The sequence below is a fragment of the Cucurbita pepo genome, chromosome 3 (genome assembly GCF_057944985.1).
Source record: "Cucurbita pepo subsp. pepo isolate OVF chromosome 3, ASM5794498v1, whole genome shotgun sequence".
In the NCBI taxonomy this organism is placed as follows: Eukaryota; Viridiplantae; Streptophyta; class Magnoliopsida; order Cucurbitales; family Cucurbitaceae; genus Cucurbita; species Cucurbita pepo.
In genome coordinates, this window is record NC_141800.1 from 8,666,655 (window position 1) to 8,738,743 (window position 72,089).

At 34.0% G+C, this 72,089-nt stretch overlaps 3 non-coding genes across 3 annotated transcripts; all 3 read right to left on the bottom strand.

Moving 5' to 3' along the window:
• Nucleotides 1-9,852: 9,852 nt before the first annotated feature.
• TRNAP-CGG (transfer RNA proline (anticodon CGG)) lies at nucleotides 9,853-9,924 on the bottom strand. Its single transcript has one exon. It is a non-coding gene; the product is annotated as a tRNA-Pro (tRNA).
• A 14,730-nt stretch (nucleotides 9,925-24,654) lies between these two features.
• TRNAA-AGC (transfer RNA alanine (anticodon AGC)) lies at nucleotides 24,655-24,727 on the bottom strand. The gene has a single exon. It is a non-coding gene; the product is annotated as a tRNA-Ala (tRNA).
• Nucleotides 24,728-27,431: 2,704 nt separating this feature from the next.
• Nucleotides 27,432-27,503, bottom strand: TRNAP-UGG (transfer RNA proline (anticodon UGG)). Its single transcript has one exon. It is a non-coding gene; the product is annotated as a tRNA-Pro (tRNA).
• Nucleotides 27,504-72,089: the final 44,586 nt, after the last annotated feature.

Below are 72,089 nucleotides of genomic sequence, written 5' to 3' on the forward strand. Positions count from 1 at the left end.
GCACCACCATATTATAGAGCATTTAAGAATATAGAGCCGGGTATTCGGGGTATCGATCCCTGTACCAATCGCATGCAAAGAGAGCACTCTACCATCTTAGCTACGTCCCCACAATTCTTACGTAACAAAACCCAAAACTGCCCGTCATCAATAATAGTGAAAAGGAAAAAATATTTCTGCTCATTACGTCACAAATAAGGTAAAATTGAATAGAAATAAAATATTAATAACGAATAGTTTCTTTAGGAGATGCACTCTACCATCTTAGCTACATCCCCATAATTCTTGGGTAACAAAACCCAAAACTACCGGTCATCAATAATAGTGAAAATGAAATTTCGGCTCATTATGTCAAAAATAAGGAAACTTGAATAGAAATAAAATATTAATAACCTATAGTTTCTTTAGGAGATGCAGGGTATCATTCCCCATACCTCTCATATGCTAAGCGAACGCTCTACCATATGAGCTGTATCCCAATGATTCTTACATCACAAAATTCTAAACGTCTCGTCATCAATAATAGTGAAAATGAAAAGCTATTTTTGCTCATTATGTCATAAATAAGAAAATATTGAAAAGAAATAATACATTTAATAATCGATAGTCTTCCTTTAGAGATGCGGGGTATCAATCCCGGCACCTCTCACATGCTAAGCGAGCTCTCTACCATATCATTATGTCATAAATATGAAAATATTGAAAAGAAATAATACGTTTAATAATCAATAGTCTTCCTTTAGAGTGCGGGGTATTAATCCCCGCACCTCTCAAATGTTAAGCGAGCCCTCTACTATATGAGCTATATCCCCACAATTATCCTTGCTCATTATGTCGAAATAAGAAAAAATTAAAAAGAAATAATATATTTAGTAATCAATTCATTTGGAGAAGGTATCGATCCCGTACTTCTCACATGGGAAACTCTACCATCTGAGCTACATCCCCACGATTCTTACATCAGAAAATCCAAAACGCCCCGTCATCAATAATTGTGAAAATGAAAAAATATCTCCGCTCATTATGTCATAAATAAGGAAAGATTGAGTAGAAATATAATATTAATAACAATTAGTTTCTTTTTTAGATGTGGGGTATCGATTCCCGTACCTCTTGCATGCAAAGAAAGCATTCTACCATCTGAACTACATCCCGAAAATTATTACATCACAAAACCCTAAACGTCACGTCATCAATAAAAGTGAAAATGAAAAACTATCTCTGCTCATTAGGTTATAAATAAGGAAAGATTTAATAGAAATAAAATATTAATAACAAATAATTTTTTTTTTTGGAGTTGTGGGGTATCGACCCATATACCTTTTAGTGCACTAAATAATCTTACCTACATCCCCACAATTCTTACACCACAAAACCCTAATCCTCTCGTCATCAATAATAGTTAAAATGAAAAACTACCTTTGCTCGTTATGTCATAAATAAGATTAATAATTGATTGTTTTCATTTGGAGATGCATGATAGCGATCCTTGTACCTCTCGCATCCAAAGCAAGCACTCTACCATTTAAGCTACATCCATACAATTCTTACATCACAAAACCTTTAAACTTCCCATCATCAATAATAGTGAGAATGAAAAAATATATCTACTCATTATGTTGTAAATAAGGAAAGATTGAATAAAAATAAAATATTAATAACAAATAGTTACTTTTGGAGATGCGGGGTATTGATCCTCGTGGATCTTGCATGCAAAGAGTGCACTTTACCATCTTAGCTACATCCCAACAATTCTTACATGACAAAACCCTAAACGTCCCATCATCAACAATAGTAAAAATGAAAACTATCCCTGCTCATTATGTCATAAATAAGAAAAATTTGAAATAGAAATAGAATATTTGGTAGTAGGATTCCTTTGGAGATGCATGGTATCGATTCTCGAACTTATCACATGCGAAGCGAGTGCACTACCATCTGAGCTACGTCCCCACAATTCTTATGTCATAAAATCCTAAACCTACCATCACCAATAATAGTGAAAATAAAAAAATATCTCTGCTCAATATGTCAAAATAAGAAAAGATTGAATAGAAATAAAACAATCTGAGCTACATTCCCGCATGCAAAGTGATCAGCTACATTCCCGCATGCAAAGTGATCAGCTACATTCCCGCATGCAAAGTGATCGCTATACCATCTGAATCCACAAAACTTTAAATTCATCAATAATAGTGAAAACGAAAAAATATCTCTGCTCATTATGTCATAATAAAGGAAATATTGAATAAAAATAAAATATTAATAACATATAGTTTCTTCTAGAGATGCAAATGTAAAGTATCAATCCCCGTACCTCTCGCATGCAAAGTGAGTGCTCTACCATCTGAGCTACATCCCCACAATTCTTATGTCACAAATTCCTAAATGTCTTGTCATCAATAATAGTGAAAATGAAAAAATATCGCGGCTCATTATGCCATAAATAAGGAAAAATTGAATAGAAATAAAGTAGTAATAACAAATAGTTTCCTTTAAAGATGCGAGTATGGATCCCCATACCTCTCACATGCTAAGAAAGCGATCTAAAATCTAATCTACATTCCCATGATTCTTACATCAGAAAACCCTAAACGTCCTGTCATCAATAATAGTGAAAATGAAAAAATACTTCCGCTCATGATGTCACAAATAAGACGTCCTGTCATCAATAATAGTGAAAATGAAAAAATACTTCCGCTCATGATGTCACAAATAAGGAAAGATTGAATAGAGTTTCTTTTGGAGATGCAAGGTACCGATCCCCATACCTCTCGCAATCTTTTGGAGATGCAAGATTGAATAGAGTTTCTTTTGAATAGAGTTACATCCCCACAATTCTTGCATCACAAAACCCTAAATTTTCCATCATCAATAATAGGGAAAATGAAGAAATATCACACTTAACATGTCATGAATAAAGAAAAATTGATAAGAAATAACATATTTAATAATAAACAAGGTTTATTTTGGAGATGCAGGGTATCGATCCCCGTATCTCTTGCATGCAACGAGAGCACTCTACCATCTGAGCTACATCCCCATGATTCTTACATCATAACACCCTAAATGTCTCGTCATCAATAATAGTGAAAATGAAAAACTATCCCTACGCATTATATGTCGTAAATATGAAAATTTTGAAAAGAAATAATATATTTAATAATCCATTCATTTGGAGATGAAAGGTATCGATCCCCGTACTACCCACACGAGAAGCGAGCGCTCTACCATTTGATCCACATACACACAATTCTTACATCAGAAAACTCTAAATGTCCCGTCATAAATAATTGTGTAAATGAAAAAATATCTCGGCTCATTATGTCATAAATAAGGAAAGATTGAATAGAAATAAAATATTAATAACAAATAGTTTTTCGCCTCTACCATCTGGGCTAAATTCCCTAAATTTTCTGTCATCAATAATAGTGAAAATGAAGAAATATCGCTACTCAACATGTCATGAATAAGGAAAAATTGAAAGTAAAAAATATATCTAATAATGGATAGTTTATTTTGGAGATGTAAGGTATCAATCCCTATACCTTTTGCATACAAAGCAAGCGCTTTACCATCTAAGCTACATCCCCACAATTCTTATGTTACAAAACCCTAAATTTTCCGTCATCAATAATAGTGAAAAAAGAAGAAATATCGCTACTCAACATGTCATGACTAAGGAAAAATTGAAAAGAAATAACATACGTAATAATAGTGAAAAAAGAAGAAACATCGCTACTCAACATGTCATGACTAAGGAAAAATTGAAAAGAAATAACATACTTAATAATTGTGAAAAAAGAAGAAATATGGCTACTCAACATGTCATGACTAAGGAAAAATTGAAAAGAAATAACATACTTAATAATGGATAGTATTATTTTGGAGATGCGGGGTATCGATCTCCGTACCTCTCACATGCAAAGCGAGCACTCTACCATCTGAGCTACATCCCCACAATTCTCATGTCACAAAACCCTAAACGTCTCGTCATCAATAACATGTCCAAAATTGGAAAAATTAGGTATAATTTATGAATCATTTCGACATAGAATGCATTGTTATTATTTAGATTATTTTAAGCTTATCATTCACAATTTATAACTTGTGTCATTTTATTATATTTATTTACTTCGTTTAAATTCTACAAACTCTCTTGAAGGGGCATTTCGAGAATCGAACTTGAGACCTCTCGCACCCGAATCATACCACTAGACCAAATGCCCTTGTTATGCCACTTAAAACGTATGTATAAATCCTTGGGCCTAGGTATTAAGGTCATATTTTGTCGTATTGCAGGAAACACATGAAGTTATCGATGTACTTGAACTGAAGCCTTGGATGTAGAATGTGTCTTGGAGAACAAAACAAGAACATAATAAGAACAAAGAGCTTTCTACTAGATCTGCTTAAGATTTGGATAGGCATACTTACCAAAAGTGGAAAACATGAAATGATATTAAGAGCATTATCATTATAATTTTAATCGCCTTAATTTTTGTTTTTCTTCTTCTTTTTTTTTTCTTTATTTCCTAAGATGGTAAGTATAATACGAACAACAAATTTATATAAATATGAAGTCTTTCAATAAGAAAAGATTTAGACATAGGGGCATTTGAGGTTGCACCATAAGTGAGGGTCGTACCACTAAACCAAATGCCTTTTATTAAATACCCAATATTTAGCTTCTACTCAGATATATTTTTCTGAGTGGTTGGACGGCTATAAAATGAAAAGTTAATGGTCTAATATTTTACTTGTAAGTAAGGCATGTTATATTGAATTGTTATAATATAGAAGGGTTATAAAATAAACCAACAACCCAACAAAGGAAACAAACTAATCAATTTGGGTTTGATTGATTCGGTTCAGTTCATTAGTTTATTTGATTTAGTTCTTCTATTTTGCCTCGTATGACAACATAATAAAGTTGTATTGAATGCACCTTAGTTTCATTTATGACAAACTCATATGAAACATACTGGCATTAGTAGTACTCAGAGTTGGAATCTATAAGCATTTCATGAACTTAAGTGCAAACCATGCTTCTTTAAAGATGAGATGAACTTTAGTTAAGTAATGGAAACTTTAAATTACTTCACGTGGAGCTTCAATTACTCTATGCTAGTTACAATCTTTAGGATTGACTAATTGGACACAAGTTCATGGATTTAGGGAAATTTTTGTGCAATTATCAACTTTATGGCTATGAGAGGAAACACTTTCGTTAAGAAATCAAAGGCTAAAAGATATTGGAGCGTTGGAACCCATCAGTTTACTTTCGTTAAACGTTTTAAGTTTGAAATTTAGAAATTTGAGTCCAAAATTCTTCGTCTAGAGATTGATTCATTTAATGAGCCTTATACAATTAGCTGTAGGGTAAGTTAAGGAACACAATTGAAGAAGAAATCAAGAGGAGATGAGCTCTCAATAGTTCAAACTACAAGCATCTTGGAATTAATTTTCTTGGTAAGTTCATTATCAAGCTAGAGACTTGGTAAGTTACATGCCTAGTAGTAATGGAGTCTAACCCGACTTGGTAAATTTTCTTAGAATTAATTTTCTTGGTAAGTTACATGCCTAGTAATAACGGAGTCTAACATGACGATCATTCAGACAAACATCCACCAACCAAGAGGGGTGAAAATGATGACGATAGTACAATTGAGAAAGAATCTTAGCCATGATGAATCTATGCTTGCTGCCATTGTTGTATTTGAAAAGGGGAGCTCGAGTGAACCAACCCACTACATGAATACCACGACGCAAAACAAGAAGGTCAGATAATGGGTTTATTCTCACCCGGAGAGATAAATCACAAGTTTCGTTTTAAATCTAGATAGGTATGTCAATTGAAAGTGAGAAACACAAAATGATGTTAAGAGCAAACATTCTCTTCCGAGAGGAGTGAATTGGGTCACTCTTGGTTATCAAACTCGAGACCTCTTGCACCAAAAGCAAGAATCATACCACTAAATCAAATGCCCTTATTATGGACTTTATATTAAGTTGTTTATTGAATGTATCATCGTTATTTAATTTATTTTCTTTTGTTATTAGAAATTATTTACCGGGTTTCATTTATTTTCTTTTGTTATTATATCTTTTAGATCTAGGGTTTCATTTATTTTCTTTTGTTAGGATATCTTCTAGATCTAGGGTTTGATTAATTATGAAATTATTTACAGGATTGTGATATTAACAGCATTATCATAATAGTTTTAATTGCCTTAACTTTTGTTTTTCCTCTTTTTTTCATGGTTTATTAAGATGGTAAAATGGTAAGTATAAATTCTCATACTAAAAAAAGATTAAGAGATAAGGGCATTCTGAGAATTGAACTTGGGACCTCTCATACCCTAAGCGAGAATCATATCACTAGACCAAATGCCCTTACTAGAAAACACAACATTTTTAGCTCCTACTCAATATGTTTTTTTCTCTCAAGTTTGAAATCTATTTTCCTAGGGTTGTTGACTATAAAACAAAAAGTTGATTGTAAGGAGGCATGTAATATTGAATTATTCTAATTTATAAGGGGTATCAAATAAACCAACCAACCAACAAAGGAAACAAACTAATCAGTTTGGTTAGATTTTCGGTTCAGTTCATTAGTTTGTTTGATTTAGTTCTTCTATTTTGCCTCGTATGGCAAGAAAATAAAGTTGTATTGAAGGCACCTGAGTTTCATTTATGACAAACTCATATAAAATAGAATTGCATCAATAGCACTAAGAGTTGGAGTCTATAAGAATTTCATGAACTTAAGTACAACTCATGCTTCATTAAAGAGGAGATAAACTTTAGTTAAGTAACTGGAACTTTAAATTACTTCATGTGGAGCTTTAATTGCTCTATGCTAGTTACAATCTTTAGGATTGACTAATTGGACAGGAATTCTTAGATTTAGGGGATTGTTTTGTGTAATTTTCAACTACAACTTATGTTTTCAAATTTTTAGGTCATAATTTAGGTAGTAGGTGTTATATTATGGATCAACACTAGAGTTTCTATCTATGTTGTATTTATTTGAAGGCTATAGTTGTCATCTATGTTGTATTGCAATAAGATTGTTGAAATTTTAGTTAAAGTGCATATTTTATTTCTTAGGAGTAAAAAATTTGTTTCTTTGCATAATATGAATTTAGTTGGAGAGTTATTACAGATGAATGGAGAATAAAAATTTCTTTAAAATAATAAACAGACCCAAGCTCGTTGTTGTTGTGGTCTACTTGTGATTTTGCAAAAAGCTTAACTAATATGAAATATCAAGGTAAATCAAGAATATATCCTACACATCATTCAAGATGACAATAAAATGGAGTTCAATTGAACTTACTTTTAGTTTCCTGTTTGAAAGGTTCAAGATGAAGCATAATTGTATTAACCATATTAAAGAGAAATTCATGTTTTATTAGAAGAGATCAACTTCATTTAAGGTACTAGGAGTTTAAACTACTTCCATTGTAATTTCAATCACTCTACCAAGATTACAAATTTAGGGTTGGCTAATTGGACATCAATTCTCTAACTTTACGTTATAATTTAGGTGGTAACCATTATAATATTAATGAGCATAAGAGTTACAATTCTTTCATGGACCATACGTGCTATAGTTAAAAGAATATATATATATATATATTATGTATGTCAAGGTCTGGATAAAGCACAAAGTAGCAAGGAACACCATTGTCGACTCTAGAACCACCCACAACTCATTATCGAGACCAATGCAAAATATTTTAACATCCTTCGGCATCGAGATACAGGAAAGATGAACGCCGTCAAATTGGAAGCTTTACCTGTTTTAAGAGTCACAATGAGAACTCTAATCAAGCTAGAGCCTTGGACTAGGCAAATCATTTTATGATAGTTGAAATGGATGACTTCGACGTCGTGTTAGGGATGAACGTCCTACTGGAACACAAAGTCATTTACATGTCCCTAGCAAAATGCCTAGTTGTAATGGAGTCTAATTCGACGATCATTCAGAAAAACATCCATCAACCAAGAGGGGTGAAAATGATGTCGATACTACAGTTGAGAAAGAATCTTAGCCACGATGAATCTACGTTTGCTGCTATTGTTGTAATTGAAAGGGGAGCTCGAGTGAGCAAACCTCAATAGCAACCTTGTTGCCACTACATGAACACCACAATGCAAAACAAGAAGGTCAGATAATGGATTTATCCCCACCAGGAGAGATAAATCACAAGATTAGTTTTATGTTGCAGTCGAGATCGCCTGCCACAAACAAATGTCATGCAGTTGAGCCTGAGCTAGCTAAATTCTATGAAAAGCTAAATGACTTGTTAACAGTCAAGTTTATTAGACCCGCAGAGGCTCTTGTCAATGATCACTCAAATGCTGGGTAAAGACACCAAGCCAACGCCTCTATTGGAGAAGGAAGAAAAAAAACAAGTCACTGAAGCAACACATCACACAGAAATACCAGATGGATGAAGAGAAGGGTCAGTCAGAAGTGTCAACAACAACAATTTCAAGAAAAATAGAGAGTTTATATAAGTTAACGTCATATCAACTTCAAGTTCAAAGCAACAAGAACCAAAGACTGGTGCAAAAATACTATGGACTAGTCGAAGTAATCCACAAGATTATGAAGACATCATATAGGATCCAATTGCTCTTATGGATGCGGACTAACCTTGTTGTCCACGTCAGTAACTTGAAACGTTATTATTTTGACCAAGAAGACATCAAGTAGAAGCAGTTGGTATGACGTCATGCAAAGAAGAAAGATTTTCATGCGAAGAAAGTAGGAAAGACACCAATAGAGAAGACATGAAGAGTCAACGAACCGAGAAGTGATTTTCAACAGCTCCTAGTAGATTGGAAAAGACTCCTCATTCTGAGATCAGCTGGAAGTGCATCGAGAGACCTAAAATCAGCCTCGTCCTACAATGCTGAGTATATGAAGAGTTGGTTATCAATAAATTGTGTGGGGACAGATGTCACGGTCATGATTGCCCATGGCGTGTTGTCTATGGCTGCATGTCTCAGCAATTTTTTGTAAATAATTTGTTGTCCAAGGTGGCATGCTCATTTCATATCTACACCCTCCCGGACTAAAATTTCCCAAAAAATTTCCCAAAATGTATTATAGGAGAATGTGACTAGTTTCTTCCAAACGTGACTCGAGCATACACTGCTGTTGTCCATGCAGTCTGAATTTTGCACAGTTGACTTGTTCGTCGAGGCGCATAATCATTGTCTCACTGCTGAAAGAATCTCAAGTCCTCATGAAATGATTGGAAGAGAATCTCAAGTCTTCTATTCTCCTTTTTTTTTTTTTTTTTTTTTTTTTTTTTCAAACATCCATGTGAATTATTTCTTTATTCAATTTGATATAATTGTTGGGAGCATTTCGAAAATCGAACTCGAAACCTCTTGCACCCGAAGTGAGAATCATACCACTAGACCAAATGCCCTTGTAGTTAGGGTCAAGGGTGTAATGCCTTTGAAGTTAGGGTCGATGCTCTATCAAAAGTCTGCAATAGAAAATAAATAGTACTACCATCATCTTCTTTTGCAAGACTTTCTCAAGCCCTCATGGAATAATTTGAATAGAAAATAAATGGTACTACCATCATGACTTTCTCTAATTTGAAAGTGGTATGGTTTCCAAGATTGGAAGAGAATCTTACATACACAATTCTGTATTCTTCAATTAATATGTTATAAAAACACTTATAAATTATAATTAAAAAGATTAAATATATGTTATAAAAACACTTATAAATTATAATTAAAAAGATTAAATATAGCTTCTTCTTCTTCCTTTTTTTTTCAAACATCTTTATTTCTTTGTACAACTCGATATAATTGAAAGGGGCATTTCAAGAATCGAACTCGAGACCTCTCGCACCCGAAGCGAGAATCATACCACTAGACCAAATGCCCTTGTAATGAATCTATCATTTTTAGTTGCTAGTCCATATGTTTTATGCGCCTCTATATTTAAAATTTATCCACATGTTTTTGTGCTTTAGAACCTACCTTGTAGGTTTGAGATTATGAATGACTCCGCTCAAATTATTTTGGTTGAAGATCATGCATGGTAACGATCCCCGTACCTCTGTATTTAACTTATGTTATTTTAATGTGTTTTATTTACTTTGTAAATATCTTTAATTCTACAATCTTCTTAAAGGGGCATTCCAAGAATTGAACTCAAGACCTCTCGCACCTAAAGCGAGAATCATACCACTAGACCAAATGCCCTTGTTATGCACTTTGAAACGTATGTATGAATTCTTGAGCCTAGGTATTAAGGTCGTATTTTGTTGTATTGTAGGAAACACATGAAGTTCTCGATGAGAATATGTCGTTTAGAACAAAACAAGAACATAATAAGAACAGAGAGCTTTCTTCTTCTTCTTTTTTTTTTTTTTTTCTTTGTTTCCTAAAATGGTAAGTATAAAGTCTTGGGATGTAAATAAAGACTTTTTACTATTGGTTGCCCAACAATGGGTGTACAAAAGTTAAGAGGTATGTTTGATAATAGGAACAAAAGGTTTATATTAATATGAAGTCCTTTGATAAGTAAAAAATTTAGACATAGGGCATTACAAGAATTGAACTCAAAACCTCTTGCACTCTAAGTGAGAATCATACCACCAAAACAAATATTTTTAGCTTCTATTCAAATATATTTTTCTCCGAGTGGTTGGACGGCTATAAAATGAAAAGTTGAATTGTTATAATATACCAGGGTTATCAAATAAATCAACAACCCAACAAAGGAAACAAACTAATCAATTTGGGTTGGATTGATTCGGTTTAGTACATCAGTTTGTTTGATTTAATTCTTCCATTTTGCCTCGTATGACAAGAAAATAAAGTTGTATTGAATGCACCTTAGTTTCATTTATGAAAGACTCATATGAAACATACTGGCAATAATAGTACTAAGAGTTAGAGTCTATAAGCATTTCATGAACTTAAGTGCAACTCATGCTTCTTTAAAGCTGAATATACTTTAGTTAAGTAACGGGAACTTTAAATTACTTCATGTGGAGCTTCAATTACTCTATGCTAGTTACAATCTTTAGGATTGACTACTTGGACACGAGTTCATGGATTTAGGGAAATTTTTGTGTAATTATCAATTACAACTTATGTTTTCAAATTTTTAGGTCATAATTTAGGTAGTTTTCAAAGTATATTATCTAATATAATGAATCTATCTCCGAAAAAAAAATTAAATTTCCTACTGATCTTGCTGAGACAACTTCTTCTATTCCAACCCTGAGTGTTATCTCGCCTTCTGCAAACACTCTCCAGGAACTAGTTTCTTGAAAAAACAGCACAAATATGATTAGTGGCCCCTGAATCCAGTATCCAGGTTAAGTGATCATACTCTACTAAACGTATTTCTACAACTAATAAATCATATTTACCTTGTTGTGCCTTTTCGGCTTTATTCTCTGCAAGGTAATTTGGGTAGTGACTTTTCTTGTGCCCGTTTTTATTGCAATGGAAACATTTTCCATTATCTGCATTTTGAACCTTAAGTTTGTGGTCAGTAGGAATCTTATCTTTCCCCTTACCCTTTTTGTCAAATGCAACCCAAACTATTCGGTTTGCATTTCAGCAGGGGTCTAGGGGACATTCCGTAGTTAAAACAAACCTCAAATCTGTTGGGTTTTATGTCCTAAAACTCATAGTTTGTAAACAAAAACATATTCTATTTTCAATAAAGTTATTATTGTTGTTTATTCAGTAAAGATTGTTATTGAATAAAGTGAACTTTACGAAGATTAATCTAAATCCAATAAACTAAGAACACTCTAGCTATAGTATGATTACTTGAACTATATGTAGAGACATAAGAGTGGATCAAGTTCAAGTATATATAGTTAAAATGATCTATAGTATAAGGATAAGGCTGAGTACCTTATTCTAGGGACACTATGGATGCGGCCCACTTTTGTATATGATATAAACAATGTGATCACTAAATTGTACATGTGGAGACATGTGAGTGGGGGCATCCTATTGAATGAGTATTGCATAAGATCGGACCATGAAGAAAACCACTCTCACTTTATAATGTCGTTTACTGTTGAGATAGATTTTCTTTTCATTCGATAACCTAGGTAACTCGGTTTTAATCCTGAGCTAACCATGAACTCCTGTTTATTCGGAATTATCCTTAGATTTGCATGGGTGAGAGTGGCTCTAGTTCGCCGACTCAATAGGCCTCCCATTTCAGGGGTAAGACAGGGTGAATGGTTGGGGACGTGGGGTGCAAGATGGAATTCACTCCTACCCACTTTTAGGGATAGAAGAGAGGTAGTTCCCTTAAGCACTGACTCCAGGTCTTGAACAAGGGGCCCCACCCTCTCATTAGCCTGAGAGGGATTCGGTTTACTGATTGGACCACAAACCAATTGTTCATTAGAGGATCAGTGAGACATAAGGAAGAAGAAGTAACTTTAGGGGTAAAACGGTAAATTGACCCAGCTCTAGTTACGAACAACCTGTGAAGGATCGACTTACTAATCATGGTTATATCAAATGGACAGAAATATATCTATAGTGAGGGGAGTGCAACTACTAGGCTATAGTGGAGTGTCCTAGTAGTTAACGAATGTTGGTTAACAAGGTTAATGAGTTTAACCGGTTAATCTTGGATCGTTGGAGCCCATGATCTATAGGTCCATTAGGTCCCTCTGCTAGCTCATATCGGACTAAACCATAGAACAGTGTGACGAGTGAGTTCGAAGTGTTCAAATTCAAATTAGGAAATATGCGCTACATATACGATATATTTAACCGCATTTTTGTTTTATTTACGAATTAAACAAAAAGAGAGAATCTGAGATATGTAAATAAGATTTAAATATCTTAATCAATTATGTGTTCGAATTGATTGGGATTGGCATTTGAATTAATATTAAATATTAATTAAATAGTTCAATTAATCATTTAATGTTACTTTAATTTGAAATTCATTATTCAAATTAATTGTTGAATTAAAATGAAGAAAGTCAAAATGTTGACTCCATTTAATGAAAAATTCCATGTTAGTGGAATTTTGAGGTGTCAAAATTTGGTTTAACCAAACTTGCATGCTTGCCAAATAAATCCCACAAGTTTGAGTGGAATTTTAAGTGTCAAAATTTGGTTAACTCAAACATGCATGCTTGCCACATAATCCCAAACATTTGAGTGGAATTTTAAGTATCAAAATTTGGTGATCTCAAATTTGCATGAACATGCAAACATGACTCTTTAAATAGAGTGATCATGGTACATGGAAGGTCTTCTTCTTCCGGGTGAAAAACCTTGAGAAAAACTTCTCACAAACACTCTCTTCACATATACAAAATCCCTCCCAAGTTTAGTCACTCACCGGATTCCACAATTCCGTTCTAAGGCCAGAGGATAGTGGAGAAGACACTAGTGGTGGTTCGAAACCGGTTCGTGAGGAAAAAAGAGTTTGAACTACAAAAGGTTAGTATCTAAACTCATTAAGTTTTAATACTTATGAACATGCTAGTTATTTACTATAATTGATGTTCTAAAAGTGCCTAAGATCCAAATTGCTTCCGCATGTGTTATATTAACACCATCAAAATTATCATTTGCAAGTATTGTGTTTAGGTTTGATTTCCTTGTTGTGTAATTGTTTTTAATTTCTCAGAAGCGAGTAATTGTACTATTGAGCTTGACATGCTGAGATTTAAAACAAATTCTATTAGTGAATTGACTTAATCCTTTTTAATCCAATCAGGTTTAACAAATGTAATAATATACCCAAAAACTATTAATTTACAACGATACTTTAGTGAGTTAGAGCAATTACTACCGAGGGGCACTCAATCACTCCTTCACTAAACCAAGACATTCTTGACTTAAACACTAATCCCAGAATAACTCTTATTCCTATAGTATTTTAGTTATCGCTACTTTGGTTAAGAATATACTAACTCTTAGTAATTCTTCGTAAGTGTGACCCGCCATTTTCAGACCTCAGAGATCGGCCCCAACAATGCTATCAAATTAAAAAGCCAAAGTTAGGAATGGACCTAAGAAATCCTCTCAATTTCTAGAGTTTGCGTTGTTCCGACTCCTATGTTACGACCCTCTGAATGGGTAGTTGCTCTAGGGCAACATGCAGGCGGAACATGGGAATTTCACGATGCAACCTAGTGGTGGAGACCATAGGATGTGTTGATATACTTCCTTCTCCCACTTACTATAAATACTTTCTCTATTCACCTTATTATTGACTCATGCAAATACCTTCGGAATGGAGGACGCTCTTCGGGCGACACGAGGCCGAGCATGAATCTCACGGTGTGAATTATCCAGAGAGCGTAAAAAGAAAAAGATATATCTCATATACCTTTTTCCTCCCACTAAGTATTTTAGACGGTTGGGTATACTTATTACTTAGGTATATTCCGGCTAATTAAATATAACTTAAGTCTAGGTGATTTTTCCAAATATAACATTTATACTCGATTTTTACCTATGATGTCTAGGTAATTTTTCATTTTTTTTTTTTAAATCCTTACATCACTCACGCATGCTATTAAAACTGGACTAACTAAGCTCAAGTATTGACCCGATCTCCAGGTAGCAGGTGTTCCGTAAACCGTCAACTTAAGTACCTCCAGCCTTAGACAAGATCATGTCAGGTGAGCTTTCTTGTACCCACAGTTTTACAAGATATCGACCTTTTTTAACTATTAAAATTCATCATGCTTGTTGTTAACCTTAAGTGAGTATGCATTTATCTTTGTTATAGATTTTAACGTCTATCTCGTTTTATGACGTTGAAAATAACCTATAACATTCTTCCAACATGCTTTATATAACAATTATATAATCATCCATTCCATGCAATAATATAACAATTTATATCTATCTCATGGAACCCTAAACATGCATACTATACATTATAACACTTACAACATACTTGGAATGCATGAAACATGCTTAGCCTATGGTGGGATTTTAAATCTATATGACATACTTTATATGCACATACATTTTCTATTAATTAAAACATACATTCATAATGCATAATTAATTAAACACACTAAAGTAGATTGGTTTTGGCATTTTAAATCAAGCAATTAACTAAATTATTACATTAATAATTAATAATAACTTGAACCGCTCCCAAGGATCAAGAACAGGCCAAACCAACCCTTACAAACGTTGAACCGGACCCTAACTGGCAGAAAAAAACACCCGAACCACCTCTTCCATCTTCTTCAGTTCAGCTTGCTATCTCTTCCATTTTCGATCAACCTAAAATGGACTCTAATGACTCCATAAAAATTACAGACCTTTCTTCACTCATTAACCCCATACACATTAGGCCAATTACTATAATTGAATACAATGGAAGCACAAAAAAAAAAAAAAAAAAAAAAAAAAAAAAAAACCAAAACCAAAACCATAAACATCCACTTTAGCAACCACAAAATTCATTCATGAAATGGTACCCACCATGTTCAAATTAATGTAAATGAAGTGCCTAAAACTTGCTCTGATACCAATTGATGGTGTTGCTATAACACGTGCAGAAGAAATTTAGATCTTAGGCACTCTATGTACAACAATTATAGTAAATTAGCTAGCATGTTCAAAAGCATTAAAACTCAATGAGTTTGAATACTAACCTTTTGTAGTTCAAATTTCTTTTTCCTCACGAACCGGTTTCGAACCACCACTAATGTCTTCCCTACTATTCTTCGGCCTTAGAACGAGATTGTGCAATCCGGTGAGTGACTAAACTTGATAGGAATTTAGTATATGTAAAGAGAGAGTTTTTAGCAATTTTCTCAAAGTTTTTCAAGCAAACTTTCCATGTACCTTAATCAATTTAGAGTCATATTTGCATGTTCATGCAAATTTGAGATTACCAAATTTGACACTCAAAATTCCACTCAAATTTGTGGGATTACGGCAAGCATGCAAGTTTGAATTAACCAAATTTTGACACAAAAAATTCCACTCAAATTTTTGGGATTATGTGGCAAACATGCAAGTTTAGTTAAACCATATATTGATACTCGATATTCCACTAACTCAAACATGGATTTTTCCATTGGGTGAAGTCAACATTTTGACTTTCTTTATTTTAATTCAACAATTAATTTAAATAATTAATTTCAAATAAAAATAATAATAAATGATTAATTAAACAATTTAATTAAAATTTAACATTAAATAAAATGTCAATCCCAATCAATTCCGGCACATATTCATTATATTGATTATGAATCCCTATTCATAATTAAAATATTTAAATCTTATTTAAAAATCTCTAATTCTCTCTTTTTGTTTAATTCATAATTAAAACAAAATGCGGTTAAATATATCGTATATATTTAGCGTATATTCCCTAATTTGAATTCAAACACTTCGAACTCACTCGTCACACTGTTCTAGGGTTCAGCCCGATATGAGCTAGCAGGGGGACCTAATGGACCTACAGATCATGGGCTCTAACAATCCGAGATTAACTGGCTAAACTCATTAACCTTGTTAACCAACATTCGTTAACTACTAGGACACTCCACTATAGCCTAGTAGTTGCACTCCCCTCACTATAGATATATTTCTGTCCATCTCATATTTTCATGATTAGTAAGTCGATCCTTCACAGGTTGTTCATAACTAGAGCTAGGTCAATTTACTGTTTTACCCCTAAAGTTACTTCTTGTTCCTTGAGTCCCACTGATCATCTAATGAACAATTGGTTTGTGGTCCAACCACCAAACCAAACCCCTCTCGGGCCAATGAGAGGGTGGGCCCCTTATTCAAGACTTGGAGTCAGTACTTGAGGGAACAACCTCTCTATTATCCCTAAAAGCGGGTAGGAGTGAATTTCATCTTACACTCTATGTCCCCAACTATTCACCAGTCTTACCCCTGAAATGGGAGACTTATTGAGTCGGCAAACACGGGCCACTCTCACCCATGCAAATCTAAGGATAATTCCGAATAAATATAGTTAGGTTAGGATTAAGATCGAGTTACCTAGGTCATCGAATGAAAAAATTAGTCTCAACAATAAACGACATTATAAAGTTGTGAGTGATTTTCTTCATGGTCCGATCATATGCAATACTCATTGCATAGGACGCCCCCACTCACATGTCTCCACATGTACAATTTAGTGATCACATTGTTTATATCATATACAAAAGTGGGCCGCATCCATAGTGTCCCTAGAATAAGGTACTCAACCTTATCCCTGTACTATAGATCATTTTGACTATATACTTGAACTTGAAGCACTCTGATGTATCTACATATAGTTCAAGTAATCATACAATAGCCAGAGTGTTCTTAGTTTATTGGATTTGACTATATACTTGAACTTCATCCACTCTGGTGTATCTACATATAGTTCAAGTAATCATACTATAGCTCGAGTGTTCTTAGTTTATTGGATTTAGATTAATCATCGTAACATTCACTTTATTCAATAAATTCAAACTATGAGTTTTAGGACATAAAACCCAACAAATACAATCAATTCTACTGATTGATCATTAATAAAAGAAGACTAATGGAGATGCGGGTAAAAGAAGACTAATGAAGATGTGGGCAATCGATCCCCGTACCTGTCGCATGCAAAGAGAGCACTACCATCTTAGCTACATCCTCACAATTGTTACATCACAAAACTCATACGTCCCGTCATCAATAATAGTGAAAATGCAAAACTAAATAGTGAAAATGAAAAACTATCTCTCCTCATTATGTCATAAATAAGAAAAAAAAGTTGAAAAGAATAATATATTTAACAATTGATAGTATTCTTTGGAGATGCATGGTAACGATCCCTGCGTCTCTCGCATGCAAAATAATTGCTCTACAATCTGGGGTACATCCCCACAATTATCCGGGCTCATTATGTCGTAAATAAGAAAAAATTGAAAAGAAATAATATATTGTGATTTTTCTTTTCTTCAATTTTGTACAATTTGTCCGAAAGTGTCATTTTTCTCCACATTTTTAACACTTTATGTTTGATTTGTTTGGAGAATTTTCTCGATCCCTTTATTTTGATCGCCCATGTTTGTTTGGGCTCTTTGATTTACTTCTTTCCCTTCGATCAACACTGAGAGTATTGCCAGGTGAATCTCTAATTTCCCATTTGGGAATACTTTTACCGACATCTCGAATTTCATCAAACTTAAGTTTATTAGATTCTCGTGAACTGTTGATTGCAGCAACAACAGTATACCACGTCTCGGGTAAAGATGACATCAAAATTAAAGCTTTAATTTCATTTTTTAAACATAATTTCCACTGAGCTCAATTGACTGACAATCACGTTGAACTAATTTATATGATCTGCAACAAATCTACCTTCAGACATTTGTATATATTTGACAACATCTTCTTCATAGCCGACGAATTTTCGTACATATTCGACAACACCTTCAATAGGCCCGATGTCATCTTCTCTTTGATGATGTTGAACGTCGTGTTTCTGGACAGCATCAACCAGATCAACCGTAAGGTGTTACGATCCTTGAGTTTCCACTCCTCCACGGTTATGGTATCCGGCTTCACCCCCAAAAGGGGTTTCTAAAGATTTTTATGGTACATATAATCTTCAATCTACATCTTCTAGAAACTGATATCGAATCCATCAAACTTTTCAATTATTGTCTTTGAACTTTCCATCCTCACAGATCGCGGTGAATCTCGCCTCGCTCTAATGCCCATTATTAGGATCACACAACAACGCACACACTCGATCTAAATGAACACAAAAAACATGATAGAGAAAATGTAAGGAGATATATTGACTAAAAGTTTTGTATTAATGAAGTAGGCAAAGAGAGGGTATGAAGAATGAGAAATGTACATTTTGAAAGCATCGACTAATGGGTATATATATAATTTCAATTTATTATATATATAGATTTAACAGATATAACCGCCTACTATATATAAATATTTAGTATATATATTTATATATATTAGGCAAATGAATCGCCTACTCTATCAGATTTTTACTGCAAATAGTCAGCCTCCATATCCAACATTCGAGAGCCCAAATAGTTAGTTTTCTAAGAGAGTTTAAAGAAAAATAAGCAAATGGAGGCTCGAAACGTTGGAACCCATCTGTTTACTTTATGTAAACGTTTTAAGTTTCAAATTTAGAACTTTGCGTCCAAAATTCTTCATCTAGAGATTGATTCATTAAGAGCCCAGTTAGTTTTTCTAGGAGAGTTTAAAGAAAAATAAGCAAATGGAGGCTCGGAACATTGGAACCCATCTGTTTACTTTCTGTAAACATTTTAAGTTTCAAATTTAGAACTGTGAGTACAAAATTCTTCATCTAGAGATTGATTCGTTTAATGGGTCTTATACAATTAGCTATAAGGTATGTTACGTTTAATGGGTCTTACACAATTAGCTGTAGGGTAAGTTAATAAACACAGTTGAAAAAGATTATCATCAGCTTATCTGCTACGGCTATTAAGTTAATGAACACAGTTGAAAAAGATTATCATCAGCTTATCAGCTTATCTCCTCCGCGGTTATGGTATCCCGCTCTTCTTTGGTGGCAATCTTATCTCCAGGAGTTCAAGGAAATAATCGACTGTTTCTCGCAAGGCGGTTGCTTATGCCACTGCCAAATTAACCTGGATCCAAGTCCTCTTGCGTGAGCTCGGGATTTCGCAAGCACGAAAATAATCGACTGTTTCTCGCAAGGCGGTTGCTTATGCCACTGCCAAATTAACCTGGATCCAAGTCCTCTTGCGTGAGCTTGGGATTTCGCAAGCACGATCGCCTAGCCTGGCGTGACAACATATTAGTGCCACCTATCTGTCCTTGATCGCCTATAGCATGTGGCATGACAACATTGGTGCCACCTATCTGTCCCCCAATCCAATCTTTCATTGTCCAGATTAGATAATCTATTGATTTATCCTTTGTTACAGATCTATAAATACATTGAGGTCTTGACCGGCCATTCAACATATTACACCATTAATATGTAATCATAAGGAAAGAGTATTTATTAAAGCACTAGGTTGCTCGCCTTAATTTTTGTTTCCTAAGATGGTAAGTAAGACATGTTAATATTGAATATTAGTAATATTGAATTATTCTAATATTCAAGGAGTTATCAAATAAACCAACAACCCAACAAAGAAACCAACAAACTATTTAATTTGATATAATTGTGAACTCAAGACCTCTCGCACCCGAAATAAGAATCATACCACTAAACCAAATGCCTTTGACGTGGATCAATCATTTTTAGTTGCTAGTCCATGTATTTTGTGTGCCTCAAGATTTGAAATTTATCCATGTATTTTTTTTTGTGCTTTAGAACCTACTATTATTGCCACGTTGTCCATCACATAATAGAATTTGTTCTTCAAATAAATTGGATGTAGTTCAATTAATATTATTAAGAAATATTGACATAAATAAAGTTCATATCCTATAATTCCTACCGTGTATCTTTGCGATTATGAATGACCCAACTCAAATTATTTTGGTTGAAGTTGCATTGCCACTAGAGCATATGCATTCCGTTGCATTGCCACTAGAGCATATGCATTCCTTTGGGATAGATAAATTTCACCACAAACTAAGTTTTTGAAAACACTTTTATTTTATATTTATTTTTTAATTTTTAATTTATTAATTTTTTTAGTTTTTAATTTTAGTTGTCAAAACCTAGATATGTCAAAACTACTTCTTTGCTACCCTTTAACAATATTTATATGCTTTTAAGTTTATTTAGTTTCTTTTTATTACTAAGTTTACTTCTATTTCATGTTAAAAAAAAATGTGCTAGTAAACATAATTAATAAACCCAGTTGCTTAATATATTTTAAATACTTACTCCATTTGTATTTATTTCATTTTAAATAAAAGTTTACCGTAATTAATAAACCCATGTGTTTAATACATTCTCCGAAAAAACAAATTTGTTTGTATTAAGATAAATTACAATGAATAGGAAGAGAAGAAATCTCGAAAATAAGTAGAAGGTTGAGAATTTTCACTCAACCACGCAATCAAACTTGATAGACTCATGTGCAATTCTACCGGCAACGCAATTCTACCCCCAACAATTGCTTGAAACTAAGAAATGAGAGAGATAATGCTGATTTTTAAGGGGAACATCTGAACTTCAGAGATCAATTTCATTCCTCTAAAATCTGATTTGTAGATAATAATTTGAGGATATATATAGTCTCCCCACAAAAGAAGTTAGTGGCCTGGATTTAATCTCAATCCACTTGAATCTCCACCAAAGACCAGGTCAATTTGACCATTACATACTTTATGAATTAAAAATAAATAAAGTTTTCTAACAACTCATCTAATGATGCTTGCAACTTCATCTTCATTTCAACTGTTTAAATATTCACTTCTAAAGCTCCAAATGGTTCTTTCTCAATCGAATAAGCTTGTAACACATGAAATGAGAGTTGAACAAAGCCTATCCAATTTTAGAGATGAAGAATAAATGCTTGTTGAATCTTCTTGGCTGGTCTAGTTGGAACATTTGGATCACTGTGATCCTTATCATCTTCGCCCTCTTCAAAAGGATTCGTCCTCGAATCAGAAAAATCATCACCTACATCAAAAGGACTCAAGTCAACAACATTAAAAATTGAAAGTAGAATGTGTTGAAAATTCTCCAGGAAGATCATTTTATATGCATTGTTATTAATTACTTTAAGGACTTGATTAGGGTTATCCCCTCTTGGATGTAACTTTTTCTTCCTTTAAGATGGAAATCGCTCCTTGCGAAAATGTATCCAAACCCAGTTATCGGGTTGAAAAATCATTTCCTTCCATCCTTTGTTAATTCTTTAAGCAACTTTGAAATTTTGTTTCTCAATTGTCTCGTTCACCTCTTTATGGAATGTTTTGATCAGACCTTAATTATGGTTGCTTTACTCACAAAAATATTTAATTCTTAAAATAACTTTTTGTTTCTCAATTGTCTCCTTTCACCTGTTTATGCAATGTTTTGATCAGATCTGCCTTACTTGTGGTTGCTTTACTCAAAAAATATTAGAATGAATAGGAAGCAAATCAAGAGGAGTAAGTGGATTAAATCCATAAATATCTTCAAAAGGAGAACAATGAGTAGTACTATGAATTGCTCTAAAGGAGAACGATACTATGCATTGCTCTATTATATGTCATCTCACAAATGGCAAACATTCGTCTCAAGACTTAATATTCTTAGAAATAATAGGCAGATTAAATCCATAAACATTTTCAGAAGGAGAACAAATGAGTGGTACTATGAATTTCTTTAAAGGAGAACGGTACTATGAATTCCTCGGTTATATGTCATCTCTACAAATGACAAACATTAGTCCCAAGACTTAATATATTCTTAGAAATAATAGGCAATAATCCAATTTATCCCACACCATACTTCTCAAAAGTGACTTAAAAATTTAACTATCCCTATCTTTTTTGCGAGTAGCAAACCACATTTAAAGGTGTATACAGCCCATATAAAATATCTATCCCATTAAGGCACCACCATATTATAGAGCATTTAGGAATACAGAGCGGGGTGTTCAAGGTATCGATCCCCGTACCATCGCATGCAAACAGAGCACAGTACCATCTTAGCTACATTTCCACAATTCTTGCATAACAAAACCCAAAACTGTGCGTCGTGAAAATGAAAAAATATTTCTGATCGTTATGTTAAAAATAAGGAAAGATTGAATAGAAATAAAATATTAATAACTAATAGTTTCTTTAGGAGATGCACTCTACCATCTTAGCTTAATCCCCATAATTCTTACATAACAAAACCCAAAACTGCAGGTCATGAATAATAGTGAAAATGAAAAAATATTTCTGCTCATTAGGTAAAAAATAAGGAAAAATTGAATAGAATAAAATATTGAAAATGAAAACTATCCCTTCTCATTATATCATAAATAAGAAAAATTTGAAATAGAAATAGAATATTTGGTAGTAGGATTCCTTTGGAGATGCAGGGTATCGCACCGTACTTCTCACATGCGAAGCTAGCGCTCTACCATCTGACCTACATCCCCACAATTCTTACGTCATCAAATCCTAAACCTACCATCACCAATAATAGTGAAAATAAAAAAATATCTATGCTCAATATATCAAAATAAGAAAAGATTGAATAGAAATAAAACCATTTGAGCTACATCCCAAGCAAAAAATATCTCTGCTCATTATGTCATAAATAAGGAAATATATTTTCTTCTAGAGATGCAAATATGCAAAGTAACGATCCCTATACCTCTTGCATGCTAAGCGAACGCTCTACCATCTAAGCTACATCCCCACAACTCTTATATCACAAAACTCTAAATTTTCTCTCATAAATAATAGTGAAAATGAAGAAATATTTAACGAATAGATTCTTTCGGAGATAAGAGGTATTGATCGCCATACCTCTCGCATGCTAAGCGAGTACTCTACCATCTGAGCTACATTCATACGATTCTTACATCACAAAACCCTAAATGTCTCGTCATCAATAAGTACTCTACCAGTCCCCATCTTGCAAAGCAAGTGCTCTACCATCTAAGCTACATCCCCATGATTCAAATGAGGTATCAATCCCCATACCTCGCGAGCGCTCTACGAGCTACATCCCCACATTACTTGCACCACAAAATCCTAAATTTTATGTCTTTAGTAATAGTGAAAATGAAGAAATATTTAATAATAGATAGTTTTATTTTGGAGATGCGGGGTATCGATCCCTATACTTCTCGCATGCAAAGCGAGCGCTCTACCACCTGAGCTACATCCCCAAGATTCTTACGACATAAAACCCTAAACGTCTTATCATCAATAATAGTGAAAAAGAAAAAATATCGCTACTCATTAATCTTTTAGAGATGCGAGTATGGATCCCCATACTTCTCACATGCTAAGAAAGCGATCTAAAATCTAATCTACATTCTCAGGATCCCCATACTTCTCACATGATAAGAAAGCGATCTAAAATCTAATCTACATTCTCATGATCCCCATACTTCTCACATGCTAAGATCTAAAATCTAATCTACATTCTCAGGATCCCCATACTTCTCATATGCTAAGAAAGCGATCTAAAATCTAATCTACATTCTGATGATTCTGATTCTTACATCAGAAAACCCTAAACGTCCCGTCATCAATAATAGTGAAAATGAAAAAATATCTCCGCTCATGATGTCATAAATAAGGAAAGATTGAATAGAGTTTCTTAATCTAATCTACATTCTGATGATTCTGATTCTTACATCAGAAAACCCTAAACGTCCCGTCATCAATAATAGTGAAAATGAAAAAATATCTCCGCTCATGATGTCATAAATAAGGAAAGATTGAATAGAGTTTCTTAATCTAATCTACATTCTGATGATTCTGATTCTTACATCAGAAAACCTTAAACGTCCCGTCATCAATAATAGTGAAAATGAAAAATAACTCGGCTCATGATGTCATAAATAAGGAAAGATTGAATAGAGTTTCTTAATCTAATCTACATTCTGATGATTCTGATTCTTACATCAGAAAACCCTAAACGTCCCGTCATCAATAATAGTGAAAATGAAAAAATAATTCGGCTCATGATGTCATAAATAAGGAAAGATTGAATAGAGTTTCTTTTGGAGATGCGGGGTATCGATCCCCGTACCTCTCGCATGCTAAGCGAGCGCTCTACCATTTGAGCTACATCCCCGGAATTCTTGCATCACAAAACCCTAAATTTTCCATCATCAATAATAGTGAAAATGAAGAAATATCGCTACTTAACATGTCATGAATAAGGAAAACTTAAAAGAAATAACATTTTTAATAATAAATAGTTTTGTTTTGGAGATGTAGGGTATCAATCCCCATACCTCTCGCATGCAAAGCAAGCGCTCTACCATCTGAGCTACATCCCCACGATTCTTATATCACAAAACCCTAAACGTCTCGTCATCAATAATAGTGAAAATGAAAAACTATACCTGCTCATTATATCGTAAATATGAAAATTTTGAAAAGAAATAATATATTTAATAATTCATTCATTTGGAGATGCAAGGTATTGATCCCCGTACTACCCACATGAGAAGCAAGTGATCTACCATTTGATCTACATCCGCACAACTCTTACATTGAAAAATAATAAACATCCGGTCATCAATAATTGTGTAAATAAAAAAATATCTCGGCTCATTATGTCATAAATAAAGAAAGATTGAATAGAAATAAAATATGAATAACAAATAGTTTCTTTTGAAGATGCAGGGTATAGATCCCCGTACCTTTCGCATGCTACGCAGGCGCTCTACCATCTGGCTAAATACCCACAACTCTTAAATCACAAAACCCTAAATTTTTCGTCATCAATAATAGTGAAAATGAAGAAATATCGTTACTCTACATGTCAGGAATAAGGGAAAATTGAATGTAAAAAATATTGACATAAATAAAGTTCATATCCTATAATTCCTACCTTGTACCGGTAAGATTATGAATGACCAAGCTCAAATTATTTTGGTTGAAGCTGCATTGCCACTAAAGCATATGCATTCCTTTGGGATAGATATTGAAACAATACATTTGAATTTTAAGCAAAATTTCACCACAAACTAAGTTTTTGAAAACAACTTTTATTTTATATATATTTTTTAATTTTTTTAATTTTTTAATTTTTTAATTTTTTAATTTTAGTTTTCAAAACCTACATTCATATGTCAAAACTACTTCTTTGCTATCCTTTAACAATATTTATATTGTAAAATGGGATCAACTTCTTTAAGTTTATGTAGTTTCTTTTTACGGATATGTTTACTTCTATCTCATATTAAAAAAAATGTTCTAGTAAACATATTTCCTCTTTTATTGGTATATATACCTACTCTATTTGTATTTACTTCATTTTAAATAAAAGTTCACAGTAATTAATAAACCCATGTGTTTAATACATTCCCTAAAAGACAAACTTGTTTGTATTAGAATAAATTACAATGAATAGGAAGAGAATAAATCCCAAAAATAAGTAGAAGGTTGAGAATTTCACTCAACCACACAATCTAACTTGATAGACTCATGTGCAATTCTACGCCCCCAGCAATTGGTTGAAACTTAGAAATGGTAGAGATAATGCTCGAATTTTTAAGGGGAACTTCTAAACTCGAGAGATCAATTTTATTCCTCTAAAATCTAATTTTCACATAATAATTACTTGAAACTTAGAAATGGTAGAGAGGGGAACTTCTAAACTTGAGAGATCAATTTCATTCCTCTAAAATCTAATTTTTACATGATAACTTGAGGACAGGAGGATATTTATAGTCTCCCCACAAAAGAAGTTAGTGACCTCGATTTAATCTCAATAATAGTGAAACTTAGAAATAGTAGAGATAATTTTTAAGGGGAACTTCTAAACTTGAGAGATCAATTTCCTTCCTCTCGAATCTAATTTTTGAAAATTAAGAAATATTGCTACTCAACATGTCATGAATGAGGGAAAATTGAAAGTAAAAAATATATTTAATAATAGATAGTTTTATTTTAGAGATGTAAGGTATCAATCCCTATACCTCTCGCATACAAAGCAAGCGTTTTACCATCTGAGCTACGTACCCACAATGCTTATGTTACAAAATCCTAAACATCTCGTCCTTAATAATAGTGAAAATGAAAAACTATCTCTGCTCATCATATGAAAATTTTGAAAAGAAATAATATATTTAATAATCGATTCATTTGGAGAAGGAAGGTATCAATCCCGTACTTCCCACATGGGAAGCTCTACCGTCTGAGCTACATCCCCACGATTCTAACATTAGAAACCCCTAAATGACCCGTCGTCAATAATTGTGAAAATGAAAAAAATATCTCCGCTCATTATGTCATAAATAAGGAAAGATTGAACAGAAATAAAATATTAATAATAAAAACCAAATAGTTTCTTTTGGAGATGCGGGGCGCTCTACCATCTGAGCTACATTCGCACACAATACTTCCACCACAAAACCCGCTACATTCCCATAATACTTGCACCACAAAACCCTAGAAATATTGCTACTCAACATGTCATGACTAAGGAAAAATTGAAAAGAAATTACATATTTAATAATAAATAGTATATTATTTTGGAGATGCAGGGTATCGATCCACATACCTCTCACATGCAAAGCGAGCACTCTACCATCAGAGCTACATCCCAACAATTCTCATGTCACAAAACCCTAAATGTCTCGTCATCAATAATAGGTCCAAAATGGTAGAATATTAGGTATAATTTATGAATCACTTCGACATAGAATGCATTGATATTATAACTTGGATTATCATTCACATTCACAATTTCATGGGAATGTATGTATTTAACGTGTGTCATTTTATTGTACTTATTTACTTCATTTTATTCTACAATCTCTCTTGAAGGGGCATTTCGAGAATCGAACTCGAGCCCTCTTGCACCCAAAGCGAGAATCATACCACTAGACCAAATGCCCTTATTATGCCACTTAAAACGTATGTATGAATCCTTGGGCCTAGGTATTAAGGTCGTATTTTGTCATATTGCATGAAACACATGAAGTCCTCGATGCACTTGAACTGAAGCCATGGATGTAGAATGTGTCTTAATAACATAATAAGCACAAATAGCTCTCTACAAGACCTGCTTCAGATTTGGATAGGCATACTCACCAAAAGTGGGTAAAATGAAATGATATTAAGAGCATTATCATTATAGTTTTAATCGCCTTAATTTTTGTTTTTGTTTTTCTTTTTTTTTTTTCTTTATTACATAAGATGGCAAGTATAAAGCCTTGGGGTGTAAAGAAAGACTTTAGGTTGCTACTTAATGGCCAAGCCCTTGCGAACATGTTTAAGTTTTGATATCTCTTTTCTAATTCCTTTATGTCGACTTTGTTGCCCAACAATTGATGTAGAGAAGTTAAGAGGTATGTTTGAAAAGTAAATAATAGGAACAACAAGTTTATATAAATATGAAGTCCTTTGATAAGAAAAGATTTAGATATAGGGGCATTTGAGGTTGCACCGTAAGTGAGGGTCGTACCACTAAACCAAATGCCTTTTCTTAAATACCCAATATTTTTTGCTTCTACTCAAATATATTTTTCTCTATGTCGTTGGACGGCTATAAAATGAAACGTTGATGGTCTAATATTTTACTTGTAAGTAAGGCATTTTATATTGAATTGTTATAATATACCAGGGTTATCAAATAAACCAACAGCCCAACAAAGGAAACAAACTAATCAATTTGGGTTGGATTGATTCGGTTTAGTTTATCAGTTTGTTTGATTTAATTCTTCTATTTTGCCTCTATGACAACAAAATAAAGTTGTATTGAATGGACCTTAGTTTCATTTATGACAAACTCATACGAAACATACTGGCATTAGTAGTACTAAGAGTTGGAATCTATAAGCATTTCATGAACTTAAGTGCAAACCATGCTTCTTTAAAGATGAGATGAACTTTAGTTAAGTAATGGGAACTTTAAATTACTTCATGTGGAGCTTCAATTACTCTATGCTAGTTACAATCTTTAGGATTGACTAATTGGACACAAGTTCATGGATTTAGGGAAATTTTTGTGCAATTATCAACTACAACTTATGTTTCCAAATTTTTAGGTCATAATTTAGGTAGTTGGTGTTATGAGTCCTAAACTTGTTTTTTACATAATATGGTAGTTGAACTGTCATTCCGATGAGATGGACAAAGAAATTGTCTTTGAAATGACTAATAGACCTAGGTTCATCGTTGTTGTCTTCTAACTGTGATTTTGCAAAAAGCTTAACTAATATAAACTATTATCCGACAAGATCTTTAAGTTAAATCAAGAATATACCCTACACATCATTCAAGATGGCAATAAAATGGAGTTAAATTGAACCCACTTTAGTTTCGTGTTTGGTGTGTTCAAGATAAAGCATAATTGTATTTATGATATTGAGCTTGGGGTCTATAAGAATTTAATGATCATAAGAGAAATTCCAGTTTTATTAGAGGAGACCAAATTTATTTAAGGTACTAGGAATTCGACATGGCTTAAGAGTTGCGTGGGTGCTCATTTTATCCATGTTCTCCACTTCCTCCCATTTCCTCCTCTTCCTCCATCACATTCTTTATTTCTCTTCCCATTTCTCAATCTCCAACTCATTCGTTCTTCATCCCTAACCAATGCCGATTTGAATAAAGAAGGAGAAAAAGAAAGAGAGTGAAGGAAGTCGGAGAGTTATTAGGGATAAATGGAGAAAAAAAATTCTTTAAAATAATAAACAGACCCAAGCTCATCGTTGTTGTTGTCGTTTACTTGTGATTTTGCAAAAAGCTTAACTAATATGAAATATCAAGGTAAATCAAGAATATATCCTGCACATCATTCAAGATGACAATAAAATGAAGTTCAATTAAACGCACTTTTAGTTTCCTGTTTGAAAGGTTCAAGATGAAGCATAATTGTATTAATGATATTAAAGAGATTCATGTTTTATTAGAAGAGATCAACTTCATTTAAGGTACTAGGAGTTTAAACTACTTCCATCGTAATTTCAATCACTCTACCAAGATTACAAATTTAGGGTTGGCTAATTGGACATCAATTCTCTACCTTTAGGTTATAATTTAGGTAGTAACCATTATAATATTAATGAGCATAAGAGTTACAATTCTTTCATGGACTATATGTGTTATAGTTAAAAGAATATATATATATATATATATATATATTATATTATGTATGTTGAGGTTTGGATAAAGCACAAAGTAGCAAGGAACACCATTGTCAACTCTAGAACCACCCACAACTAATGATCGAGACTAATGCAAAATATTTTAGCATCCTTTGGCATCGAGATACAGGAAAGATGAACGCCGTCAAATTGGAAGCTTTATCAGTCTTAAGAGTCACAATGAGAACTCTAATCAAGCTGGAGCCTTGGACTAGGCAAATCATTTTGTGATAGTTGAAACGGATGACTTTGACGTCGTGTTAGGGATGAACGTCCTACTTGAACACAAAGTCATTTACATGTCCCTAGCAAAATTCCTAGTAGTAACGGAGTCTAATCCGACGATCATTCAGAAAAACATCCATCAACCAAGAGGGGTGAAAATGATGTCGATACTACAGTTGAGAAAGAATCTTAGCCATGATGAATCTACGCTTGCTGCTATTGTTGTAATTGAAAAGGGGAGCTCGAATGAGCCAACCTCAATAGAAACCTTGTTGCCACTACATGAACACCACGACGCAAAACAAGAAGGTTAGATAATGGATTTATCCCAACCAGGAGAGATAAATCACAAGATTAGTTTTATGTTGCAGTCGAGATCGCCTGCCACAAACAAATGTCATGTGGCTGAGCTTGAGCTAGCTAAATTCTATGAAAAGCTAAATGACTTATTAACTGTCGAGTTCATTAGACCCCCAAAGGCTCTTTGTCAGTGATCACTCAAATGCTAGGCAAAGACACCAAGCCAACGCCAATATTGGAGAAGGAAGACAAAAACAAGCCACTGAAGCAACACATATTCACATAGAAATACCAGACGGATGAAGAGAATGGTTAGTCAGAAGTGTCGACAACAATAGTTTCAAGAAAAATAGAGAGTTCATATAAGTTAACGTTAGATCAACTTCGAGTTCAAAGCAACAAGAACCAAAGACGGGTGCGAAAATACTATAGACTAGTCGAAGTTATCAACAAGATTATCAAGACATCATATAGGATCCAATTGCTCTTATGGATGCGGACTAATCTTGTTGTGCAGGTGGTATGACGTCATGCAAAGAAGAAAAAATTTCATGCGAAGAAAGTAGGAAAGACACCAACAGAGAAGACATGAAGAGTCAGCGAACCGAGAAGTGATTTTCAATAGCTCCTAGTAGATTGGAAGAGACTCCTCAACGAGGGACTAGGGCATTTCAAATGCTTCCCATGCTTCCCTTCGGTTGTGGGCTGGATCTTCTAACTATTTACGTGAGTTCAAATGCTATTCAATGAAGAGTCAACGAACCGAGAAGTGATTTTCAATAGCTCCTAGTAGATTGGAAGAGACTCCTCAACGAGAGACTGGGGCATTTCAAATGCTTCCCTTCGGTTGTGGGCTGGATCTTCTGACTATTTACGTGAGTTGGGCTTGGAGCATGCATGTAGGTTGAAGAATGCTTCCCTTGTTCTTCTTCCTTTTTTTTTTTTTTTTTTGTTTTTTTTTTATACCAAACATCCATTTAAATTATTTCTTTATTCAATTTGATATAATTTGATATAAATATTTCTTTACGTGATCCTTATACGACTCACTAAAAATTTTGGTACCCTTCTCATTCCTATTCTGCCTCTTCTCGCTCTCTGAAACTTCTTTAAATGTTATTGTTGACCTAAGTAAAACTACTATTGAGAGATTAGTGCAATAGAGAATCTGTGCCCCTTAACATAACAAAGAGTTCCTAGAATTGAACTCAAGGCCTCTCGCACCCGAAGCGATAATCATACCACTAGACCAAATTCCCTTATTGTGAATCTATAATTTTTAGTTGCTAGTCCATATGTTTTATGCGCCTCTATATTTAAAATTTATCCACATGTTTTTGTGCTTTAGAACCTACCTTGTGCCTTTAAGATTATAAATTACCCAAAATTATTTTGGTTGAAGCTGGTGCATTGCCACTAAAGCATATGTGCATTCCTTTGGGATTTACTTCGTCCCTTTCACAATTTTACTACGTTAGCATTCTTTGCTCTTGCTACCATACCAAGAATAACTTATTGATCATTAATCATTTTTGAAGTAAGACTAATATGGAGATGCTGTACATCCCCACAATTTCTTAAAGGGGCACATTTTAAGGATTGAACTCAAGACCTCTCGCACCCAAAGCAAGAATCATACCACTAGACCAAATGACCTTGTTATGCCATTTGAAACGATTTCAACAACTTTTCAATTACTCAAATTAGAGCTAAAACGAAGAAATTACCGTCGAGACAACATACCCAACGTGATGATGTGGCAGCAAAATCAAAATGATGGACAAATCAAAATATATCAAAGTATGACATTTATAATTTTACAAGAGTAACAAAGGGCTGAGTTTTTCTTATTATTATATTTCTAAATAAAATTATTTTTACAAAATATAAATTTGAATCTAACCGTTACTGACATCGATTTTTATTATTACTATATTATATTATTATATTATTATATTTTAACATTTTGGTAGTTACTCACATAGTTTTTATTATTATTATATTATTATATTTATAATAAATTTTGAATTTTCATTTGACCGTTACTCACATAACTTTTTATTATTATTTATTAAAAATTTTAAATAAATGAATTTAGAAAATTTTCTTATTTATTTACTTTTAATCTCCGCCTTCCATTCTTCCTAACACAATCCAATGGTCGATATTAATTCCTACATTTTGCCACTTTTATTCTCTATATAAACTCATCAACTTCCCCCACATTTCATATACACAGCTTCCATACATTCTCCAATCCTCATTTGTTCAAAGTCTCCATTATTTGTTGCTCTCTCCAAGCTTCTAATTTTATTTTTATTCATTTTATTCTCGAGAGAGTTTTTTTTTTTGTAATGTGAGAAGATAGTTGTGAGTGCTCCAAATTGTAAATCTACTCTTTGAAAGAGTTGTGGTGTGTTACTATCAAATTCTAATACTTGTACCGGTTTGATCTTGTGTCGTGGAAAGGATTGAGTTTGCTCTTGAACTCGTAAAAAGAGCAATGTAGCGGTTTGACTCTGGTCCGCGGAAAGAGTCAAGAAAGTTGTTTATTCAAATTCCCAAGAGGCGTTTGGGGAGTGGAGTAGGTCGAGTTTGACCGAACCACTATAAAACTACGGTGTCATCATTTCTAACTCTTTCCTATTTAATTTCAAAATTATTATTGTGATTTATTGTATGTTCTACTTGATTGTTGTTTTGACTTGAATTATTTTGTTCTGGGAATTATCATCCTCTACTTATTTGTAAAAAGTTTCATCATTAGAAAAATTAATCACGTTTAAACACTTTTATGGTTAAAACCCTATTCACCCCTCTAGGATTGCCATACCATACCCATCCAACAATAGAAAATAAGGTTGGAATTAAAAAAAATTTAGTTGGCAGATACATAAATCTACGGATTAAAATTGGCCAATAATATCTGTTTACTGAAAATAGATATAGAGTTAGAGTAATATCTTATTTACAGAATTGAAAATGTTTACAGAATTCACAATCTATTTACAGAATGAAAATAATTACAAAGGGGAGGAGGGAAGATTGAAGGAAGACTTGTTGAACAGAATTTAAAAATAAAACCCGAAAATATCAGAGGGCATGACACTCCATTAAATTTTGTCTAACACAAAATATCAGAATTTTAACAATGTAAATTAGAGAAATAATTTTATAGAATTCAAATTTGAAACTGATGTCATGGGCTCACATAGGTTGACTTGGATTTCAAAGGACAAAATCGAACTTTCATTAAGGATATATACGTGACAACGACTTAAGCTAACCAGGTAAGTCACTTTACTATCGGCATGGTTATATTTGATGTTGAGACGTGCCCTGTGGTTCTGCACGTGTTATATATATTGATATGTGTGAATTGTCTGTGAATCGATATGCTTCTTATATGTTATGTATATGTTATAATATGTGAATTGTATGATAATAATTATGTACGATGTGTTTAAGGATATGTTTGAGATAGGATACAAAAATGATGCCCAAAACAAAATGTAACGATAGGAGTAAATTACGTTCATGAAACGTTAAGGTTAGGTTGCATACCGGAGTGATATGAATAAGAGAGATTGATGGAAGAATACGGTTAGGTTCTAGGTAGAAAGGTATAGGTTTGTGATAGATTGATAGAACAATAGCGTTAGGTTAAGTTCTTGTAATGAGATGACTAAGGTACGTTCACGTAATGATATGTCTGTGATATCTCTAAGAATGTTAAGGCTATGATAAGTTAGAGAACGATATGATTACGAAGTGTTTACGTTATGACTTGTTTATGATATGATACATTGTGATGCAATATGTCATGGTATGATGTGTATGTGATGAAATGATATGTTAAAAGCATAGAACGTTATGTTAGGTCTCTTAAATTGTGTGTATACAGCATGATATGAATGACATGAAATTACGATAAATGGCATGAAATATAACCCCGTTAGAATTATGTTTGATTTGAGAACTGAAGAATGAGAAACGATATGGCATGAATGATGAACGATATCTTAAACGATATGAAAAATGATATGATATGTACACAATGCTACCAGGGTTGTATTAAAGGATAATGAAAATGGAAAAGTTTTGGGGCCTCATGCATTATGTGTGCTCGTGCATTTGGGGAGGTACCCCTATCCCATCACGAGGGTACGGACTTGTACATCTAATGGCAGGACAACGATCGTTATGTTTTGCATAGCGGTGACGGTTACTAGTTCTAGCGGGTGTTCAGCCTAAGGGGCTCCTAGAGTATGCCCACCAAATAAGGAAAGTGGCCCAGCGGTGTGCGAACTAGCTGGTGAGCCCATACTAGCACGTATGGGCTGTGTGTAGAGTATATGGTACATGTCAAAAATTACCCATTAGGACAGCACCGTAGGAAAAACGGAATGAAAGATAGGTCCTATCATCTCATTGCATGTGATTGTTGCATTTAACCCCAATAGTGGGGTCATTTACCGAGTATTTCTTTAAATACTCAAGCCATGTGCTACTACATTTTTCAGGTTAAGGCAAGGCATTCCTGTACGACTGACGACGCCATCACAACTCGAGACCATGGCACATGCAGGATAGTGATATTTATTTTCTTAGACTTAGGCTAGAATAGGATGTTTTTAACTTAAAACGCTTATTTATTTTATTTTTCTTTTGTTTTGTCGTTTTAAAGATGTTTTCGAAACACGTAAGTCCATAGCTGTGTTTTAAATGAAGTCTTCCGCATTCAATGTTTATGCTACGTATACAGTAGCGACCTGTAGAAAATTTTGGGTAGTTACAGTTTTGATCAGATCTGCCTTACTTGTGGTTGCTTTACTCACAAAAATAATAGAATGAATAGAAAGCAAATCAAGAGGGGTAAGTGGATTAAATCCATAAACATCTTCAAAAGGAGAACAATGAGTGGTACTATGAATTGCTCTAAAGGAGAACGGTACTATGAAGTATTGCTCTATTATATGTCATCTCTACAGATAGCAAACATTCGTCCCAAGACTTAATATTCTTAGAAATAATAGGCAGATTAAATCCATAAAGATTTTCAGAAGGAGAACAATGAATGGTACTATGAATTGCTCTAAAGGAGAACGGTACTGAATTCCTCTATTATATGTCATCTCTATAAATGGCAAATATTAGTCCCAAGACTTAATATATTCTTAGAAATAATTGGCAATAATCCAACTTATCTCACACCGTACTTTTCAAAAGTGACTTAAAAATTTAACCATCCCTATCTTCCTCTATTATATGTCATCTCTATAAATGGCAAATATTAGTCCCAAGACTTAATATATTCTTAGAATTAATTGGCAATAATCCAACTTATCCCACACCGTACCTTTCGAAAGTGACTTAAAAATTTAACCATCCCTATCTTTTTTGCGTGTAGCAAACCGCATTTAAAGTCGTATACAGTCCATATAAAATATCTATCCCATTAAGGCACCATCATATTATAGAGCATTTAGGAATATAGAGATGTAAGAGTTGTGCGGATGTAGATCAAATGGTAGAGCGCTCACTTCTCGTGTGGGTAGTTCGAGGGTCAATACTTTGCATCTCCAAATGAATGGATTAGGATGTAGATCAAATGGTAGAGCGCTCACTTCTCGTGTGTGGGTAGTTCGAGGGTCAATACTTTGCATCTCCAAATGAATGGATTATTAAATATATTATTTCTTTTCAAAATTTTCATATTTACGACATAATGAGCAGGGATAGTTTTTCATTTTCACTATTATTGATGACGAGGCATTTAGGGTTTTGTGATGTAAGAATCGTGGGGATGTAGCTCAGATGGTAGAGTGCTTGCTTTGCATGCGAGAGGTTTGTGGATTGATACCCCGCATCTCCAAAATAAAACTATTTGTTATTAAATATGTTATTTCTTTTCAAATTTTCCTTAGTCATGACATGTTGAGTAGTGATATTTCTTCATTTTCACTATTATTGATGACGGAAATTTTAGGATTTTGTGGGGCAAGTAATTTGGGAATGTAGCTCAGATGGTAGAGCCTCGCTTAGCATGTGAGAGGTATGGGGATCGATACCCCACATCTCCAAAATAAACTATTTTTTATTAATAATTTATTTCTATTTTATATTTTTTCATTTTTACTTTTATTGATGACGAAAAATTTAATGTTTTGTGAATTAAGAATCATGGGGATGTAGCTTAGATGGTAGAGTACTCGCTTTGCATGCCAGAGGTATGGGGACTGGTACCCGCATCTCTAAAGGATAACTATCAATTATTAAATATATTAATTATTTTCAATTTATTTTTATTTATGACATAATGTGCAGAGATAGTTTTTCATTTTCACTATTATTGATGACGAGACATTTAGGGTTTTGTGATATGAGAATTTTGGGGATGTAGCTCAGATGGTAGAGTGCTCGCTTAGCATGCGAGAGGCACGGGGATCAATACCTCTTATCTCCGAAAGAATCTATTTGTAGCGATATTTCTTATGATAGAAAATTTAGAGTTTTGTGATATAAGAGTTGTGGGGATGTAGCTTAGATGGTAGAGCATTCGCTTAGCATGTAAGAGGTACGGGGATTGATACTTTGCATTTGCATCTCTCGAAGAAACTATTTGTTATTAATGTTTTATTTTTATTCAATATTTCCTTATTTATGACATAATGTGCAGAGATATTTTTTTCGTTTTTACTATTTTTGATGAATTTAAAGTTTTGTGATGTAAAAATCGTGGGGATGTAGCTCAGATGGAAGAGCGATCACTTTGCAGCGAGGATGTAGCTCAGATGGTTTTATTTCTATTCAATCTTTTCTTATTTTGACATATTGAGCAGAGATATTTTTCTATTTTCACTATTATGGGTGATGGTAGGTTTAGGATTTTATGAAGTAAGAATTTTGGGGATGTAGCTCAGATAGTAGAGCGTTCACTTCGCATGTGAGAAGTACGGTGCGATACCCTGCATCTCCAAAGGAATCCTACTACCAAATATTCTATTTCTATTTCAAATTTTTCTTATTTATGACATAATGAGCACGGATAGTTTTCATTTTCACTATTGTTGATGATGGGACGTTTAGGATTTTGTCCTATAAGAATTGTTGAGATGTAGCTAAGACGGTAGAGTGCACTCTTTGCATGCAATAGCCACGGGGATCGATACCCAGCATCTCTAAAAGTAACTATTTGTTATTAATATTTTGTTTTTATTTAATCTTTCCTTATTTATGATATAATGAACAGAGATATTTTTTTCATTTTCACCATTATTGATGATGGGAAGTTTAAAGGTTTTGTGATGTAAGAGGTACGGGGATCGCTATCATGCATCTCCAAAGGAAAACTATCAATTATTAATCTTATTTATGACATAATGATCAAAGGAAGTTTTTCGTTTTCACTATAATTGATGACGGGACGTTTAGGGTTTTGTGATGTAAGAATTGAGGGGATGTAGCTAAGATGGTTGAGTGCACTCTTTGCATGCGAGAGGTACGAGGATTTTGGGTTTTGTTATGTAAGACCTGTGGGGATGTAGCTAAGATGGTAGAGTGCATCTCCTGAAGAAACTCATTAATATTTTATTTCTATTCAATTTTTCCTTATTTTTGATATAATGAGCATAAATATTTTTTCATTTTCACTATTATTAATGACGTGTAGTTTTGGGTTTTGTCAGGTAAGAATTATGGGGATGTAGCTAAAATAGTAGAGTGCATCTCCTAAACAAACTATTCGTTATTAATATTTTATTTCTATTCAATTTTTCCTTATTTTTGACATAATGAGCAGAAATATTTTTTCATTTTCACTATTATTGATGGGGCACAATTTTGTGTTTTGTTAGGCAAGAATTGTGGGAATGTAGATAAGATGGTAGAGTGCTCTGTTTGCATACGATTGGTATGGGGATCGATACCCCGAACACCCAGCTCTATATTCCTAAATGCTCTATAATATGATGGTGCCTTAATGGGATAGATATTTTATATGGATTGTATACGACTTTAAATGTGGTTTGCTACACGCAAAAAAGATAGGGATGGTTAAATTTTTAAGTCACTTTTGAAAAGTATGGTGTGGGATAAGTTGGATTATTGCCAATTATTTCTAAGAATATATTAAGTCTTGGGACTAATGTTTGCCATTTGTAGAGATGACATATAATAGAGGAATTCATAATACCATAGAGATACATATAATAGAGGAATTCATAATACCAATTCATAGTACCACTCATTGTTCTCCTTCTAAAAATCTTTATGGATTTAATCTGCCTATTATTTCTAAGAATATTAAGCCTTGGGACGAATGTTTGCCATCTGTAGAGATGACATATAATAGAACAATACTTCATAGTACCGTTCTCCTTTAGAGCAATTCATAGTACCACTCATTGTTCTCCTTTTGAAGATGTTTATGGATTTAATCCACTTACACCTCTTGATTTGCTTCCTATTCATTCTATTATTTTTGTGAGTAAAGCAACCACAAGTATGACAAGAGTGCCGGCCAAGTTCGTTGGCATGTAATGCCTTAGCGCCCTCTTCCCAGCTACCTCTGCAGTGATATTCGAATTCAATGAGATCTGTTGAGCCGCCCCGAGTGCAAGTGCGATGTGTCCTTCCTTCAACAGGGTTTGGCTTGCCCCTTGTATAGGTTTGAGCTATGAAGCTGACCTTCTTATTATAATAAGGTCATAGAGGGGCCAGAAGTAGCTCAGGGCATAGGGGCAGGGGTTCAAGCTGTTCAAGCTTGGCTTAGTTGATCCATGATTTATGTTTCGTCTTTCATTTCCTTTTCGACCTCTCCATTTTTATTCATAATAGGAAATTCCTACGACATGGTAGATCGGTTCTGGACCATTTACAGTTATTGCTTCTGTAAACATAGTAGCTAAATAATCCCAACGTGTTACATAAGGTAGATATTGTATAATTTTCTTTTACTTCACCTTCTTTGTATGTAACTAAGTTGAGCTGAAGGTCATTCTTATCTAGTTTAGTTATTGAGACAATTGAAAAAGATTTTTACTTGTTGAGGGGATCCTTTATCCTTGCCTTTAATCATTGGGTTTAGACATTACTTCGGTGATCTTTAATCGTTTCAAAATGGCAGCTTTTTATGATTACATTGGAATAATCCCGCAAAAGGTGGATTATTCAGAACGGGTTCCATGGACAACGGGGATGGAATAGCGGAGGAGAAATTACCAAACGTCTAGCATTCCCTCACGCTCGGAACTTTTTTTGAAAGGAAAGGATTTTTTCTTGAATCATCGTGGTTCTAGGATGAATCTAAGGTTTCTGTAACTACCCAAAATTTTCTACTAATTTAAGGTCACTACTGTATACGTAGCATAAACATTGAATGCAGAAGACTTCATTTAAATTCCATAAAACATAACCTATATCTTAAAACACAGCGATGGACTTACGTGTTTAAAAAACATCTTTAAAATGACAAAACAAAATACTAAATAAAATAAATAAGCGTTTTAAGTTAAAAACGTCCTATTCTAGCCTAAGTCTAAGAAAATAAATACCACTATCTTGCATGTGCCATGGTTTCGAGTTGTAATGTCGTCGTCAGCCGTACAGGAATGCCTTGCCTTAACCTGAAAAATGTAGTAGCACATGGCTTGAGTATTTGAAGAAATACTCGGTAAGTGACCCCACTATTGGGGTTAAATGCAACAATCACATGCAATGAGATGATGGGACCTATCTTTCATTCTATTTTCCCTACGGTGTTGTCCTAACGGGTAATTTTTAACGTGTACCATATACTTTACACACAACCCATACGTGCTAGTATGGGCTCACCAGCTAGTTCGCACACCGCTGGGCCACTTTCCTTATTTGGTGGGCATACTCTAGGAGCCCCTTAGGCCGGACACCCGCTAGAACTAGTAACCGTCACGACAGTGCTATGCAAAGCATAACGATCGTTGTCCTGCCATTGGATGTACTAGTCCGTACCCTCGTGATGGGATAGGGGTACCCCCCCAAATGCACGAGCACACATAATGCATGAGGTCCCAAAACTTTTCCATTTTCATTATCCTTTAATACACGTGTACATATCATATCATTTTTCATATCGTTTCAGATATCGTTCATCATTCATGCCATATGGTTTCTCATTCTTCAGTTCTCAAATCATACATAATTCTAACGGGGTTATATTTCATGCCATTTATCGTAATTTCATGTCATTCATATCATGTTGTATACACACAATTTAAGAGACCTAACATAACGTTCTATGCTTTTAACATATCATTTCATCATATACACATCATACCATGACATATTGCATCACAATGTATCATATCATAAACAAGTCATAACGTAAACACTTCGTAATCATATCGTTCTCTAACTTATCATAGCCTTAACGTTCTTAGACCTATCACAGACATATTATTACGTGAACGTACCTTAGTCATCTCATCACAAGAACTTAACCTAACACTATCGTTCTATCAATCTATCACAAACCTATCCCTTTCTACCCGAAACCTAACCGTATTCTTCCATCAATCTCTCTTATCCATATCACTCTGGTATGCAACCAACCTTAATGTTTCATGAACGTAATTTACTCCTATCGTTACATTTTGTTTTGTGCATCATTCTTGTATCCTATCTCAAACATATCCTTGAACACATTGTACCGTAATTATTATCATACAATTCACATGTTATAACATATACATAACATATAGGAAGCATATCGATCCACAGACAATTCACACATATCAATATATATGACACGTGCAGAACCACAGGGCACGTGTCAATATCAAATATAACCATGCCGGTAGTAAGGTCACTTACCTGGTTAGCTTAAGTCGTTGTCACGTATATATCCTTAATGAAAGTTTGATTCCGTCCTTTGAAATCCAAGTCAACCTATGTGAGCCCATGACATCAGTTCCAAGTTTGAATTCTATAAAATTATTTCTCTAATTTACATTGTTAAAATTTTGATACTGTGTGTTAGACAAAATTTAATGGAGTTCCATGCTCTCTCATCTTTCTGGTTTTATTTTTAAAGTCTGTTCAACCAAGTCTTCCCTCAATCTTCCCTCCTCCCCTTTGTAATTATTTTCATGGTCAATTGGGTAAACATTTTCAATTATAATTATTACTCTAACTCTATATTTATTTTTAGTAAACAGATATTATTGGACAATTTTAATCCGCTACTATTAATAGATTTATGGATCTACTAACTAAATTTTTTTAAATTCCAACCTTATTTTCTATTGTTGGATCCGTATGGCAACAGTAGAGGGGTGAAGGGTTTTAACCATAAAAGTGTTTAAATGTAATTAATTTTTCTAATGATGAAACTCTTTACAAATGAGTAGAACATGATAATTACGGGAACAAAATAATTCAAGTCAAAACAACAATCAAGTAGAACATACAATAAATCACAATAATAATTTTGAAATTAAATAGGATAGAGTTAGAAAAGATGACACCATAGTTTTATAGTGGTTCGGTCAAACTCGACCTACTCCACTCCCCAAATGCCTCTTGGGAATTTGAATAAACAACTTTCTCGACTCTTTTCGTGGATCAGAGTCAAACCGCTACACCGCTCTTTTTACGAGTTCAAGATCAAACTCAATCCTTTCCACGCCACGGGATCAAATCGGTACAAGTATTTGAATTTGATAGTAACACACCACAACTCTTTCAAAGAGTAGATTTACAATTTGGAGCACTCACAACTATCTTCTCACGTTACACTAAAAAAAATCTCTCTCAAGAATAAAATGAATAAAAATAAAATTGGAAGCTTGGAGAGAGCAACAAACAATGGAGACTTTGAACAAATGAGGATTGGAGAATGTATGGAAGTTGTGTATATGAAATGTTGGGAAGTTGATGAGTTTATACAGAGAAGAAACAGAAAAGTGGCAAAATGTAGGAATTAATATCGACCACTAGATTGTGTTAGGAAGAATGGAAGGTGGAGATTAAAAGTAAATAAATAAGAAAATTTTCTAAATTCATTTATTTAAAATTTTTAATATAATAATAATAAAAAGTTATGTGAGTAACGGTCAAATGAAAATTCAAAATTTATTATAAATATAATAATATAATAATAATAAAACTATGTAAGTAATGGTTAGATTCAAATTTATATTTTGTAAAAATAATTTTATTTAGAAATATAATAATAGGAAAAACTCTGCCCTATGTTACTCTTCCAAAATTATAAATGTCATACTTTGATATATTTTGATTTTTCCATCATTTTTATTTTGCTGCCACATAATCACGTCGGGTATGTTGTCTCGACTGTAATTTCTTCGTTTTAGCTCTGATTTGAGTAATTGAAAAGTCGTTGAAATCGTTATTCCCAACCTTGTACTGTAGACAGTTCAAAACACTGAAAATAGTTAAATCATTAAGAGTAGGTTTGTTATCATCAAAACATCAATTAACTAATTTATTGAAATTAATTAAAGTGAGATCAAGGGCCCGCCAACATCTATAACATCCAATGCTAACAAAAAAATCTAATTAATTCAATATGAGATCTGATTACTACTAGTAAAATATGAAAGAAATTTGATCCTAAATTAATTTCTTATAACCATAACTATAGAAAAAGGAAATCTCAGATAGAATTTTACAACAGACCAAAATCTTCCCAGATAAATAAATGTGCATCATATTCTCCCGTTGAAACACCATTTTACTTTTTCTCAAATCTGACTTTTTTTTTTTCTGTTTATTTTTTTGGATGAACTGTGATGTTTATATTTGGATGAACTGTGATATGGGGTTGAGGAAAGAGGATGCAGATGAGAGGTTAGTGGAGAGAGGTGGGTAAATTTTATTTTTATTTTTATTTTTATTTTTAATTTTAAGTAATGGTTTTTAGTTATTTATTTATGAATTATTATTATTATTATTATTTTGATGTATATATTTTTTTATAATTATTTTTATTTGTTTATTTATTTTTATTATATATATCCAAGAGGGGATGACCCTTATCAAGTCCTTGAAATAATTAATAACAATGCATATAAAATGATCTTCCTAGAGAATTTTCAGCACATTCTACTTTCAATGTTGCTGACTCGAGTCCTTTTGATGTAGGTGATGATTTTTCTTATTCGAAGACGAATTCTTTTGAAGAGGGGGAAGATGATAAGGATCACGGTGTTCCAAATGTTCCAACTGAACTAGTCAAGAAGATTCAACAAACATTCACTCTTCATCTATAAAATTGGATAGGTTTGGTTCAACTCTCATTTCATGTGTTACAAGCTTATTCGACTGAGGAAGGACCATTTGGAGCTTTACAAGTGAATATTTACACCGTTCAAGCAGAGATGAAGTTGCAAGCATCATTACATGAGTTGTTAGAAAACTTTATTTATTTTTAATTCATAAAGTATGTAATGGTCAAATTGTCAAATTGTCAAATTGACCTCATCTTTTGTGGAGATTCAAGGGATTGAGATTAAATCCAAACCACTAACTTCTTGTGTGGAAGACTATAAATATCCACTAAAAATCAGATCTGAGAGGAATGAAATTGATCTTTGAGAAGTTTCCTTCAAAATTGGAGCATCATCTCTGCCCTTTCTAAGTTTCAAGCAATTGTGGGGGCAGAATTGCATCTGAGCCATTCAGTCTTTCAAGTTCGATTCTGCCCTTTCTAAGTTCGATTCTGCCCTTTCTAAGTTTCAAGCAATTCTGGGGGCAGAATTGCATCTGAGCCATTCAGTCTTTCAAGTTCGATTGTGTGGTTGAGTAAAATTCTCAACTTCTACTTATTTTCAGTGTTTCTTCTCTTCCTATTCGTGGTAATTTATCCTAATACAAACAAGTTTATTTTTTAGGGAATGTATTAAGCACATGGGTTTAGTAATTACCATAGACTTTTGTATAAAATGAAGTAAATACAAATGAAGTAAATATATATAACAATAAAAGAGGAATTATGTTTACTAGCATTTTTTTTTTTTTTTTAACATGAGATAGAAGTAAACGTAACACAAAAACTTAAAAGAAGTTAATCCTATTGTTAAATGGTAGCAAAGAAGTAGTTTTAACCTATCAATCTAGGTTTTGAAAACTAAAATTAAAAAATTAAAAAATTAAAAAATTAAGAATAAATATAAAATAAAAGTTGTTTTCAAAAACATAGTTTGTGGTGAAATTTTACTTAAAATTAAAACGTATTGTTTCAATATTTATCCTAAAGGAATGCATATACTTTAGTGGCAATGCAGCTTCAACCAAACAAATTAAACAAATTTGAGCGGGGTCATTCATAATCTCAAACCTACAAGGTAGGAATTATAGGATATGAACTTTATTTATGTCAATATTTCTTAATAATATTAATTGAAGTACAAAGAATTTTATTTATGTCAATATTTTTTAATAATATTAATTGAAGCACATCCAATTGATTTGAAGAACAAATTCTACTATGTGATGGACAATGTGAAATTAACGTGACAATAATAGTAGGTTCTAAAGCACAAAAAAAAAACATGGATAAATTTCAAATCATGAGGTACACAAAACACATGGACTAGCAACTAAAAATGATTGATCCACTACCAGGGCATTTGGTCTAGTGGATAAATTTAAAATCTTGAGTTCGATTCACGAAATGCCACCACAATTATATCAAATTAAATAGTTTGTTGTTTCCTACAAAAATTAAGGCGAACAACCTAGTGCTGAATAAATCAATAGATTAAATCAATAGATTATCTAATCTGGACGATGTACTACTAAGTTCAGATTGGATTGGTGGACAGATAGGTGGCACCAATGTTGTCACACCATAGGCTAGACGCTTGTGCTTGCGACATCCCGAGCTCACGCAAGAGGACTTGCATCCAGATTAATTCGGCAGTGGCATAAGAAACTGCCTTGTATTCGCCCTCCGTACTAGAACAAGAAACTGTCGATTATTTCCTTGAACTCTAGGAGATAATATTGCCACCAAAGATATCAATAGTGTCATGTAGATAACTATCTGGGCAGATATGAAGGCTGACTATTTATAGTAAAAAATGTGATAGAGATAATATACTAAATATTTATATATACATAGAAAAACTAATGTAAGAGTAGAAAAACTAAGCAAGCTACTAAATATTTATATACAAAACTAACTATTTGGGCTCTTTGGATACGGAGGCTGACTATTTATAGTAGAAATGTGGAAGAAAAACTAAGCAAGCTACTAAATATTTATATACAAAACTAACTATTTGGGCTCTTTGGATACGGAGACTGACTATTTATAGTAGAAATATTTATATATAGTAGGCCTAGACAAACTAAGCAGGCTACTAAATATTTATATATAGTAGGCGTGGAAAAACTAACTATTTGACTATAAAATGTTGGATATGGAAGCTGACTATTTATAGTAAAAATAAAATCTAATCGAGATATATATATTAAATATTTGCTACTAAATATTTATATACAAAACTAACTATTTTTATATATAGTAGGCCTAGACAAACTAAGCAGGCTACTCAATATTTATATATAGTAGGCGTGGAAAAACTAACTAGTCAAATGTTGGATATGGAAGCTGACTATTTATAGTAAAAATCTAATGTTGGATATGGAAGCTGACTATTTATAGTAAAAATAAAATCTAATCGAGATATATATATTAAATATTTACATACCGCTATTCAGTATTTATATACAGTAGGCGTGGAAAAATTAAGAGCCTATTAAATATTTATAATATTTATATATATAGTAGGCTGTGGAAAAACTAAGAGGCTATTAAATATTTATATACAGTAGGCGGGAGGCTGACTATTTAGAGTAAAAATCTAATAGAGATTATATACTAAATATGGGTTAGAAGCTGACTATTTATAGTAATGACTATTTAGAGTAAAAATCTAATAGAGATTATATACTAAATATGGCCTATTGAAGGTGTTGTCCGAAAATCCGTCGGCTATGGACAAGGTGTATTTGATGCAAAGGTTGTTCAATTTACAAATTTCTGAAGGTAGCTTTGTTGCAGATCATATAAATTAGTTGAACGTGATTGTGAGCCAATTGAGCTTAGTGGAAATTATGTTCAAATATGAAATTAAAGCATTGATTTTGATGTTATCTTTACCCGAGTCGTGGTATACTGTTGTTGCTGCAATCAACAGTTCACGAGAATCTGATAAACTGAAGTTTAATGAAATTCGAGATGTCAGCGAAAGTATTCCCAAACGAGAAGTAAATTAAAGAGACCAAACAAACATGAGAGATCAAAATCAAGAAATTGAGAAAAATCTTCAAATAAACCGAACGTAAAGTGTTGAAATTGTGGAGAAAAACGACACTTCCGGACAGATTGTACAAAATTGAAGAAAAGAAAAATCACAAATTTGAAAATGACATTGATTCTATATATTCAACAGAAGATACGGAGGATGCTCTAATTCGTAGCATGAATAGCCCAACTGAATTCTGGATTTTAGATTCAGTTGCATCGTTTCATTTGTCTTCAAGTAACGAATTGTTTCAAAATTTCAAATAAGGAAATTTTGGAAAGGTGTTATCTTGCCGACAACAAAACGTTGGAGATTGAAGGGAAGAGAGATGTCTGCATACAAACTCTAGCAGGAAATGGGTGGATGTTATAGGATGTCAGATATATTCCTGATCTCAAGAAGAATCTGATCTCTATTGGTCAATTGGATAGCACAGGTTATGCAGCCGAGTTTGTAAAGAGTTTGGGGAAGATTGTGAAGGGTGTCATGGTGGTAGCATGACACAAAATCTGGAACCGTATACACCCACTGTAGGGTGTATAAACATGATTGCTATTGCTGAGAGTTCTTTCAATTAAAGTCTACTTGAATTGGAAGCACTCTAAGCAACCACAATCATGTTTATACACCTTACAGTAGTGTCAATAGACTTGCAGATATGAGATTAAAAAAAATTAGATGATGGCTGTGAATGGAGTTTTAGAAGGCCTAAAATCTATTGATATGGGTGTTTGTGCGAGCTGCGTTATGGAAAAATATAAACGAGTTAGCTTCACAAAAGCTGCCAGAGAACCATAGAAATTGTGATTGGAATTGGTTCATACAGACGTTTAGGGACCATCTCCAGTTTCATCATTTCTAGTACCAAAATTTCATTGGTTAGATGTCTCGCACTCTGCAGTAACAACTCTCTGTTGTCCTAAGGCTATTTAGATATCTTACTACCACTCTTTTCCTCTTTACCATATCTAAACACTATAACTTTGATCCAGTATTGTCTTATATGGTTAACATTCACTCTTTAATGTCCAAGAACATTTTATAACTACCATGAAACTCAAAACGTACAATAAATTCATTCCAATTTTAAAACATATCATATACTTCGAAATTGGGTTAGACTGCTTACTTGATCGTGGCAAGACGTGTCATCCAACTAAGTCATAGAGATATACGACTCTTTATTCTAAGAAAAATCTATATAATCTAAAATTCGAGTGCTCTAATATTAATCTATCACAACCCAAATTTGGAGGGTTCATGTAATAGCCGAAAAATAAATAAAGAAATAAACAAATAAAAATAATTACAAAAATAGTTAAAATAATAATAATAATAAATAAATAAATAAATTAATTAATTAATTAAAATTAAAAAAATTAAAAAAAAAATTCCCCACTCCTCCCCACTAACCTCTCATCCCTTCCCACAATTATCTCTCCTCAACTCAAAACAACAATGGTCAGATTTTAGCGGCTTTCAACACATTGCAGATTTAGAGATTTTTGTCTGTTATTACGGTAAAATTCTATCTCAGATTTTCTTTTCTTTTATAGTTATGGTTATAAGAAATTAATTTAGGATCAAATCTTTTTCATATTTTAACAGGTCCTGTAATAATCAGATCCCATATCCCATTGATTAGGTTTTGTTAGTCTTTTTTTTTAAGTTATAAAAAATAAGGTTACAAGGTTAGATTCAATAAAATTTTAGTTGGCAGATCTATAAACTAGAAGATCGTAGCCAAACAATCAACTTACAATTGGACTTACAATTGGCCAGTAATATCTGTTTACACAAATTGAAAAACCTATTTACAAATGAAAATAATTAGAGAGGGAGGGAGATTGAGGAAAGATTTGTTGAACAGGATTTAACCATAAAATAGGAAAGATCAGAGGGCAGTGAGCTCCTTTCAATTTTGTCTTAACACGAAATATCAGAATTTTACGATGGCCAATGTAAATTAGAGAAATAATTTTGTAGAGTTCAAACTTGAAACTGATGTCATGAGCTCATATAGGTTGACTCGGATTTCAAAGGACAGAATCGAACTTTCATTAAAGATATATTTGTGACAACGACTTAAGCTAGCCAGGCAAGTGACCTTACTATCGGCATGGTTATATTTGATGTTGACACGTGCCCTGTGGTTCTTCACGTGTCATATATATTGATATGTATGAATTGTCTGTGGATCGATATGCTTCTTATATGTTATGTTATAATATTTGGTTAATAATTATGGTACGATGTGCTCAAGAATATGTTTGAGATAGGATACGAGAAGGATGCACAAAACGAAATGTAACTATAGGAGTAAGATACGTTCATGAGTTCAATTCTTGAAATCTCCCTTCAAGAGATTGTAGAATTGAAGATATTTACTAAGTAAATAAATACACATTAAAATGACAAAAGTTAAATACCTACATTTCCATGAATTTGTGAATATGCCAAAGGCTTCATATTCATACATACCATGAAATTGTGAGAGCAAGAGAGCATGAGGTCCTGAGTTCCAGGACCTAAAAAAACAAAAATATATAGATATGATTAAATATGAAAGAATGAAGTGAATACACTTCCGGAAAAGCAAGGAGAGAGAAAGAGAGGAAGAAAGGTGTCCGTAATTCAGAACAAGTCAAGGGCTATTTCCGTAATCCTCAAAACCGAGTAAAAGCAGTCGTCGTCTTCGTATGAAAACGCTTGACATTTTCCCTGTTGCCCGTTGCGAAGGATTGTAAATCACTCGACGGGGAAGGAACAACAACAACAACAACAAAAGCAAAAGCAAAATCATCCCCGACGACCTGATTTTTTCCCCTCTTTTCAAACCCCTCTAGCTAAGGCATGTTCGAGGGCAAGGATCTCGCCTCCGATGGTGAGAACTCTCGGACCAAGCTTTGGCGCCATGTTCCTGAGCGTGAGGCCGAATTCTGATGCAAAATCTGGTTTTTCAGACAAGGGTTTTGGTTTTCGGGAAGAATCGGTGATGGGTTCTGATGGGTTGTATTCGAAATCTCCGAGAATCGGGAATTCGGGCTCTCAAGAACTCACTCTTAGCTACCTTTGTGAGAATTCGAAAGAGAAGGGCTATGCGGCTTCCTTCGAGAAAGGTAGTTACAAAGGTAAGGAAGTTTTGTTTTCTGAGAATTGTAACGAAAATGATAAATAGGTTGAGAGGGATTTCCTGAATTTGAACTCGATTAGAATTACTGTTACACCATTTATTACTCTTCACAAAGTTTAGTGTTTTGTGATGTAAGAAAGGTGGGGATGTAGGCTCAGATGGTAGAGCAATCATCTTGCATGCCAGAGGGCGGGGATCGTTACCATTTATGACATAATGAGGAGAGATAGTCTTTTATTTTCACTATTTAGTTTTTCATTTTCACTATTATTGACTACGAGACATATAGGTTTTGTGATGTAAGAATTGTGGGGATGTAGCTAAGATGGTAGAGTGCTCTTTTTGCATGTGAGAGGTATGGGGATCAATTGCCCGCATCTCCATTAGTCTTACTTAAAAAATGATTAATGATCAATAAGTACAATCGATTATATTAACCATTTATATAAAGATCAAATAAAGTAAATGAAATAATGATGATATGTTCAAAGCCCTAAATAATGTATCAATCCAACGTAATTTGTTTCACTTTGTGTTCTTGTAGGTAAAATAATTTATTAATTAAGAATTCTGTGAATTGATTGTAAATGGTTGATGATTAATTAAGAATTTCGTGTATTGATTGTAAAGGGTTGATGATTAATTAAGAATTCCGTGTATTGATTGTAAAGGGTTGATGATTTTCTTTCCGTTAAATCCTTGAACTTCCCCATATACAAAAAGACGTACCTCACCTGAATAGAGTATCCTAATTGAATGCATAAAAGTTATTCGTGATGGAAAAGCTCAACAAAATGCTTTTAGCCCCCAACTCCCAACAAATATAGATTTCAAACTTGACAGAAAAAATCATATCGAGTGAGAGCTAAAAATGATAGATGTTCAAGAAGGGAAATTTGGTCTAGTGGTATTATTCTTACTTAGGGTGTGAGAGGTCTTGAGTTCACATCTTAGAATGCCCCTGTCCTTAATTCTCTTCTTACTTCGGTTATCAATTTACTCGCAGGACGAAGTAAATATTATAAATATTGTTAAATGATATGGTAGCAAGGACTAGTAAAATTGTGAAAGGGACCAAGTAAATCCCAAAAGAATGCACATATGCTAGTGGCAATTTTGAGTTGGGTCATACATAATCTTAAAGACACAAGGTAGGTTCTAAACTACAAAAATATGTTGATAAATTTTAAATATAGAGGCGCATAAAACATATGGACTAGCAACTAAAAATGATAGATTCATTACAAGAGAGAAAGTATAAGGATACCACTCTCAAATCATTCCATGAGCTTTCATTACAAGAGAGAGGTATCCTCTCAAATCATTCCATGAGCTTTCATTACAAGAGAGAAAGTATAAGGATACCACTCTCAAATCATTCCATGAACTCGAGAAAGTCTTGCAAAAGAAGATGATGGTAGAGTACCATTTATTTTCTATTGCAGAATTTCGATAGAGCCTCAACCCTAACTTCAAAGGCATTACACCCTCGACCCACACAAATTGTTCTATGATATTTTTTTCTAGGAACTCTTTGTTATGTTAAGGGGCACAGATTCTCTATCGCACTGATCTCCCAATAGTAGTGCACCCAAATAACCGGTGAACAATAACATTTAAAGAAGTTTCAGAGAGCGAGAAGAGGCGGAATAGAGAATAGGAATGAGAAGGGTACCAAAATTTTTAGTGAGTCGTATAAGGAAGATGGAACAAGTAGGTTCGATTTTGGGTCCGTTTGAACTAAAATTTTAGACTCACTAACCTAAAGTCCATTTGTGGAAAAGAAAAAACCTTTCGTGGCCCAGTCCTCATTCGCAGCCTACATCCAACCATTTCATTTTCAACCTACACGCATGCTCCAAGCCCAACTCACGTAAATAGTCAAAAGATCCGCTACAAGGGCATTTGGTCTAGTGGTATGATTCTTGCTTCGGGTGCGAGAGATCTCGAGTTTGATTTTTGAAATGCCCCCAAAAATTATATCAAATTGAATAAAGAAATAATTCAAATGGATGTTTGAAAAAAAAAAAAGGGGGGGAGAAGAACAAATCATTTCATGAGGGCTTGAGGAAGCCTGCAACCTACCATTTCATTTTCAACCTACACGCATGCTCCAAGCCCAACTCATTCATTTTCAACCTACACGCATGCTCCAAGCCCAACTCACGTATATAGTCAGAAGATCCAGCCCACAACCGGAGGGAAGCATTTGTTCTAATCCGACAAATAAGTAAACTGTGCGAAATTCGTGAGGGCTTGAGGAAGCCTGCAACCTACCATTTCATTTACAACCTACACGCATGCTCCAAGCCCAACTCATTCATTTTCAACCTACACGCATGCTCCAAGCCCAACTCATTCATTTTCAACCTACACGCATGCTCCAAGCACAACTCACGTAAATAGTCAGAAGATCTAGCCCATAACCGGAGGGATGCATTTATTCTAATTCAACAAACAAGTCAACTGTGCAAAATTCGAGGGAAGCATTTGGACAAACAAGTCAACTGTGCGAAATTCAGACTGCATGGACAATAGCACTGTATGCTCGAGTCACGTTTGGAAGAAATTTTTTGAAAAACTTGAGCAAGGAAGTACGTTAAAAATAATTTCAAATAAAGCAATTAAAAATAATTTCAAATAAAGCAATATTATAAGCTAAAAGCGAATAAGGAACAACAATGGATTTGATAGCATATAACTCGAGTAGGAAGAATTGACAACTAGTCACATTCTCCTATAATACATTTTGGGAAACTTTAGTCCGGGTGGGTGTAGATATGATTTTGATGACTAGTCATACACCCTGTAGTGGCACAACAATAATAGTAAAGACATATGAAAACAAGTAAAAGGGGTTTGGAACGAGTAGCTGCCTTGGACAACAAATTATTTACAGAAATGGCTGAGACATGCAACATGCAGCCATAGACAACAAGCCTACGGCAATCGTGACCGTGACATCTGTCCCACACAATTTATTGATATCTCTATCAACCAAATCTTCATAAACACAGCATTGTAGGATGAGGCTAACTTTAGGTCTCTCGTTGCGCTTCCAGCTGATCTTAGAATGAGGAGTCTCTTCCAATCTACTAGGAGCTATTGAAAATCACTTCTCGGTTCGTTGACTCTTCATGTCTTCTCTGTTGGTGTCTTTCCTACTTTCTTCTCATGAAATTTTTTCTTCTTTGCATGACGTCATACCACCTGCTTCTGCTTGATGTCTTCTTGGTCCGAATAATAACGTTTCAAGTTACTGACGTGGACAACAAGGTTAGTCCGCATCCATAAGAGCAATTGGATCCTATATGATGTCTTCATAATCTTGTGGATAACTTCGACTAGTCCATAGTATTTTCGCACCAGTCTTTGGTTCTTGTTGCTTTGAACTCGAAGTTGATCTAACGTTAACTTATATGAACTCTCTATTTTTCTTGAAATTATTGTTGTCGATGCTTCTGACTGACCATTCTCTTCATCCGTCTGGCATTTCTATGTAAATATGTGTTGCTTCAGTGGCTTGTTTTTGTCTTCCTTCTCCAATAGAGGCGTTGGCTTGGTGTCTTTGCATAGCATTTGAGTGATCACTGACAAGAGCCTTTGGGGGTCTAATGAACTCGACGGTTAACAAGTCATTTAACTTTTCATAGAATTTAGCTAGCTCAGGCTCAGCCGCATGACATTTGTTTGTGGCAGGCGATCTTGACTGCAACATAAAACTAATCTTGTGATTTATCTCTCTTGGTGGGGATAAATCCATTATCTGACCTTCTTGTTTTGCGTCGTGGAGTTCATGTAGTGGCAACAAGGTTTCTATTGAGATTGGCTCACTCGAGCTCCCCTTTTCAATTACAACAATAGCAGCAAGCGTAGATTCATCATGGCTAAGATTCTTTCTCAACTGTAGTATCGACATCATTTTCACCCCTCTTGGTTGATGGATGTTTTTCTAAATGATCGTCGGATTAGACTCCGTTACTACTAGGAATTTTGCTAGGGACATGTAAATGACTTTGTGTTCCAGTAGGACGTTCATCCCTAACACGACGTCAAAGTCATCCATTTCAACTATCACAAAATGATTTGCCTAGTCCAAGGCTCCAGCTTGATTAGAGTTCTCATTGTGACTCTTAAGACAGATAAAACTTCCAATTTGACGGCGTTCATCTTTCCTATATCTCGATGTCAAAGGATGCTAAAATATTTTTCATTGGTCTCGATCATGAGTTGTGGGTGGTTCTAGAGTCGACAATGGTGTTCCTTGCTACTTTGTGCTTTATCCAGACCTCAACATACATAATATAATATATATATATATATATATATATATATATATATATTCTTTTAACTATAACACATATGGTCCATGAAAGAATGGTAACTCTTATGCTCATTAATATTATAATGGTTACTACCTAAATTATAACCTAAAGGTAGAGAATTGATGTCCAATTAGCCAACCCTAAATTTGTAATCTTGGTAGAGTGATTGAAATTACGATGGAAGTAGTTTAAACTCCTAGTACCTTAAATGAAGTTGATCTCTTCTAATAAAACATGAATCTCTTTAATATCATTAATACAATTATGCTTCATCTTGAACCTTTCAAATAGGAAACTAAAAGTGCGTTTATTGTCATCTTGAATGATGTGCCGGATATATTCTTGATTTACCTTGATATTTCATATTAGTTAAGCTTTTTGCAAAATCACAAGTAAACGACAACAACAACGATGAGCTTGGGTCTGTTTATTATTTTAAAGAAATTTTTTCTCCATTTATCCGTAATAACTCTCCAACTAAATTCATATTATGCAAAGAAATGCAACATTAACTAAAATTTCATCAAAACAAATCTTATTGCGATACAACATAGATGACAATTATAGCCTTCAAATAAATACTAGAGTAGTTGTGGTAAACTGGATAGAAACTCTAGTGTTCATCCATAATATAACACCTACTACCTAAATTATGACCTAAAAATTTGAAAACATGAGTTGTAGTTGATAATTACACAAAACAATCCCCTAAATCTAAGAACTCGTGTCCAATTTGTCAATCCTAAAGATTGTAACTAGCATAGAGCAATTAAAGCTCCACATGAAGTAATTTAAAGTTCCAGTTATTTAACTAAAGTTTATCTCGTCTTTAATGAAGCATGAGTTGTACTTCAGTTCATGAAATGCTTATAGACTCCAATTCTTAGTACTATTAATGCAATTATATTTCATATGAGTTTGTCATAAATGAAACTCAGGTGCATTCAATACAACTTTATTTTCTTGCCATACGAGCAAAATAGAAGAACTAAATTAAACAAACTGATTAACTGAACCGAATCAATCTAACAAACTGATTAGTTTGTTTCCTTTTTTGGGTGGTTGGTTTATTTGATAACCCTTGTATATTAGAACAATTCAATATTACATGCCTTACTTACAAACAAGTAAAATACTAGACCATCAACTTTTTGTTTTATAGTCCAACAACCCCTCAGGAAAATAGATTTCAAACTTGAGAGAAAAAAACATATTGAGTAGGAGCTAAAAATGTTTGGTTTTCTAGTAAGGGCATTTGGTCTAGTGGTATGATTCTCGCTTAGGGTGCGAAAGGTCCCCAGTTCAATTCTCAGAATGCTCCTATGTCTTAATCTTTTATTTAGTATGGGCATTTATACTTACTATCTTACCATCTTAATAAACCATGAAAAAAAGAAGAAAAACAAAAAATAAGGCAATTAAAACTATAATGATAATGCTCTTATTAATATCGTAAACCCTCTAAATAATTTAAGAATTAATCAAAAAGATATAATAACAAAATGAAATAACGATGATACATCCAATAAACAACTTAATATAAAGTCCATAATGATTTAGTGGCATGATTCTTGCTTTGGGTACCAAGGTCTCGAGTTTGAGAACCAAGAGTGACCCAATTCACTCCTCTCGGAAGAGAATGTTTGCTCTTAATATCATTTTGTGTTTCTCAATTTCAATTGACATACCTATCCAAATTTAAAACTAATCTCGTGATTTATCTCTCCGGGTGAGAATATCATTTTGTGTTTCTTACAGTAACTATTTGTTATTAATATTTTATTTTTATTCAATCTTTCCTTATTTACAACATAATGAACTATTTGTTATTAATATTTTATTTTTATTTAATCTTTCCTTATTTACAACATAATGAGCAGATATATTTTTTCATTTTCACTATTATTGATGATGGGAAGTTTAAAGGTTTTGTGATGTAAGAATTGTATGGATGTAGCTTAAATGGTAGAGCGCTTGCTTTGCATGCGAGAGGTACAAGGATCGCTATCATGCATCTCCAAAGGAAAACTATCAATTATTAATCTTATTTATGACATAAGGAGCAAAGGTAGTTTTTCATTTTAACTATTATTGATGACGGGAGGATTAGGGTTTTGTGGTATAAGAATTGTGGGGATGTAGGTAAGATTATTTAGTGCACTCAGAGGTACACGGGTCGATACCCCACATCTCAAAAAGAAATTATTTGTTATTAATATTTTATTTCGATTAAATCTTTCCTTATTTATAACCTAATGAGCAGAGATAGTTTTTCATTTTCAATATTGTTGGTGAGATAGTTTTTCATTTTCACTTCTATTGATGACGTGACATTTAGGGTTTTGTGATGTAATAATTTTGGGGATGTAGTTCAGATGGTAGAATGCTTTCTTTGCATGCAAGAGGTACGGGAATCGATACCCCACATCTAAAAAAGAAACTAATTGTTATTAATATTTTATTTCTACTCAATCTTTCCTTATTTATGACATAATGAGCGAGATATTTTTTCATTTTCACAATTATTGATGACGAGACGTTTTGGATTTTCTAATGTAAGAATCATGGGGATGTAGCTCAGATGGTAGAGCTTCCCACGTGGGAAGTACGGGATCGATACCTTGATTCTCCAAATGAATTGATTTCTAAATATATTATTTCTTTTCAATTTTTTCTTATTTACGACATAATAAGTAAGAATAATTGTGGGGATGTAGCTCAGATGGTAGAGCGCTCGCTTTATGTGAGAGGTACGAGGACTCCAAAATAAAACTATGATAGAACACTCTTTGCATGTGAGAGGTATGGGAATCGATACCCCATCTCTAAAGGAAGAATATGGATTATTAAATGTGTATTTTGTGATGTAAGAATCATTGGGATATAGCTTTATTAAACGTATTATTTCTTTTCAATATTTACTTATTTATGACATAATGATATGGTAGAGAGCTCGCTTAGCATGTGAGAGGTGCGGGGATGTAGCTCAGATGGAAGAGCGCTGCTTTGCATGTGAGAGGTACGAGGATCGATACCTTGCATCTCCAAAATAAAACTATGATAGAACACTCTTTGCATGTGAGAGGTATGAGAATCGATACCCCATCTCTAAAGGAAGACGTTTAGGATTTTGTGATGTAAGAGTCATTCAATTTTACCTTATTTCTGACGTAATGAGCACAAATATTTGATCATTTTCACTATTATTGATGACGGGTAGTTTTGAGTTTTGTTATGTAAGAATTGGGGGGATGTAGCTAAGATGGTAGAGTGCTCTATTTGCATGCGATTGATATGGGGATCGATACCCGAATACCCGGCTCTATATTCCTAAATGCTCTATAATATGGTGGTGCCTTAATGAGATATTTTAAATGAATTGTATACGCGTTTAAATGTGGTTTGCTACACACAAAAAGATAGGAATACTTAAATTTTTAAGTCTTGAAAAGTATGGTGTGGGATAAATTAGATTATTGCCTATTATTTCTGAGAATATATTAAGTCTTGGGACTAATGTTTGCCATTGCCATTTGTAAAGGAGCAATTCATAGTACCGTTCTTGTTTAGAGCAATCCATAGTACCACTCATTGTTCTCCTTTTGAAGATGTTTATGGATTTAATCTGCCTATTATTTGTAAGAATATTAAGTCTTGGGACGAATGTTTGCCATTTGTAGAGATTGCATATAATAGAGCAATTCATAGTCTATTATTTGTAAGAATATTAAGTCTTGGGACGAATGTTTGCCATTTGTAGAGATTGCATATAATAGAGCAATTCATAGTACTATTCTTGTTTAGAGCAATTCATAGTACCACCACTCATCGTTCTCCTTTTGAAGATGTTTATGGATTTAATCTGCCTATTATTTGTAAGAATATTAAGTCTTGGGACGAATGTTTGCCATTTGTAGAGATGGCATATAATAGAGCAATTCATAGTACTGTTCTCCTTTATAGAAATTCATAGTACCACTCATTATTCTCCTTTTAAAGATGTTTATGGATTTAATCTGCCTATTATTTGTAAGAATATTAAGTCTTGGGACGAATGTTTGCCATTTGTAGAGATGGCATATAATAGAGCAATTCATAGTACTCTTCTCCTTTATAGAAATTCATAGTACCACTCATTATTCTCCTTTTGAAGATGTTTATGGATTTAATCCACCTACGCCTCTTGATTTGCTTCCTATTCATTCTAATATTTTTGTGAGTAAAACAACCACAAGTAACGCAGATTTGATCAAAACATTACACAAACAAATAGGTGAAAGGAGACAATTGAGAAACAAAAAGTTACTTTGAGTGTAAGGACCGGGCTGACGCGATGACTCTAAAAGGTGGGTAAATTTTTAGTTCTTGATAAAACCATTAAAATTTAAAACATGATTTACATTATCCCAAAATAGTGCGCGCGCATTACTAATTTAAAATACGACATAAGGGTTAAAACACAAAATAAGGGACGGACACAAAACACTTTAAAACAAAAGGATTGAGGATGACAGATGAGGTTAGTCTATGGCACCTGCTCCAGAGTCCACCCCCGACCTTGACCAGCTCCTTACCACCGGGAAACAAATGGAGAATAAGGAATGAGTACAAGACTCAGTAAGTAGCCTACTTGTAGGCTCTTAATCGTGTCCTTGATATGCTAGGGTACCACATTCTTTGTTCTTGCTTGTTCTTGTTGTAAGTACTTAGACCCTTCTAATTCTTGTTCTTGACTTGGGGTTCTTATCTTGATCTTTCTTGAGGACCTTGGTCCTTGAATCCTAAAACCTTGGTTTTCCTTTAAGGACCTTAGTACTATGGTTTTTGGTTCTTGGTCCTTTGTTCCTAATTCTTGTCCTTAGAACTAGGATCTTGATCCTTGTTCTAATCCTTAATCTTTCTCTTGTTCTTGGTACTTTCTTGGTTCTTGTTTTGTTCTTAATTCGTTCTCCAAGACACTCCCCCTAGGATTTACGGTACTAGACATGCACCTGACAATCCTGTGTCCAAGGCTTCATGTGTTCCAAGCGATACAGCCTTAACCTACGTCCAAGGCTTCATGCATTCCAAGCGACGTAGTCTTACCGCATCTTAGGGCTTGCCCCTCGATACGGTCTGCTTAACCTATGCCCAAGGCTTCATGCGTTCCAAGCAGTATAGTCTGAAAACCTACATCAAAGGCTTTTTACGTTCCAAGCGATGTAGTCTTAATACTGCATCAAGGGCTTGCCTTATAATACAGTCTTCTTAACCTACGCTCAAGGCTTCATGCGTTCCAAGCAGCGTAGTCTAAGTCATGAGCATGCTGTACCGTGGGAGGTCTTAGGAGGTTCTTGATTCCTGCTAAGGTAATGTACTCTCTTCTTGTTCCTCCGTGACTTTAGACTACTCCCCTTAATAGACCGTAAAGGTCACTTGCTCGGTGCATACTTAAACATGGCATCCTGCAAGTCTACAGCGCATCCCTTCTAGGTGAGGAAAATTTAAGGCATGACATCCTGCAAAGGAAACATGGTGCAGGGCATCCCACCTAGAAGAGGAATTCTTGGGCACCGCTTGGTGGGAGGTCATGAGTCACTTTGGACATGACTAAAGTATTACCTAACATTCTTGAGTTTCTATTTTTGAGTTTAGGGACCTTGGTCCCCGTCCTTTTGTGATACCTAGCATTCTTCTTACTTGGGTAGTAGTAAAGCTTGTGTGTTGTTGTTCTTGATTCTTAATCTTGTAAGTTTCTAAGGTCCTTGATTTCTTGAGGTATAAGTTGTAACTTGTATTTGTAACCATGTGAACCCATCTTAGGGTAAGTTCTTCTAGAAGGTCATAGATTCTTAGGGAGTTCTTTAGAGGGTTCTAGAAGAGTCTAGAGTCTTGTGGCATTTCCTTTAGGTGGTTATTGGGTCCTACTTGGTTTAGGTAACAAACGTGCTTCAATCAACTTGAAACCTCAAACTTATCTTTATGTCTTTCATAATCAACCTTACAAGAAGTAGCAAATCATTTGAAGCACGTATAGACCTTGAAATCTCTTAAGTAGTCCTAGGGGCATTTTGGTTATTTTACACCTAATTCTTTGTTTTGCTACTTAACGTGTGCCAATGGCTTTTCAACCTTAACTAAATCAGCAAACATCATAAAATAAGATCTACTTTAGGGTTTCATAGCATTTGGAGGTCATGTAGGTCATGAACCGTAGGTAGATGTCCTTAAGGGCATTATGGTCATTTTGCACCATTTCTTGGTTTACCTACTTATCCTTATCCAATGACTACAAAACTTCATTTGTAACCTCAACATGCTATGGTATCCTCACCATTAAAATTTCTTAGGCAGCAGAGTTCATCTAGTGGGTTATTTTAACGTTATCTAAATCCCGAGCAATTTGTTCGGTTCAAGGTCTTATCTTACGGTTCCTAGGGTTTTTCTTTCATTTATCCTAATTTCATACTTGTTTTAGGGTTCATATGGAAATCCAAGCGATTCCTACAAGTATTTCTTAACAAAAAGTCCAAGGTACCTCGTTGTCGACGTTCGGGACCTCTTTTCTTGAGCTTCCGGTACCCGAATTACTTCAACTTTCCTTTCACAGACTCCTTATTGTGTCTACTTTCTGGAACCATAGAGTTTTTCATGAGAACCGGTCTGGAAGGGGGTTAAAATTGTGAATAACCGAGGGAAGGTCGAGTTTTTGGGTTGACATGGCCGGTTCAACTGAACCGGCCACGTCATCGTCTTCTTCCTCCAGACGGGAAGAAGACGCGCGCGACCGTTCGCACCGTCATTTGTAACTCGCTCTCCCCAGCTCCTATCACGCCGTTTCTCCCCTCGATTCCTTCATGAAACTTAAAGAGGGTGTTATAAGGAAGAGCTAGGGATAGATTTCGTACCTTTTCTTGGATCGTAGCCTAAGATATTTGCTTCCAAAGTTCGTCCAAAATATGATTTCTTGCCGGAGTAAAAATAGAGGATTTCTTATTGGATAGCCGATTCTAGGGGTTTTTCGAGGCTCTATTTCTTCACGAAACCTCTTCCTTATCCTTTTCTCATGCTATAGGAATTGGTTTGGAGGAACGACTTTGAGTGTGGGATTTTAATTTTGAGAAACTACTCTCGATCTGCAAGTTACCCGACACCTCCGATTTTCAATCTCTTGGGTATCTTGTTCTACGACGTTTCAGCTCTCCATTCCTTCATAGAACTTGTGGGTAATCTTATTTAGAAGCTATAGGAACAAGTTTGAAAGGAAATGGTGGAGAATTGCTCTCGAATTTAGAAGAAACCCAAGAGTAGGAGACCCAAAATCTAAACATTTATTGCCAACGACTGGGAGCTCGACCTTGCTCGATTCTTGTTCCAAACGATTGCCCCAACTTTAGAATTTATAGGGGAAACTTAAACCGACATTGGGAGCTCCCAGAATCGTCGTGAATTGTCGGTTGAATTTTTTGGAAAATCTGTCAAAAATATCTACTCCGATCAGAGACTCACCGACTCTGATTTTGAATACTAGCCATTGGATGTGATGATTTGTCCATCTTCTAGATCATATCCAATTTTGGGGAAGATCCAACGGCTGATATTTGAGTTTCGAGAGATTTTGCTCAGATGGTCCCTATAGATGCTCTGATTCTTATCAGAGGGGCATTTTCGTAATTATCCACTCTTCCAGGGGTATTATAGTAATTTTCCACTTTCTGAATATTTTAGTATTATTTTCCTGAAAAATCCATAATTTTTCTAAAAATCCTTCATCTCAGGTTGATCATTCTTCCCTTCTTCAGCATCTTGAAATTCCATCTAGATAAGGAACTAAAAATCCAAGAATATCCTTGATATTTTAGAAAATGACCTTTTTGTCCTTTTCGCTTACGCTTTCATTCTCAATCCTTCTCCAAAGGTCTTGAGTCCTTATGATTACTTCTTATAGTTTAGAAATGACTTACTAAGACCCTTTTCTTGCTTAATCCTCATAATTTCCTTCCTTGGATCCTTTGGGTCTTGCATAGGTGGCTTTCCTTCGTTTTTGAGTGTTACATTAAGAATTAAATATTTATCTGAGTAAAGAAACCACAAGTAAGGTCTGATCAAAACATTGCATAGAGAGGTGAAGGAGACAATTGAGAAACAAAATTTCAAAGTTACTTAAAGAATTAACGAAGGATGGAAGGAAATCATTTTTCAACCCGATAACTGGGTTTGAATACATTTTCACAAGGAACGATTTTCATCTCAAAGGAAGACAAAGTTACATCCAAAAGGGGATAACCCTTATCAAGTCCTTCAAATAATTAATAACAACGCATATAAAATGATCTTCTTGAAGAATTTTCTTCACATTCTACTTTCAATTTTCAATGTTGTTGACTTGAGTCATTTTGATTTAGGTGATGATTTTTCTGATTCGAAGACGAATCTTTTTGAAGAGAGGGAAGATGATAAGGATCACGGTGATCCCAATGTTCAGACTGGACCAGCCAAGAAGATTCAACAAGCATTCATTCTTCATGTATAAAATTGGATAGGCTTTGTTCAACCCTCATTTCATATGTTACAAGCTTATTCGATTGAGGAATGACTATTTGGAGCTTCAAGAGTGAATATTTACACAGTTGAAGTAGAGGATGAAGTTGCAAGCATCCAGTTGTTAGAAAACTTTATTTATTTTTAATTCATAAAGTATGTTATGGTCAAATTGACCTGGTCTTTGGTGGGGATTGAAGGGGACTGAGATTAAATCCAGGCCACTAACTTGTTTTGGGCGGGGACTATAAATATCGTCAAATTATCAGGTAAAAATGAGATTTTAGAGGAATGAAATTGATCTCTCAAGTTGAGAAGTTCCCTTCAAAAGAAACTACATAAACTTAAAACAAGTTAATCCCATTTTACAATATAAATATTGTTAAAGGTAGTAAAGATATAGTTTTGAAAACTAAAATTTAAAAATTTAAAAATTTAAAACTTAAAAAAAAAATAAATAAAATAAATATAAAATAAAAGTCATTTTCAAAAAACTTAATTTCCAGTTGTACTGTTACATTATCTATCCCAAAGGAATGCAAATGTTTTAGAGCAATGCAGCTGAGCTGGATCATTCATAATCTTAAAGGTATTTATTATAGGATATGAACTATATTTATGTCAATATTTTTTAATAATATTAGTTGAAGTACATCCAATTGATTTGAAGAACAAATTCTATTATAGTAAAATTAACGTGACAATAATAGTAGGTTCTAAAGAACAAAAAAAACAAGTGTACATTAATTTAGTAGCCGTAGAAGATAAGCTGATGATAATCTTTTTCAACTGTGTTCATTAACATACCCTTGATAATCTTTTTCAACTGTGTTCATTAACTTACCCTTGATAATCTTTTACAACTATGTTCATTAACTTATCCTACAGCTAATTGTATAAGACCCATTAAACGTAACTTTCAACTGTGTTCATTAACTTAGTAGCCGTAGAAGATAAGCTAATGATAATCTTTTTCAACTGTGTTCGTTAACTTACCCTACAGCTAATTGTATAAGACTCATTATACGTAACTTACCCTACAACTAATTGTATAAGACTCATTAAACGAATCAATCTCTAGACGAAGAATTTTGGACTCAAAGTTCTAAATTTGAAACTTAAAACGTTTACAGAAAGTAAACTGATGGGTTCCACGTTTCGAGTCTCCATTTGCCAATCCCGATATAATCATCTTGAAGATGATAATCTTTTTCAACTGTGTTCATTAACTTGTAGCCATAGAAGATAAGCTGATGATAATCTTTTTCAACCGTGTTCATTAACTTACCCTACACCTAATTGTATAAGACCCATTAAACGTAACTTACCCTACAGCTAGTTGTATAAGACCCATTAAATGAATCAATCTCTAGACGAAGAATTTTGGACTCAAAGTTCTAAATTTGAAACTTAAAACGTTTATAGAAAATAAACTTATGAAAATTTTGGACTCAAAGTTCTAAATTTGAAACTTAAAACGTTTACAGAAAGTAAACTGATGGGTTTCAACGTTCCGAGCCTCCATTTGCCAATCCCGGCATAATCATCTCGAAGATGATAATCTTTTTCAACTGTGTTCATTACCTTAGTAGCCATAGAAGATAAGCTGATGAAAATCTTTTTCAACTGTGTTCATTAACTTAGTAGCCATACAAGATATGTTGATGATAATCTTTTTCAACTGTGTTCATTAACTTACCCTACAGCTAATTGTATAAGACCCATTAAACGTAACTTACCCTACAGTTAATTGTATAAGACCCATTAAACGAATCAATCTCTAGACAAAGAATTTTCGACTCGAAGTCCTAAATTCGAAACTTAAAACATTTACAGAAAGTAAACTGATGGGTTCCAACGTTCCGAGCCTCCATTTGCTTATTTTTCTTTAAACATTCCTAGAAAAACTAACTATTTGGGCTCTAGAATGTTGGATATGGAGGCTGCTATTTGCATTAAAATTCTGATGAAGATATATAAAAGCTGACTATTTATATATAGTAGGCGGTTATATCCGTTACAGCTATATATATATATAATAAACTGAAATCATATATATACCCATTAGTCAATGCTTTCAAAATGTACATTTCTCATTCTTCATACCCTCTCTTTGCATACCTTGAAGTCATTAATACAAAACTTTCGGTCAATATATCTCCTTACATTTTCTCTATCATGTTCTTTGTATTCATTTAGATCGAGTGTGTTCGTTGTTGTGTGATCCTAATAATTGGCATCAAAGCGAGGCGAGATTCACCACGATCTATGAAGATCGAAAGTTCAAAGACAAGAATTTAAAACTTTGATGGATTCGAAATCAGTTTCTAAAGATGCAAATTGAAGATTATATGTACCAGAAAGATCTTTAGAAACCCCTTTTGGGGGTGAAGCCAGATACCATGACTGCAGAGGATTGGAAACTTAAGGATCGTCACGGCTTAGGGTTGATCTGGTTGACACTGTCCAGAAACACGATGTTCAACATCATCAAAGAGAAGTGGACATCGAGCCTATTGAAGGTGTTGTCAAATATGTACGAAAATCCGTTTGCTATGAACAAGGTGTAAACAAAAAAATCCGCCGGGCCTATTGGTTGTATTTGTTTTGTTTTATGTCCTACAACTCATAGTTTGTAAACAAAAACATATTATGTTTTCAATAAATTTATTATTGATGTTCATTTAGTAAACATTGTTATTGAATAAAGTGAATGTTACGATCATTAATCTAAATCCAATAAACTAAGAACACTCTGGCTATAGTATGATTACTTGAACTATATGTAGAGACATAAGAGTGGATCAAGTTCAAGTATATAGTCAAATGATCTATAGTATACGGATAAGGCTGAGTACCTTATTTTGGGGACACTATGGATGCGGCCCACTTTTGTATATGATATAAACAATGTGATGACTAAATTGTACATGGGAAGACATGTGAGTGGGGGCGTCCTATGCAATGAGTATTACATAAGATCGGACCATGAAGAAAACCACTCTCACTTTATAATGTCATTTACTGTTGAGACTAATTTTCTTTTCATTCGATAACCTAAGTAACTAGGTTTTAATCCTGAGCTAACCATAAACTCCTATTTATTCGGAATTATCCTTAGATTTGCATGGGTGAGAGTGGCTCTAGTTCGCCGACTCAATAGGCCTCCAATTTCAAGGGTAAGATTGGGTGAATGGCTAGGGACGTGGGGTGCAAGATGGAATTCACTCCTACCCACTTTTAGGGATAGAAGAGAGGTAGTTCCCTTAAGCACTGACTGCAGGTCTTGAACAAGAGGCCCCACCCTCTCATTGGCCTGAGAGGGATTCCGTTTACTGGTTGGACCACAAACCAATTGTTCATTAGAGGATCAGTGAGAGATAAGGAACAAGAAGTAACTTCAGGGGTAAAACGGTAAATTGACCCAACTCTAGTTACGAACAACCTGTAGCGCATATTCCCTAATTTGAATTCGAACACTTCGAACTCACTCGTCACACTGTTCTATGATTTAGTCCGATATGAGCTAGCAGAGGGACCTAATGGACCTATAGATCACGGGCTCCAACGATCCAAGATTAACCGGTTAAACTCATTAACCTTGTTAACCAACATTCGTTAACTACTAGGACACTCCACTATAGCCTAGTAGTTGCACTCCCCTCACTATAGATATATTTCTGTCCATTTGATATAACCATGATTAGTAAGTCGATCCTTCACAGGTTGTTCGTAACTAGAGCTGGGTCAATTTACCGTTTTACCCCTAAAGTTACTTCTTGTTCCTTATCTCTCACTGATCCTCTAATGAACAATTGGTTTATGAAAGAATTGTAACTCTTATGCTCATTAATATTATAATGGTTACTATCTAAATTATAACCTAAAGTTAGAGAATTGATGTCCAATTAGCAACCCTAAATTTTTAATCTTGGTAGAGTGATTGAAATTACAATGGAAGTAGTTTAAACTCCTAGTACCTTTAATAAAGTTTGATGAAATTCGAGATGTCAGCGAAAGTATTCCCAAAAGGGAAATTGGAGATTTATCAGGCAATGCTCTCATTGTTGATCAAAGGGAAAGGAGTAAATCAAAGAGCCCAAACAAACATGTGCGATCAAAATCAAGGAACCGAAAAAAATCTCAAAACAAATCAAACGTAAAGTGTTGAAATTGTGGAGAAAAATGACACTTTCGGACAGATGGTACAAAATTGAAGAAAAACAAGATCACAAATGTGAAGATGACAATGATTCTATCTATTCAGCAGAAGATACTAAGGATGCTCTAATTCTTAGCGTGAACAGCCCAATTGAATTCTTGATTTTAGATTCAGTTGCTCCGTTTCATTTGTCTTCAAGTACGAAGTTGTTTCAAAATTTCAAATAAGAAAATTTTGGGAAGGTGTATCTTGCCGACAACAAACGTTGGAGATTGAAGGGAAGAGAGTTGTCTGCATACACACTCTACACAGAAAATGAGTGCACATAATAGGATATCAAATATATTCCTGATCTCAAGAAGAATCTGATCTCTATTGGTCAGTTTGATAGCACAGTTATGCAGCCGAGTTTCGAAAGAGTTAAGGGAAGATTGTGAAAGGTGTCATGGTGGTAGCATGACACAAAATCTTGAACCCTATACACCACTATAGGGTGAAACCTATACATAACTCGTAGTAACAGGAACCATGTTTATACACCCTATAGTCTCAATAAACTTGCACATATGAGATTCAAAGAAATGAAGATGATGGGTGCGAATGTAGTTTCAGAAGGCCTAAAATTTATTGATATGGGTGTTTGTGAGAACTGCGTTATGGAAAAATATAAACAAGTTAGCTTCACAAAAGCTGCCAGAGAACCAAAGAAAGTGCGATTGGAAATGGTCCATACAGACGTTTGGAGACCATCTCTAGTTTCACCATTTCTAGTACCAAAATTCCATTGGTTAGATGTCTCGCACTTACAGCGACAACTCTATGTTTTCCTAAGGCTAGTGAGATATCTCACGACCACTCTTTTCCTCCTCACCCTATCTAGACACTATAACTTTAATCCATTATTGTCTTATATGGTTAACATTCACTGTTTAATGTCCGAAGACATTTTGTAACTACCACGAAACTTAAAACATACAATAAATTGATACAAGTTTTACAACATATCATATACTTCAAAACAGGGTTAGACTACTTACTCGATCGCGGTGAGACGTATCATTGAGCTGAGTCATAGAGATATACGACTCTTTATCCTAAGAAAAAATATGTATAATCTAAAATCCGGTTGCTCTGATATCAAACAACTCTTTATTGAACTCTAGTTATATTCTTCTTTTTCGCCCTTTTTTTTTCTTTCTTTATTTTTGCTCTTTATTGAACTCTAACTAGCGATCTTACTGTCCTCTTCTGAGGAAGATGGGTCAAAATGAAAATTTTACCTTAGCATTAATTTTGACCGATTTTCCTATTTTTTTACTATTTTCTTTTATACTTTTAATGAGTTTTTTTTTTTTAAATTTTTGTAACTAGTTTGTTCTTCCATATCATATTTAAATTTGGTCTCTAAATCTCTCAATAAATTCCTAAACATTTGAACTTAAAAAGAAAATTGAGAAATTAATCCTCATTTGAACTCGAGCATAACATAACATAATACAAGTCAAACACTCACAAAGTACGACACGTGGAGGGGCTACGGAGCACGCGTTGTTAATACCTCATACAATTCATCCAACCTAGCCAATAGTAACATAACTTACCTGGTTGGTCCAAAGAGAAGTCACTAAATTTTTTGTATTGATGTTCGTTAGATCATACTCATCGATGTCTAGTTTCAAAGCTAAATTCATACCGACTTCCTTCACTCTCTTTCGTTTTCTCCTTCTTTATTCAAATCCGCATTGGTTAGGGATAAAGAAAGGATGAGTTGGAGATTGAGAAATGGGAAGAGAAATAAAGAATGTGATGGAGGAAGAGGAAGAAATGGGAGGAAGTGGAGAACATGGATAAAATGAGCACGCACGCAACTCTTAAGCCAGTTTGAACTCCTAGTACCTTAATAAAGTTGGTCTCCTCTAATAAAACAGGAATTTCTCTTAGGATCATTAAATTCTTATAGACTCCAAGCTCAATATCATAAATACAATTATGCTTTATCTTGAACACACCAAACATGAAACTAAAGTGGGTTCAAAGACAATTTCTTTCTCCATCTTATCGGTAATAACAGTTCAACTAAATCCATATTATGCAAAGAAACAAGTTTATGACTCATAACACCAACTACCTAAATTATGACCTAAAAATATGAAAACATAAGTTGTAGTTGATAATTACACAAAAATTTCCCTAAATCAATGAACTCGTATCCAATTAGTCAATCCTAAAGATTGTAACTAGCATAGAGTAATTGAAGCTCCACATGAAGCAATTTAAAGTTCTCGTTACTTAACTAAAGTTTATCTCATCTTTAATGAAGCATGATTTGCACTTAGGTTGATGAAATACTTATAGACTCCAACTCTGAGTACTATTAATGCAATTATGTTTCATATGAGTTTGTCATAAATGAAACTAAGGTGCATTCAATACAACTTTATTTTGTTGTCATACGAGGCAAATTAGAAGAATTAAATCAAACAAGCGGATGAACTGAACCGAATCAATCCAACCCAAATTGATTAATTTGTTTCCTTTGTTGGGTTGTTTGTTTATTTGATAACCCTTATCAAGTAAAATATTAGACCATCAACTTTTCATTTTATAGCCATCCAACCACTCAGAGAAATATATATTTGAGTAGAAGCTAAAAATATTGGGTATTTAAGAAAAGACATTTGGTTTAGTGGTACGACCCTCACTTAGGGTGCAACCTCAAATGCCCCTATGTCTAAATCTTTTCTTATCGAAGGACTTCATATTTATATAAACTTGTTGTTCCTATTATTTACTTTTCAAACATACCTCTTAACTTCTCTACACCAATTGTTGGGCAACAAAGACGACATAAAGGAATTAGAAAAGAGATATCAAAACTTAAGCATGTTCGCAATGCCTTGGCCATTCAGGAGCAACCTAAGTCTTTGTTTACATCCCAAGGCTTTATACTTACCATCTTAGGAAATAATGAAAAAGAAAAAAAAAAAAAAAAAAAAAAAAAAAAAAAAAAAAAAAAGAAAAACAAAAATTAAGGTCATTAAAACTATAATGATAATACTCTTAATATCATTTCATGGTTCCCACTTTCGCTAAGTATGCCTATCCAAATGTTAAGTAGATCTAGTAGAAAGCTCTTTGATCTTATTATGTTCTTGTTTTGTTCTCCAAGACACATTCTACATCCAGGGCTTCAGTTCAAGTGCATCGAGGACTTCATGTGTTTCCTGCAATACAACAAAATACAACCTTAATACCTAGGCCCAAGAATTCATACAAATGTTTTAAGTGGCTTAACAAGGGCATTTGGTCTAGTGCTATGATTCTCGCTTTTGGTGTGAGAGGTCTCAAGTTCGATTCTCGGAATGCCCCTTCAAGAGAGATTGTAGAATAAAACGAAGTAAATAAATCCAATAAAATGACACTGAGTTAAATACATACATTTCCATGAAACTGTGAATGTCAATTGATAAGCCTTAAATAATCGATTCATAAATTATACCTAATTTTCCCCATTTTGAAATTCCTATTTTGGACCTATTATTAATGACGAGACGTTTAGGACTTTGTGACATGAGAATCGTGGGGATGTAGCTCAGATGGTATTGCGCTCGCTTTGCATGCGAGAGGTACGGGGATTGATACCCCGCATATCTCCAAAATAAAACTATCAATTATTAAATATGTTATTTCTTTTCAATTTTTCCTTAGTCATAACATGTTGAGTAGCGATATTTCTTCATTTCTCACTATTATTGATGACGGAAAATTTAGGGTTTTGTGGTGCAAGTATTGTGGGGATGTAGCTCAGATGGTAGAGGCACTCACTTAGCATGCGAGAGGTATGGGGATTGAGATACCCTGCATCTCCAAAAGAAACTATTTGTTATTAATATTTTATTTCTGTTCAATCTTTCCTTATTTATGACATAATGAGCGGAGATATTTTTTTCATTTTCACAATTATTGATGACGGGACATTTAGGGTTTTCTAATGTAAAAATCGTTGGGATGTAGCTCAGATGGTAGAGCTTCCCGTGTGGGAAGTACGGGATCGATACCTTGCTTCTCCAAATGAATCGATTACTAAATATAATATTTTTTTTTAAAATTTTCATATTTACTACATAATGAGTAGAGATAGTTTTTCATTTTCACTATTATTGATGACGAGACGTTTAGGGTTTTGTAACATAAGAATTGTGGGGATGTAGCTTAGATGGTAAAGTGCTCACTTTGTATGCGAGAGGTATTGGGATCGATACCTTTCATTTCCAAAATAAAACTATCTATTATAAAATATATTTTTTACTTTCAATTTTTTCTTATTCATGACATGTTGAGTAGCGATATTTCTTCATCTTTACTATTATTGATGACGAAAAATTTAGGATTTTGTGATTCAAGAATTGTGGGTATTTAGCCCAGATGGTAGAGCGCTCGCGTAGCATGCGAAAGGTACTGGGATCTATACTCTGCATCTCCGAAAGAAACTATTTGTTATTAATACTTTAGTCCTATTCAATCTTTCCTTATTTATGACATAATGAGCCGAGATATTTTTTTCATTTACACAATTATTGATGACGGGACAGTGCGGATGTAGATCAAATGGTTGAGCGCTCACTTCTCGTGTGGGTAATTCGAAGGTCAATACTTTGCATCTCCAAATGATGTATTATTAAATATCTTATTTCTTTTCAAATTTTTCATATTTACGACATAATGAGTAGGGATAGTTTTTCATTTTCACTATTATTGATGACGAGGCGTTTAGGGTTTTGTGATGTAAGAATCGTGGGGATGTAGCTCAGATGGTAGAGTGCTTGCTTTACATGCGAGAGGTTTGTGGATCGATATCGCTTTGCATGCCAGAGGTATGGGGACTGGTACCCGCATCTCTAAAGGATAACTATCAATTATTAAATATATTAATTATTTTCAAATTATTTTTATTTATGACATAATATGCAGAGATAGTTTTTCATTTTCACTATTATTGATGACTAGACATTTAGGGTTTTGTGATATGAGAATTTTGGGGATGTAGCTCAGATGGTAGAGTGCTCGCTTAGCATGCGAGAGGCACGGGGATCAATACCTCTTATCTCCGAAAGAATCTATTCGTAGTGATATTCCTTAGGATAGAAAATTTAGAGTTTTGTGATATAAGAGTTGTGGGGATGTAGCTTAGATGGTAGAGCATTCGCTTAGCATGCAAGAGGTACGGGGATTGATACTTTGCATTTGCATCTCTCGAAGAAACTATTTGTTATTAATGTTTTATTTTTATTCAATATTTTCTTATTTATGACATAATGTGCAGAGATATTTTTTTCATTTTCACTATTTTTGATG